Source organism: Perca flavescens, chromosome 4 (assembly GCF_004354835.1).
Source record: "Perca flavescens isolate YP-PL-M2 chromosome 4, PFLA_1.0, whole genome shotgun sequence".
Taxonomy (NCBI): domain Eukaryota; kingdom Metazoa; phylum Chordata; class Actinopteri; order Perciformes; family Percidae; genus Perca; species Perca flavescens.
In genome coordinates this window covers 11,937,311-12,004,318 of record NC_041334.1, presented here as the reverse complement: position 1 = coordinate 12,004,318, position 67,008 = coordinate 11,937,311, and the positions used below count along the sequence as shown (strand labels likewise).

The window sequence follows — 67,008 nt, the reverse complement described above, 5'->3', positions numbered from 1 at the left end:
TAATATTTTCAGAACAACAGCAACAATTTGGCTGAGTCCTGCTGAAGGCTGCTGGAAATCGCTAGAAACTGTCTGACTTGAGCAGACTTTTGTCCACCGTCCCCGGCTGCTGTCGCCTGCTCGCAAATCTACTTTACAGGCGAGGCGCGGTTCATCTCCAACGAGCCGAGTTCAGTCGTGACAGGGCAGTCGACTCACCGGAAATGGCCCGGCGAATGGAAGGGTGACCAGTCTCTCAAAATCTGACGAAATCTTTAAACTGACCTTTGTTGAGCTGAAAATGAAGACGGATTCAGCAACTGCACGGCCCTATTTCTCGCTAAATGTTTTCAGAAACATGTTTCAGTGAACTATCTTAGTACAATATGAGATCGTGTATTCTGAGCGGCCGCCATGACAGTCTGGCTCTCAATATCCAGAGAAAAAAACCCATGTGACGCCAGCTCGTCCAATCAGCTGCCGGTTTTCATTACTTGGGCAACAATACAGAGTAGCGCCGCCTGCTGTTATGTAGACGTATTACGTTTCTCAGCCGCCACATGAAGTAAACAAACACAGCTGCGTTAATTTCGTTAATTTTTTTTTAACGAGTTAAATATTAAAAAATTAACGCGTTAATTTTGACAGCCCTACTTTAAAGACATTCTGTTCCGTTAGAGTATGGGCAGATAGTCCCATGGTCAAAGTAGGAGACACCTCCAAAGTTATATATATATATTTATATATATGTACAAAATTTACTAAAAACAAAGGTTTTGAACAACTCACTTTAGCAGTTGTTGTTTACGCTCTCCGCCATCTTGCCTGTCAAAAAAAGTTGATCTCCGAATGCGAATGAACGGACTTCATAGGAGGAAATGTCAAACTTATATGAGGCTCCTTTTTCAACTACAAGGTGTTGGGTTTTAAAAAGTTAAAACAATGCTTATGTCATGAAAACAATGTACTTTTGGATTAAATGTACTGTATGTACTCTGCAGCTAAATCTTATCAATTAACTAGCCTTAATCATCATTTGTCTGCCTCAAAGCTTCCCAACTTTCTAAAGAATTAATTAGGTCATGTCAGTCAATTAACATATAGACAGAAAACTTTTTTCCCACAGCAGGAAGCAAACTTTTGGCTCCGGCTTGAAACCATCCCCTGCTGTGTTCAGACTTGATTAGGAATGCATATCTCTGTAAACTTATCTGTGTCCTTATCCTGGGAGGGTTTTCATTCAAGGAAACACCCACAATTCCCAAGAAATATAATTCTAAAACTTACAATGATTCAGGGCTGCAAACTGTGACCCAACAGGAAGCATGTTCTGTAGGCGCTGCTTGCAGTGTATTGTCACGGGACTGGTTCTTATGTGACTCCATTAGGGAGAAACATAGATCATTTCATGATTCTGTTTTATTAAATCTTTTGCTTAATCTTCAATTGGACCGAGCCTCTTCTTCTTCCTCAGAAATCAAACGATCACGTCTTTTAGATATTCTTAACAAAGGTCAATATTGTTTTTCAATAACGACAAAACAACAAAATATCCGTGCATTTATATGGAATTAAGCTTTAGGCGCTTTCCATCTTTACTCTCCTCCCTGTTACGTTGCATTTGGAGATCGACACTATTTGACTGACAAGATGGAGGATAGTTTAAACAACAGCTGTTTGAAACCTTTCTTTTTAGTAAACTGTGTACACAAACAATGTTCTCAATGCTCCAGTTCATGTGTAGAGACCCTGGTGATACTTTGAGCAAAGTTTCATGTTGTGTCGAGCCTTCTTAGTGTTTCAAAAATAGCGATTTTGATGCTTTAGGGTTAGGGGTAGGGGTAGTAGTAGGCTAATAGACACGCTGCTGTTGATGCTGACTCACCTTTAGCATACTACATTTATTACAAATTTAACTTTAAATTAAACGTGTGTTTAAACTTCACTTGTGGAAACTGACTTCACCTATAGAGGCTTGGGGGCAGCTCATTATTATTAATTAATATACATTAATTGTTTGTTTTAAGAAGCTTGTGGACATAGTAGCAGTTTGTTTATACAAGCCAATTTGCAATGTCCACATTTTTTAAAGTGACTCTTTCTGTAGGAGGTCAGTCTGTTGCAATATTAAGTGATTGTGCCAGCTTATGAGGAAATAAATTACTCCCAGCCTATTAGTTTCAACGGAAACTTTTGTAAATTATGCAACTTCACTGTAATGGGATAAGCTGGTGAGAAGGCACTGAAAAACATAAGATAGTCTCTTAGGTCAAGTAAGGATTCTTGTATAAAAATATCTTTTAAATGCAGAATCATTGTGAGAATTTTACAATATATAGTAGGGTTGGGAATCACCAGAGGCCTCACGATATCATCACGATACTTATGTCACGATACAATATTTCTGCGATTTCAAACCTTTTTTCCAACTTACCAATTTCAAATGATGTTCCCAAAAGGAAACTTTGTCAACATCTGTATCCTTTTATCTAAAAGGATACATTTCTCTGTTTGTTCATCTCACTTCCACATCACAGAAATATGACCCCAAATTAATTATAATGTTGCTCCGTAACTGCTTGATGTGTAGGCATCTGTTCAAAATGTCAACTTAAAAGTTGATATATGATGTTTTATGTTGTGTTCACAACTTGTTTCAAAGTGCAAACAAAATCTGTTATTGCAGGTTTAAAGTTACCTGGAAATGCAAAACAAATCGGTACAATAAGCTTCCGCGTTAAAATAGTTTAGACTGAAGCAATGATAAATACATATGTATATGAATATGCAACCCTCAGTCTGATCACAGATACAGCGTTTAAACCTACTAGACGTAATGTATGTAAATTTGAGATTGGGTTGGGCTTCCCAGGTATTTTGAAGTCAAGAAGCCAGTGTGCTTTACTGTCATTCCATCGTCATCTCCTGTTCTAAGAGGCAAACCATGTCTGGAACAATGAAAGAATCTGGTAAGTACATCATAGTTTTTAACATAGCTATCTGGTATAAGTATAGTTTGTTTGCATGCATTGTATAAATAAAGTCCTTAAAGTTGCAGGGTTATGCATACAACTCAATATGGACTTCACATTTTATTAAAATGATACGTCTCTTTAGCTGCTAGATTCTTCATCAGCTTTTAACTGTGTCTGTTGTTTAGTGCTGAGCAGGAAAATGTACAGCAGGTTAAATAAATTCTATTCGCTAAAAAAAGCTGTAAGTCTGATGGCTGTGAGACTAAAAGCCCCAAAAAAGACCAATTAGCTGAGGTTAAAATGCTCTATGGAGCTGAGGATAACTGAAAAGTTCAGGTGATAATTCCCTGTGGGTTCATCTCAACAAGAAACATCATGTTATTATCCGGTTAATATAAAAATATTGATGTGAAAGTGCAACTTTAAGGTTTAAAACAAGTTGGTTAAAAGGAACAATGGAAAACTACACCATGTCAGGAATTGTCTCATCATTTTGGGTGCAGGTGATCTTCCCAATGCTATTTCAGACTTCCTGTGTCATGTTTATGTTGTCGTCTCCAACTTGTCTCCTATCGAGCACACAGCTTTGAATACATTTGCCTCTTACAGCTTAAACTGCTTTTATTATTATCAGGAGATCAGAGGCACACATCAGTTAGTGTGTGAATGTGACATTACCGCGTGCTGTCAAAGGTTGACACTTACCCAGGCTGTCATTCAGAGGGCTTAAGGTGGAGGCAGGTTTTTTTCTTCTCTCTTCCCGTCCTATTGCGTCCCATCTTCACACATTTTTCACCACATTTATTCCACATCAGTGACATTTTACACTCTGCCAAACATATTGTTTCCTAACCACCCGTCCCCTTCCCTAATTTGTGTCGCTACTCATCACAGTCACCTGTTGACCTGGACTCACTGAACCAGCTCAGAAAATCTTTTGTAGCTGCCAGCGTCTGTTTTATATTATAATCCTATCAAGTAATCCGTGTTTTCTGGGACTCTGTATCGGCAGATATTCAATATTTTAAAAATCGGATCCAGGGGGTCAAAAATGTTGATCGGGACATCCCTAATAATTATTATATAAAAAAATAAATTAAAAACACAGTTTAATGATTATTATCTCTCTCTCTCTCTCTCTCTCTCTCTCTCTCTCAAATACTTGCCCTTGTGGGAGATTTTGGGTCTCCGTATATTAGTGTGTATTTTGGCTCCCAACGATCACAGAAACAGAGAAATCGAGACAAATTGGAAAAGTTTTAAGGGAAATTTCGCAGTTCAAGGTGTTTTCACTGTTGATGTGTTTAACTGTTTCGCTGTTTCTTAAATTCAAAAATTGCAACATCTTTCCAAAACTCGAGTAATCCTGTTAAATAATCTCGATTTCAATATTGACTAAAATAATCGTTAACATGAGTTTTTTTTTTTGATTCACATATGAATGAGATCTTTGCCTTCTTTATAAAAAGTGAATAATACAGTTAAATATTACCATGGTCAAATACATGAAAGTTGCTGTTATCTTTTATGGTAGCCTGATGTAGAGAGATTCTATGAACTTTCTCATGTTTGTATGTTGTTCATTTTTTTCAGTTTTCAAGGGAGTGGATCTCCACCCACAGACCAACAACGTTAACCACCGCACCAGAGAAATCTCCCTGACTCAGCTGATAGTGAGGCGGGGCCAGGCCTTCAAACTGACCCTTAATCTGAGGCAACCTTTCAACCCTTCTGTTCAGCCGCTCTGCATCTCTGCAGCGACAGGTCGGTCCTTCATTAAATAATTAGTTTTGAGTAGTTGTTAAAGGTCTATGCTTCCCTACATAGCCAAAACGCAATAACTAAATATTTAGTCACAATTGAGTTATGACAGAACTCTGACCTTATAGCATCTCAAACAGCATGTACAATTGTCACAGGTAGATTTCCATTTTGATGAACTGGCAATTCAGTTTGTTGTTCCACATAACTAAATGAGACATCAAGCCCTGCTAAACCCCTGTAAAGGCAACTTAACTTAGTTTAGCTTAATCTAGTTTAGCAGATTTGCAAAAACTGCCATCTCAGCTCCAATGGAATTCATGTGATATAGGGGTTAAGTACAATGAAATCTCATTTAAATGTATAACATTTTTAATTTCAGTATACTGTGGGCTGAATATCCACCTAACAAATCAAAGATTTATTTAATCTACTGTATATGATTGAATGGTTGCAAATGTACAGAACTGCATTCACAAAAAATAACACTGTCTCATAATTACAAGAACCTGATCTTGTAATTTTGAGATCTTTTCTCATAATTATGGGATAACGTGGCCAATTCTTTTTTTTTCTTTTGTGAATGCAATGCGCTTCCCTATAAAATGTCCCAAAATAAAACCGTTCAAATGGAAGTACAGTGAAACGACACATATTGTTAGTTTTCTTTTTTTACATTTACAAAAATCACTTCATCAATTTATACACACAGATTATAACCCACGGCTGCAGCTAGTTAAGGGAAGCTGGCAATAAGGTGTCAATTTAAAGATCTGAATCAACACATATTTTAAAACTTCTATAAAACAAGCTTTTTTTTCTTGTCTGGTTCTATCTCAATTATGTTTTTTTCTTGAATTTTCTTTTTTATATATCTCACAATTATTCTGCTTCCTGTTAACATATAACACATTTTGTACAGTTTCCCCTGAAGCTTGTCCAAAGGCAGACTCTACATTTCTAGGTTTTCTTTATGCTAGCCTGAAAACTTTGCTTCTCAATTTGTTTCTCAATTTGACTTCAAGTACTCTTGGTTTTTGGTCTATTCAAGGGGTTTTATTGACAATACATGATCTATCACATCACTTCTTTAGATGGTTTATCAGTAAAACCAATTGATAATGGATGGATGGATTGGATGGATGGATGGATGGATGGAAATGGATTGATGGATGGATGATGGATGGATGGATGGATGGATGGATGGATGGATGGATGGATGGATGGATGGATGGATGGATGGATGGATGGACGGTTGGTTGGGTGGATGGATGGATGGATGGATGGATGGAGAGTATTGGTACAACAATAAATGAAGGTCTGACTCCCTCAGTGGCTCCTCTCTACAGGCAAACTTCCAACTGAGAAACAGGGGACGTTATCATTCTTCGGTGTCCCAGATGTTGTCAAACATTCACCGTCAGCAAAGGCGGTGTGGAAGGTAGAGCTTGACAAGGGTTCCTCCACAACAACAGGCAACCTGATCCTCACCGTCACCCCCCCGGCTGACACCCCCATAGGGGAGTACACCATGACTGTGAAGCACAGAGATCAGGAAATGGTTCTGGCAAAGCCTGTGGTGCTCTTCAACCCCTGGTGTCCCGGTAGGTTGTCTGTCTCTCTCTCTGTCTGTCTAGTATGACTACCACACTGTAAAAATACTACTACTAGTTACAAGTGAAAGTCCTGCATTCAAAATGTTACTTACCGTAAGTAAAAGTATATACTGTAAGTATAATCAGGAAATTCTTAAATTATAAAAGTAAAAGTAATCAATGCAGAAAAATGTTCCCTGTGACTGTTATATTATTATGTATTATATCATAAGATCATTAATACTCATACATTAATGTAAAAGCAGGATTTTACTGTTGTAGTTGGTTGAGGTAGAGCTAAATTTGAACTATTAACTGATGATTATTTTAATTATGGATTGATCTGCTGATTATTTACCCCATTAATCGATTGATTGTTTGTAAGAATCTTCACAATGCTTTTGTTTAAAACTATTTAAATAGTTACCAATTTATTTTCTGTCAATCAAATAACTGATTATTTAACTCGACTAATCATTTCAGCTGTACTTGTGTAAACTGTTGGGTAGTTTAATGTAGACTTTGTTTGTAATGTAACTGAAGCTGTAGTGAAGTAAAGTACTATTACTATTTCCTTCTTAATTGTTAAAGTAGCAAAGTGGCATGAAAGGAAACACTCAGGTAAAGTATACGAGTAGTGAGCATTTGTACTTAATTACAGTACTTATTTTTTTTTTTTTATTCCATCGTTTGTCTGTCTGTCTGCATGAATTCTGTCTCTGTAGATGACTGGGTGTATCTGAAGGATGAAAATGAGATAAACGAGTATGTGATGAATGAACAAGGAATTATCTACAGAGGTAGTAGCAACTACATCGGCTACTGTAACTGGGACTTTGGACAGGTACACACACACACACACACACACACACACACACACACACACACACACACACACACACACACACACACACACACAAGGCTTATATGGGTTCTCGAGGTTGTGACAGTGGCAGCCAATCACTTTGCTACATTCCCCCAAAACACTATACAAACACTATACACTACTGAATACTTAATGTTTACATTTGAATAACACTGATTTAATAGCACTGAGTCATTTTATTTTTTAAAACCAGTCCTACTGAATTTGGCCGGTCTGAATTCCCTTTACTACTTTAATACTTTCAGTACATTTATGATATCCAATATTCAACATCCAGGCTTATCCCTGGTATCTCGAATATTCCATATCTGGAATTTTAGTGTCTGAATTTTGCCAGGAGTAAGGAGTAGGGGCAATTTGAATATATTCTACTCTGCTGCTTAGAGCATAAGATGTCTCTTCAATTATATTCCCATCCTCAGTTAAATACCACTGTATTGGCATGAATGAAATACAATCTTCCTGTCTCCTTCTGTCCAGTTTGAAGACGACATGGTGGACATTTGTTTGAGGATGTTGGACCTCAACCCCAAGTACATGAAAGATCCCGGTGACGATGTCTCTGCTCGCTGTAACCCCATCTATGTCAGCCGCGTGGTCAGCGCCATGGTAGGACATGCTCTCTGTGTTTTTATCCATGCTGGCGGCAGCCGTAGCCGGAGGGACTATGTTTTCATCCCTTGTCCATCAGCACTTACGTTGTCTGTCTGTCCCATTCTTGTGAACGCGATATCTCAGAAACCCCTGGAGGGAATAACAAATTCAAGTACAAAACAACTCTCAACTACTGCCAGAAAATGCTTACTTACATTGTAACCTTGGTTCTCTGAGTGAAGAGACTATATTTCCACCATACTCCACCAATCTTGTGTCTCGTCTCGTGAGCTGGGTGTCTCGTCACACCCCTAACAACCTATTTCCATTTTAGAATAATACATTTTATTGGATTACGATTATTAACGCTTTATTGTGTAGGCATCTCTAATGTTGCAGCAGGTAAAAGTGGAGCTAATTGTAACTACTTTATGTACTGCTAGCTGGTTTCACCTGTTAAAACACATTATTAGTTAATTTATATTTTGTATTAATAACCTGACTCTGCAACGTGACTAAAGTTATCAAAATAAATGTAGAGGAGTAAAAAATATAATGTTTCCCTCTGAAATGTAGTGGAGTAGAAGCATAAAGTAACATAAAATGGAAAGTTTCAAGTAAAGTAAAGGGTACCTCAACACTGTATTTAAGTACAGTACATGAATAAATGTACTTAAATGTACCATCATTAGATGGTGAACATGGAAAAGATCATACCTTTTTTGTTTGCTTTTGAAAAAATCTTTTTTGGCTTATTATGAAGTTTGAAACTAATAACACTTTATGACCTACTAACATTCACAACTTCACACAGACTCAATGGGATTTAATAAAGGGTTTCTCACTTTATAATTAACCATCAGACCTACACTTATACGTGTTTGTAAATAATTCATACTTTTTTTCAATAAGCTTGAAGTTTAACTTTGAAATCAAATAGTCGGTCAGTCAAAAGTTTTCTGTTTGCAGTAGAGAAACTCTATGTCATCTTTCAATTTCATGCAGTTCCACGTATTGGCAGTTGGGTTATCTCACTGTAATAGTTCTGTAAATGTTAGTTCCAATAAAGAGCTAAAGAAGAAGATGTAGATGCTATAGTTTTCAAGATATAGAAAGACTTGGCAATGGCGTCTTTAAGAAAAAAAAAAAGTTACATTATAAGAATGCAAATTTACTTGTTTTCTTCCAGGTCAACACTAATGATGATCGTGGTGTCCTGGAGGGAAACTGGTCAGATTCATATGCGAATGGGGTCTCACCCACTCACTGGACCGGCAGTTACGCCATCCTTAAGCGCTGGTTTGTCTCCGGCTCCCGGCCGGTCAAGTACGGGCAGTGCTGGGTGTACGCCGGTGTGATGTGTTCAGGTAACGTCAGAGGCTACGTTTACAGTACTGTTGTATGTAATGTTTTGGTTTAAAAACGAATATCTTTTGCCATGTTTGTGCCTCACATTGGCACTACTCTGGCATTTCCAAGCCCCTAAAACGGGGACATTTTAAAACACTGCTGTCCCTGTTTTGGTTTACAAACTTCAGGGTGGCGTTGTAGTCTGGACGGGCACAAACCTGATTTTCAACCGCAGAAAAAAGATTTTGTTTTGGGTAACCTTAAGTAGTACTCCCGGCACACAAACACATGTTTCCTGGGTGGAAGTCTTGTGTTTTCCCTGGGACACAAACTCCGCGCCTCGCTTCAAAGCCCTGTGTTTTTGGACACACCCATCCACCCCGACCTCCTCCCAACACTGATCTTCGCACTCTTATAAAATGGCAGTTATTGTGGTGCATACAGTAATACATTCGTGGAATACATACAATTTACAAATTACAGTGCAATCCTTTTCGTAGCTAATATGTACGACTGGTTCATGAGAACAGCATGAATGCAAACAACCCAACAGTCCACCTATGACTACAAAGTCAGATCCAAAGGTGTGCAAACCTGCATGGGACACTTTATTGAAGTCTGACTTTGTCTGTCTTGCTGTGACAGTAAATAAAACACCTTTTCACTTGGGATGACATTCATGATTTTGGCACCATGGCAGCTTAGCAAAGAGGATAACAACATGCAAAAACAACAAGCTACAAATTCTGACTCAGATCTTTGTGTTTGGTTCCAGTGATGCGCCTGCTGGGCTTCCCCTGCCGCGTGGTCACCAACCGAGTCAGCCCACGACAACGATAGGAATCTGACCATCGGCGTGTACCACGCCCGACTACGGAGTCAGAGAGACACCATCCCCAGACAGCATTTGGTGAGAGACAGAGGCTATTATTTTACTAAAATATTGCTTTCTACCATGGCAGTCCTACAGTCCTCGTTCTGAAGCTGATACAAGGCTTCTCAGTCAGTATGGAGAAGAAAAACGATTACAGCCACAAATTACTCTTTCATCGTACATATGACGTGTGTATTGTATTAAAAAATCAGAACTTATCATTTTAACATTGTGACTTGTTAGTGTGTGGTGTTTTTTGGTGTTTGGTGAAATGCTCATTCTTGACATAGAGATAGAAGTAGCTGTCTAAAGGGCCAAATAAAACGTATTCCCACTCAAAACCTTAACCTGAATATCGCAGTTCATATGTAATAATCTTTGACTTAAAACTTGACTTGGACTTGAGTCAGACTTGAGTCGCTCTTCTCTGTAATCGTGACTTGACTTGAACTCACACACTGATGACTTGGACTGGAGTTTTCATGAAGTCAGATTTGTTAGTCTGTAACTGTTTCCTACACGAGTCCTGGACTCATGTCGCTATTCTCTGGACTCTTGACTCGACTCGGACTTTAACTCAGGTACTGGTGACTCGACTAGGACTCGCACTTAGACTCGGACTTTACAGTTAGTGACTCGACTACCAACACTGGTCTCCACAAACTAAACTTAAATACGTAAATATTTTCATCCCCAGCTAATCTCTAACTTTGTCTGTCTGCTGTTTGGTGCGGTTAGGGACAGTGCTTTTTTTTTCTGAAAATGGAAACAAAGCTATGGAAGCGGTGAGAGTAAACCAAAAGAATAAACTAGGCACTAATGCCGCGTTCTATTTACCTCGGAATTCGGGATCCGGAACTAGGAATGATGTCATACCTGAGTTGAATGCGTTCTATTTAAAACTTTCATTGGTCTCATTAGCTCTAGCCCGGTTAGCTATTGTTAGCAACCAGTTCATAACAACGCATTACGCCGTTTTTTGTGCATGCAAAGAGAGTAACAACATGTCCACAGATAGAAGTTGGACATGCCTGTGTGAACGACTGATTTACTGTCACAAATAAGACAGAAGTGCTTATAACTTTATGTTTCTGCAGCTTTCACAACTGTTGATACAGGGGGCAGCCATGTTGGATTTTGAACTTGGGCTACTGCGAGGTTGTATAAGTTAAAAGTAAATTCGAGGTCAGTGGGGCGTGTTTCCGACTTTGACCTCGTAAAAGCGAGTTCCGAGGTTAATAGAACGCGGCATAAGTATGCCATTAAATTGTCAGGTTAAAAAGGTTTAAGGCATGAATCATTTTTCTGGAGAAGTGTTGGCAGTTTTTATAGGCCACATCAAAGTAAAGAGGTGTGACACATTCTCAGGGCTATTATCATGTCAACGTGACACACACTACTGACATCTCTGTGGTGACTTAAACTTTTAATTAGCTGATTGAGGCTATGTTCACACTTGGCATCTTTTTTGTCAAGAAAAAGTTGACTAGAGCGCTTTTATAGTAAAAAATTTGAAGCTGGCAGCGTTTTGGTTCCAAAAAGCAGCCAAAAGGGTCTTCTGTTGCTTTAAAGTGTTCATATTATGCTTTTTGGCTTTTTCCCCTTTCCTTTATTGTGTTATATATCTTTTTGTACATGTTATAGGTTTACAAAGTGAAAAAGCCCAAAGTCCATCCCAAAGGCACTTACTGTCTTCCAGAGAAAACACAGTTCACAAACTGCTCCAAACAGCTCTATTGTAGTCCAGCCTTTACTTCCGTAACGAAAGTTATAATGCTCGCCTAGCTGCTAGCATGGCATGACCTCATGCTCTGCAACTGACAAGCCAGCAGTGCTTACCTAGCTACTGCGCATGTGCAACTCCCAACAAAGATAGGAACAGAAGTGAGATGTGTCACTCTGTAGCTGAAACAGAGCGCTCAACACACAATGTGTAGTCCAACAAAAATATGGTGTTTTTTGAAAATTAAACCATGTAAACCTATTCTGGTACAACCTCTAAATACAATTATGAACCTGAAAATGAGCATAATATGAACACTTTAACATCAACTACTGCCACAGTATCCTAGTGCGCTATGTGGAGCGGTGCTACTAAGATTAGATAAAACAAAGCGGTGGAGTGAGTTGGAGAAAGAACAGAGAGAGGTAGCAGTGCTGCTAACGTTACATAAAACAAAGCAAGTTAACTGTACAGGGCGCACCCAGTCATACCGTATAACTCGCTGTGCTCCGAACTTTTTTCAACTTTAAAAACTGCAGGAAAAAAAGTTGGTGGTGGTGTTTAAAAAGCCCTCAGGACTTTTTTGAAAACACGGTTTACTCCATATGAAGCTCAGCGCAAATTCTTTCAGGAAGACGTCATTACCCCAATCACTACTCATTCTTAAATCAAATCAGCTGTTCAAGAAGTGACGTGTCAGTTAAACCAATCAGACTCGGCCACGAGATTCAAGGGCCAATCACAGCCTTACAACTCTGCTTTAAATCTGTTCTCTCCTTGTGCTGTCAGCTGTCGGTTCAGGCAAAGCGCTGGACCCTCCTCCTCCCCTGCCTCCTCCGGTAGTTGTGTTTCTCCGGCTGAACGCTCCGTTACCTCTTCGGTCCGGTCTCTGGTCTCTTTGCCGCCGCCACCGGTGTCTGGGCTCCATCGGGGGGTTATGTTCCTATTCCCTACCCCTTTAAGATGATTATTAATTTGATGGAGTCCAATCTCCAAAAGACTTTGTACATTCAATATCATACAGTTGTACAATAAATATCTTTGCATATCTGCAAACGAAGTCTCTCCTGATTAAAATAGGATTATAATGTAAAACATACACTGGCAGCAGACGGCAAGTGTTAAAATAGCCTAAGAATGTCATCTTTGTGTTGGAAACTTTAACTGTCCCATGATGCTTTAAAATACTATATTTGAGCCTTCACGTCAAATGCGCAGCACAAAATAACATAATACTACGACACCAGAAAACAATATTAGTAATACTTTGTGTGCTGGACCTTTACGGACCTTTTTGGAATATGTTCTTCTAAACAAGAATAACACACTGTTGTCCATTGAGACTAAAAATATGAGCATTGAGAACTTCATCTTTTGACAAAGAACAAAACAAAAAGTCCAGTGCTGAAGAATTCCCCTGTTCTAGTTTGGATGGTTTATGTTGTGCTTTGTTACAGGAAGAACTTGATTTTTTTGTTTTGTTTGCCTTCCGCATTTTAGAATCAATCTGTTAAACTTAAAGCCTACAGGTCACAGACACTGTGCATGGACTTTTCAGTGAAGTAGGACAAATCTTGTGTCCAGCAGTTTAACTTTTGAACTGAAAAATATTTGCATATTTATATGCTCTAGGTTTTTTCAGTGAGGAAGGAATATAAATCTTTTTGAAGACATTTTAAACCATGTAATATAACTTTTTTTGTGGAAGAAAAAGACATTAGAAGCAAATGATTTCATATGTCTCAAGACATGTAAAAAGGGCGTCTTAATATTCTAAAATATTATTGTTAAATATAATTTTCCAGTGTTTTATTTCACATCTACTGCACTGTTGCAGAATCTTAAAGTTGTTTTGTATTTTAGGAACTTTCACGTGTGGGTGGAGGCATGGATGAGGCGGCCAGACCTGGCAAAAGACGGCAAATATGACGGCTGGCAAGTTCTGGATCCAACACCACAGGAGAAGAGCCAAGGTACAGACTCTCTTGTTTATCTCCATAACTTTAAAGAGTCTCTATTATACTCATTTCAGTGTCACATTTGTACTCTTGAGGTCGACTAGCATAGGTTTACCTGCTTTGATGTTCAAAAAACATTTTATGTTTCTCTGTTTCTATTCTTAAACAGGTCAGCTGACCTGAATAGAAGTGGGCATTTTGACCTGAAAGTTCTTGAATTTATTTGCCGTAGTGCTTTTGTTTTGAAAGTCCCTTTAAAGTTACAATGTGTATACTTTGTATGTTATTGCAGGAAATTATGATGGCACATGTAAGTTAAAACACCCCCAGTTGCTTTTATCACAGTGTCATTCTTTGCACCACCAGATGGCACCAAAGGGAGGAATTTTAAAATCCTTCAGACACAAAAATAAGACAAAACTATTCTGTCAGTTGCAAAGGTTGTTACTTTATTTCCTGATTTGTCCTGTCTCTCCTCCTGTAGGTGTTTACTGCTGCGGTCCAGCCCCCGTCGTAGCCATCCTGAACGGAGAAACAGACCTCAAATATGACACCCCATTTGTCTTCGCTGAGGTCAATGCCGACTGCATCGACTGGCTGGTCAGTGAGCAGAGCTTGATCTCATCAATGCCACATTTAGTGAATTTAGTGTAAAAAAATAAAAATAAAAAAGACAGAAAAAGTAAAACAACCAAATGCAACTTTGGTCTTTTTGTTGTTTCTATAGTTTGTGTTTGTGTGTCCTGTCAGGTCAAAGCTGACGGTTCAAAAGTGAATATCTTCTCTGACACGGCGAGAGTCGGTCAGAATATCTCTACCAAGTCTGTCGGCTCCAATAAGAGGATGGACATCACCGACAGCTACAAATACAGAGAGGGTGGGTTCACCTGACAAACAGGTCACACAAGCAGCTGTACATTATTACAATAGTGGCTCTGAATATTGACTGAATCACTACATTTACAGGAACAGAGAAGGAGAGGTCTGTCTTTCACTACGCCACCACCAGAGACCTCTCCAAGGCTGATGCGATTGAAGAGGAGGGGAGAGGAAGTACGGATGTAGTAACCCCAGGCATCCCCCCTCAACCTCCGTCACAGCCAATGTCCATGTATTTTGAAGAGGTGCGTCACAGAAACTCCCTGAATTTTCTCTTTAGAGCTATTGAACAGGATGTTTTTTTATGTTATATTCAGAATTTTTCTGTTTTTGTGGCTATAATATATCATTTTAAACCAGCACTTATGGGGCATCTTGGTGGGGTTTAGGATCAAGCTCAAATCGCAACAACTACGGTTTGAATACCATTGGGGACCTTTGTTGCTTTGTTGTTTCCAATCCCTCTCCCCTCCAGCCACATATATTGTCTCTTTTCTAATGAAAGCAAAAATATCCATAAAAAAACTAACCTTTGAAATATCAACTTGTTTCTTTTTTCTGCTTTGTTGTGAATAAGTTACACCTCATCTTTCAAGATCACTGCATCTACACACAAATCAAAACTTGCATTGACTTACGTACAATGACATTTCAAAAATCAAAACCAAGGCAGCTCCATTCTTCAAGTTTGACAAACTACATACATTAGTTCCTAAATAGTCTAGGAACTAAATAGTCTATCAGATTTTTACTTATGCATCCTCACTTGAGTAAAATAAAATTAATAATTAAGATATTTATCCAGGGGGAAGTTGTTGTGCAGTAGTTGCAATACAAAGTGGGAAGAGTGAAAATATAAAGGTCTAAGATAAGATGCAAATGAGTTGCAAATCCATATTTAAAACAATATATAGGCTAAAAATGCCAAAAACAGGTTAACGGTGTGGGTCAAAAAACTATAAACTTTACCTCTGATTTGTTACTCCTAAATGCAAAATGCATCCTGTTGCTTATACACGACCATTTGTCTTTATCTAAAGCCATGACAAGGTCATTGCCCCAGATTTGTAAGAGAAGAAGAGAAGAGAAGAAGTGCAACAATTAGATAGAATACCATAACGTTCTTTGCTTTTACTTTTGATTAGTGGCAGTCTTTATCATCTAATTCTGGTGCTCAAACCATAATTTATTTTCTTTTATTAGAGAATGCCCAAAACTCAACATAACCACATTTCAAAATCATCAGTAATGACCAGGGTATCCTATCTCCATCAAGTCAGTTTTATTAATATAGCCCATCCATCCAGCCTGAAAAACCTCCCTAGGGAGGAGCTCGGGGGCATCCTCACCAGATGCCCAAACCACCTCAACTGTCTCCTTTCGACGCAAAGGAGCAGCGGCTCTACTCAGTGTTCCTCACGGATGACTGAGCTTCTCACCCTATCTCTAAAGGAGAGGCCAGCCACCCTCCTGAGGAAACCCATTTCGGCCGTTTGTACCCTGGATCTTTCGGTCATGACCCAGCCTTCATGACCATAAGTGAGGGTAGGAACGAAAATTGACCGCCAGATCGAAAGCTTTGCCTTCTGGCTCAGCTCTCCTTTTGTCACAACGGTACGATAAAGTGAATGCAATACCGGCCCGCTGCGCTGATTCTCTTGAATCTCCCGCTCCATTGTCCATTCACTCGGGAACAAGACCCCAAGGTACTTGAACTCCTTCACTTGGGGTAAGGACTCTTTCCCCACCCGAAGTAGGCACTCCATCGGTTTCCTGCTGAGAACCATGGCCTCAGATTTAGAGGTGCTGATCCTCATCCCAACCGCTTCACACTCGGCTGTGAACCGATCCAGTGAGTGCTGAAGGTCACAGACCGATGATGTCATCAGGACCACATCCTCTGCAAAAAGCAGCAATATGATCCCCAGTCCACCGAACTGCAACCCCTCCCCACCACGACTACGCCTCGATATCCTGTCCATGAATATCACAACCCACAGGATTGGTGACAAAGCGCAGCCCTGGCGGAGGCCAACCCTCACCTGGTCTAACGTCCAATGTACTGCCGAGAACCTGGACACAGCTCTCGCTTCGGGCGCACAGGAATTGGACGTCCACAAATCTGCCTCAGGGGACATTCGCTAGCTTCCCAGATAATTTCAACCAAAACAAACAAGCGTTTTGTAATAGTTGTTACCTGTAATTATGGATAGGGTGGTGGTGCTTGTTAAGTATGAAGCACACCCAAATAAGAAATGCTTTTGTGGCAATGTGGTGTAGCCTCCCCAGGCATAAACACTTTCACTATCTCATGGTACATCACAAGCTTGAGCATGTAATGGCCTTTACGTAACATTTAAAACATCAACCGCATCAAAGACAAAAAAATTGATTTGTTTTAATTAGTGTAATCTTCATCAATAGGTGCGTTTGTTACGATCGCCTATAGTTCCCTGCGAAGTGGACTGCACAGGGTATTCAGACATGTTAAATAAGATTCCAAACCATAGGGAGCAAACATGCTCAGTTAAAAGGGAACTATGAAATGTGTAGGGAAGTACTGATCACTTCACAGGAAGTTGCACCTCGCTGAAATGACACCGAACATCTTAAATGTACATTAATCACTTTATTCACAAGTTACAGACTTTTCAATAGAATAAGTTTTGTAATGGTATCAGTTTTCGTTTGAATATTTCAGTGCAGTAGTGTAAAATGTCCACAGTAGCAGCAACATATCCAAGATGTTTACGTTACCAGGGTGACGCATTACCAGTAAGTGATATCTGCGTTGGTGACGTTGCACATTGTTCCGAATGAAGGAATCGTGTCGAGGAAAGTTCCCTTAACCGACATTTCCTGAACAGGGAGCAGGAAGTAAACTGTGGAACAGAACACAGCTAATGTCTCAGTCCTCTCATTGTGTGTGCTGTTGCAGGTGACCCCACCAAAGAACTGTGAGGATGTGAGATTGATGCTGGTGCTGCAGAGTAAGAGCAGTGCTGCCATGCGACTGTTCATCAGCATCAGGGTCCAAGCCATGAGGTACAACGGCTCACCAGCTGGGACCATCCAGACCGAGGTCAAGGAGGAGACACTGCTGCCTGGGAAAGGTGAATCTTCTTCTGTGGGTGCTTTTCTGGACAAAGATGTTGCTGTTGAATTTTGGGGGCAGATAAGACAGAAAAACAGACAGATATCTCAAAGGGTGGGCAAATAAAACCAACTCTATCTGTGTGTCTAGAGAACACAAGGGTTAGGTGAGAAAACACTGTATGCTTCTTGGAATTTGTTGTAAATCGACTTTAAATCTCTCTTCTCTTTCTTTGTCTCTTGAAGAGCTCTCTGTCCCTATCCAGGTCCCGTTCTCGGCCTACTATAAACCCATGATGGAGTGTGACATCATGAAGGTTTCAGCCTTGGTCACGGGCAAAGAGAAGCCAGATAACACATACCTGGCTGTGCATGACGTCGTGCTGCTTGATCCTCCTATTACCATCACGGTCAGTAAAAAACATCTGCCTTTAAAATCAAGTTATCTAGCTTTGTAACTAAATAATATCAGCTCAGTGTACATAACAATATAGTCCCCAGACCTTCCTCCACAGCGCTTCGGAGGAGGGTCTTGCTAGTCCACACAGCATTCTGGGATGGGAGAAAAACGTGCTCTGGTTTTTTGGCATTTCTTTAAACCAAAAGTTAGCGCCAGAAGGAACTTGTTCTGGTGGAACGTGCTCATTCAAAGGTTGTTTAAGTCGTGCAACAGAAAACTCAGATTGGACAGATAGTCTAGCTAGCTGTCTGGATTTACCCTGCAGAGATCTGAGGAGTTAACCATAGTCCTCAGAAATCCTCCAGAGTTTAGAATGCCAACTCAAAGAAAGAGGAAGGTGACGGACATCCGGCAGAATTTCAGGCGACAACTGAACAATCCGGGAAATAAAACGTCGTTGATATAGACTAATAACAAGACTACGTCTACAGCCACGCTTTCGGCTCTGTGACGTCATACTAAATGAGTTAAATGCTAACCTCAGTATGCTAACATGCTCATAAGTAATGTCTAGTGTCTTAGCATGCTAACATTTCCTAATTAGCACTAAACTACAAATGATGCTGATGGGATTGTCATTTGTTTTGCAGGTATTTGGTAATAATATGAAGTATTGGACTAATTGAAATTCAATCATTTGTCATGAGGGGGGCATTAATGTGTGCACAAATTTAATGGCAATCTTTCCAAAAGTTGTTCAGACATTTCACTCAAAACCACAAATGTGAAATTTGGGAAATCATTCAAATGATTATGTTGAATCCTCTGGAAACCATGAATGTCTGTGTTAAATTGAGTTATTTCACATGATGAGATAAACCTTTTACCAACCAGTGGCACTAAAGGTCAGGGGTCACCTATTTTATGTTATATTCTTCCCTCTTTCATGTTACAAGATATGACAATGATAACCCGGACAACGATGGAATATTAACCGTTTATTAATACAACAGCATGGCTAACACCAACAACCGAGGCCAAAGTTACCCACAATCCATCAGGTGTATCCCAACTATGGATCTAATAATAGACCAAAATACACAACAACCTAGTCTCACATTGCTAGACCTATCTCTACAGCGCTGTGTCAGCACTGCAGTATGGTCTGGCTGCAGCACCTATCTATTCTGGGGTAGGGGACAAAACCGTTCTGGCTTGTTTTTATTTCTTTAAACCAATCATAGCCATCCTGGGTGGCACTAAGACCCAGATGCAGCAACGGTGCCCTTGCAAAAGAAATAGCAGAGATATCAGAAGGGGAGGGACATCATGTCAGGCTTTTTCCATTATTTATCCATTGAGCCAGACTAGGGATCACCAGTCTCGGATTGTGTTAAGTTTCATGGCAATCCATCCAAAAGTTGTTTAGATATTTCAGTCTGGACCATAGACAATAGAAAGATAGAAACAATAAGTACATTTGTTCCTTTTTTTTTTTTTAAAGACTTCTCTGACAGCTTTAGTTACTTTTCAGATGACCGTTTTTCATCCCCTTCCTGTCCAGTGAAACCCATGTATCTCCAGATGTGTTGATGTTGAATGTTTGTGATGAAGTGAAGGATGGAGGGTTCCTTTATGTGTTGAGAACATTCTCCTCTTTCTTAAGCTAAATAAAGTCTTTAAAAAGCCTCTTGATTCAGCTGGTAAATGCATTGTCACAAAGCTGAAAACAGGGCTGTTTTCCTAACACCATATAATCTGATAAAATGTGTGTGTTCCAGGTTTCTGGTATAACCAGACTGAACAGAGAGGCAGAAGGGGAAGTGGTTTTCATGAACCCGGTCACCGAGACGCTGAAGGAGTGTACTCTGACTATCTCTAGAAGTGGCCTGTTGAAAGAGGACATTGAAGTCAAGTGAGTGTTTGTGTGTGTGTAGTTTTTTTTTTCTTTCTTTACAATGTATTAGTCTGTGGGTTAACTCTAGTTGGTAATCCGTTAATGTTGCAATATACACAAGATACAAAAGCACAAAGTTAATGACTTATACTTTTTTATTAGGACTGGGCAATTGAGTAAACACTTTCTTGGCTCAAAATGACTCACCGTTAGTCGGCTACGGCCGCTGAACAGGCTTCACGTTGTAAACAGCCGTGGCCCTGCTGGCCTGGTCCTCCGGTAACGTTAGCAGTTATCGCATGTTAGCATGGCGGCGTTAGCCGCCAGTCGGGATCACTTTACTGGCTGTGTCTCAATTGTTTTTGTGAGTAACCAACTTGAATACTCTATATAATTCAATGTGAGTACACAAATGTTGAAATGACTGAAAATACCCGTCCCTTGTAGCTGTGATAAATTAGGCTGAAGATTGTTGGTTTGCATATTTACAGGTATATCTGGCAACCCAGCCTGGATGTCAAAATGAGCAGTTGATACCAACACACAGGCCAAAACACAAACAGATATTCCGTCACGGAACACAAATTTCAAAGGAGAAAATACTGGCTTTAGCATTGTTGTCAGAAAAGATGACATATTGTGGTAATTTTTGGATTTAATACAGTAAATACATTTCAGTCAGTCGGTCCACAACAATTTCCCCACCATTTCGCAGTTTTCATACCTGGAGGCTGATATTTACCTAGGAGGGCAAGTATTTGTGCACTTAGATTGATTAGGGCTGGTTTGAAATGTTTTAAAAACTTTTGCCAATCTTATATGCCGACACCAAAACTTTTTTTGTTTTTCTACAAAATCATTTTTTTTATTTAACAAAAGAATTCAAACATTCAAAGATTATGAATCTGATCTGGGTTTTTTTGCGTTACTTGCAGGATTCCAGATTTGAAGAAAAACAACCGAATATGTGTCAAGTTCCCCTTTGTTCCCTACAAGCCCGGTAGGAAGACTCTCGTGGCCAACTTTGACTGTTCCACCCTCAGAGACATCAAGGGCAGCGGCACTGTCGATGTAAAGCTGTAACTTCTCTGTATCACTGAGTAAGAGTCACACACGTTGTAGGTTCAAGTTTGTATCTTGCTATCCATATATATATATATACACATATATATATGGAAGAGCAAGTGGTAAAGGACCTATTTTGCCACTTGCTCTTAAAAGACATCAAATGCTACATTCTACAATGTTACATCCAATTTAAGACCTACACACAAGGCATTGAATACCAGCTTTTGAAAGCCGCAAACATTTTAGCCGCATTTTATAGTGATGTGATATTCCTGAAATGTCAGAAAGTCAAAACATTTCCTGGAAATGCTAATTCATCAAGTTAATTCAATTATATTTGATCAGACATGCATGTCTTGTTTGAGATAATAAAATCACAGTCATGCTCTAAGTAGTTCAACTATTGTCAATTCATGTCATTGTCAAGATCCCTGTTTGAACTTGTGTACTTACTAAAAAAAGAAAAAAAATGTATTACATTGCTGACTAATAAGAAAACACTGCTCCCACCAGGCACAAAGCCAGCAATGGGTGGCAGTGGCACTGGCCCCACCCAGTCAAGTTTGATCAAAATAATTTTGTTATCAATAAATATTAAAAACAATATGAACACAAGGAAATAAAGAAATATAAACTTGTTGAGTTGTGTGTATTGAATTTCTGATTAAAAAGGAACTGTTGAAAAGAGTCCTGGGAGTCCCTGGAATGTAGTTGGTAACAGGGTAACACTTTATTTGAAGGGGTGTGTATTAGACTGACATGACACCATCATTATGACATCTGTCATGAACATGGAGTCATTTTGAGTATTCATGACTGTCATTAAGTGTCATTCGGCAAATTATGACACTTTTAATGCAAAGTTAGTATTGTCCGAGATGTCTTTGTCATGACATCTTGACATTAAGGAAGACAACAATCTCTGTGTTATGACAACTTGACATTAAACTACACAATACAACCTGTCGATGTCTTTGTAATGACAACTTTACATTAACCTAGACAACATAACCTGTCATATATATGTTATGACAGTCCCAATGATCAAACTTTAATAAACTATTTAGCTTTATGTGTTAATGTTACATTAAACTGTCATTAAGAGGTTGTTTTTTACATTGGCTGTCAATAATTGCGTCATGAATATTTTCCCTTGACCTCAAGTAAAGGAAAACTATTTGGACCTGTCACGGAGTTTGATTTCATCATCAAATGCTTACATGACGGGTAAAAAAACAAACAACGTAGAACTATCATGTACATACAAAAATTAAATTCCCCACTTGCTCCATACTGGGGGGTCTTTTTCTTCCTCCAAGCTCTGATCCTCTACTAGTGGCCTGGTAGCCTGAGGGCTCTGTGCAGTATCAGCTGTTCCTAGGACTGCACTCTTCTGGACAGAGATCTCAGATGTTGTTCCTGGAATTTGCTGGAGCCACTGTCCCAGTTTGGGAGTTACAGCCCCGAGTGCTCCGATTACCACTGGGACAACTGTTGTTGCCTTCACTTTCCACATATTTTCTAGCTGCTCTCTAAGCCCTTGATATTTTCCAAGCTTCTCGTATTCATTCTTCTTGGTCTTGCTGTCTACCACAACTGCCTTCTTCTGCTGTTTGTCGACCACCACGATGTCCGATTGGTTAGCAATCAGCCTTTGTATCAGTCTGGATCTGGAAGTCCCACAGGATCTTAGCTCTGTCATTCTCAGCCAACTTTGGAGACGCCTCCCACTTTGACCATGGGACTTTCTGCCCATACTCTGTATACAGATGTTCCTGTGCAGGCTACACTATGCCTGCCACTTATAGGCTCTATATATAGGCTATATGGAAGAGAAAGTTTACTGTTTGCTCTTCAAAGCCACCAATTGCTACATCCTACAATGCTACATCCAACTTGGCCACCAGAGGGCGCACAACGCTCTTCCAAAGTCCTACAATTTCCAAAGGGCTTGAACGCAGCGTGAACAAGGAAACGAAACGTTACTGCGGCCCCCGACAAGCATCAAACTGAAGAAGTTAGCATTACTACAGTCAGCACCCCTCCGCACAAACCCCCGCAAAGGCAGAGGAAAGCCGCGTGGCTCCGAACGACCAGGAGAAAATAAGTATTATTAACTTCCACAGAGTAATGTCAGTATTAACAACGTTACAGATAGTTTCAAGTAGTCGCTAGTCGTTTCGACCAAGTCATCTGTGTCGTGACGACGAGGGCTTCCTCGCTGTGTTGATTTCTTTCAGAACCGGCAGCCGGTAAGAAGTGTGCGAGCTTCCTTATATTAGTATAGCTAACTGTGGGAGTGTGGTTAGCCTGCTAAGTTAGCTATGCTATGTTAAAACCATAGATATTAAAACGCCACTCGAATTAGCATAAGTTGGCTAGCGAGCTAGCTAACTTAGCAGTTAAGCAACAACAGAGTGGAATTAATGCTAACTAGTTAAAACAAAGGATAACTCTAGAACATAACCAGGTGTGTCTACTTTTGAAGTAAACTTTAAGTGCTAGTTTCGACACCGTATCGTTCTGCTTGAGCAGCTATTAGCAGCTAACGTTAGGTACCAGGCTACAACACAACCAGTTAGTTAACCTGGCACGTCGGTAACGTTGCAGTGTGTACGTAAACTGGGCTCAATTGATTTAAGACAAATGTTAAATTACTGTTTGGACGTCATTGTCTAACATTAAGTAGGTCACTATTTTATACTGAGGGTTTCTAGTTTAACGTTATTTGTCCACCGAGCTACAACTACGCAGTTTAGTAACACAACAGCCCTGCAATACATTCTTAGGTTACCTTCAGGAATGCAGTTTTGTTTCATATGTAAACGTATGACGTTAAGTGAATGTAAAATATATGCTATTACCAACTTTATTGTTTATGTAAGCTTTTTTAATGAAGGTTAACAAAAATGTAGTATAACAAAATGTGATGGGTATAAAAACTATGACAATATGTTTTAAATACAAACTAGGCTAACAATACGGTATGTATTGACCAAAGTATACAAAATAGGTGTTTATTCATTTATATCAAGGGGGATATTCTTAATATTAGAAACACCTCTCACCCAATGCAATTGAATGGTATAGCTACACCCTTCAAAATGACCAAAAGGTGAAATTAATTGCTCAATAAAACAGGAACTGAACCGTGTGCCTAATAACCTAAGCACTAAGTGGATCAAAAGTGTGCAATGTTATTTGCATATTTTTATCAGGTTTTTCTCAACCACCTAATGCCTAGTGCCACCTCATAAAGCAAGTAAAGGGTTTTAAGGTCTGACACATGAATATGGTTTTAGATTTTTTTTTTTTACTTTAGAGTACTTATATGTTTTTATGCACCCATAGACTTTGGATGTTTAGGATTTGTCTGACGTTTATTAGGGATGCACAGATCGAATACAGTAAGTTTGCGTTAGCTCTAAAATAATGTATGACCATCTAATATAACCTCTTAAAATGTCTGGAGCGAAAAAGTCGAATTGATTCATAACCTAGTAGAAATTATTTCAGCACAGTTTGGTTCTGTGTATGGAAGCGAATGGAGGATATCAAATTCCTCAGTGAGACTGAATCTTTAACCAATGCATTTAGAGAATACCCAAGATCCTACTTGCTGGGAGCCATAACAAATCTGTTCACCTCTGTCATTGTATAATTGTTGTAGAGACACTGAGTACTTAAACAATACCACAGTAAACATAGATACATATTCTACATTGCAATAACACTTTACATACAGTGAAAAGATGCGTGTGAGCCGTGAAGGACATACTGTTTTTTCTTTTTTAAAGAAGTATATGCACAGTAAAGTAGTATGGGAGATTGCATTTGTAAGCTGTTGTTCAGTCACTTCATATGGAGGTGTTGTGGCATACATTACTTCTTTAGTTTAGAGGAGGTGTATGAGGTTTCCCCTGTTCAATGTCTGGATCCATTTGCCACTGTGATCAGTTGACTGAGATTGTTTTCATGAACAGATGGTAACCAGTGCTTCATCTTTTCAGATAACGGTTAAACAAGTGGAGATGCCTCAAAAACAGAGGTCCAAGACCTGGACGGAGCTGAAACAAGCTGGAAATGAATGTTTCAAGACGGGCCAGTATGGAGAGGCCACCAATATTTACAGCCAGGCGATCAAAGAGCTGGAGAAGTCCAGTAAGTGCTGCTTAGATATTACCTGTGTGGATACAAACAGTGCGCTGAGTATTTTAGATATGCAATATATGCAAGGCTTTTGAACAACGTCATCAATGATAAAGCCATATCTGCAGCCAAAATTCAATTGAACATCTAATTGTAAATTGAGGAATCTTTGTGCGTGTCTCCCTCATGCGCAGTACAGCAGCGCGGGCGCGGAGTTTCTACATTCCTAGAAGGCTCATTTATTACGGTTCACAGGCTGTCGTGCCAAAAAGTGGCCGTCCGCCAAAAACTGATTGCTGTCTATCCTACATGCAAATTATGAAATTAATCGTACACAAACGCATGGAAGATGAATGCCCAGGCTCTTGGTCTGTCCAGCATGCTGTTTTAAGAGCGGCTTCCCCAGCAGGCTGAGCCCAGCTCCCTCCTTCCCTTGCCCGGGGCACAACGCTACGCGCTGTATCGGCTTCTCCAGCAGGCTGAACGAGGCTCCCTCCTTCCCCCACATCGCTACCTGGATGGGTGACGGCTAGACAGAAAAAGGGGACATGCCAAAGTTGTAAAAAAAAAAAAATCTGGGAACCAAGCAATGCAGCCGGTTATGAACAGGCATACGCTCCAAACGGGCACTGCACTAGTTTCTTTTTTAAATAGACAATGTTTCGATCCTAGTCTGATTTTTGTCCGGTCAAAATATTTTTTTTTTAAATGGTTTCCACGTCAATCTGTATGCTGATACGTTTTAGGTTGCTTTCACACCTGAGCTGTTCGGTCCGTTTAAGCCGAACCCTGGAGCGTTTTATGGGATAGTCTGGTCTGTTTGGGGTGGTGTGAAAGTTCATACGAACGCTTGTACGGACCAAAAAACCAAACTCTGGTACGCTTGAAAACCAGGGGCCTCGGTTCGCTTCCAAGTCCACTAGAGTTCGGTTTACTTCAGGTGAGAACGCGATCTGACCCAAATAAGAAAAGTGAACCAAAAAAACATTTTACTAACCTGCAATTTCAACCTTCTTTACTTCTAAGATTTCAGGGAAGGTAACTTTCAAATCCATAACCTACTATGTTATGTACACACATGGCTTGTCATCTGTGTGACAACACATCATCATCTCTCTCTCTTGTCAGGGCGCCCACCTTTTACACGATGTCTGTCGGCTGCTCAGATTGTTTGCCTTCTTTTAAAATCTTAGAAACACTAAAGCAAAACCAGAAACCCAAAGACGTTATGAATGTGTTGCTTCATTATTTCTGAGACCAGGAAGTGTCGGTGAGTTTCACTCGGATATTTTGTGCGATTAACAGAAATGCAGTCTTAACAAAATGCGACAATGTTGCAAGTTCATCCCCGAATCGCACAGAGTCTACGGAACTATAGGTGTGAACGTGCCCTTAGGCTCTGTGGATACCCACTCGAGCATATAATAACACAAGCGGTGTACAATGAAAACTCAAATCAGTAGTAGATGCTACATGTACCTAAATAAATATTAGAACAAATCAAATAGTACATGAAAAATAACAGAGAGGCCTACGTTAAAGGAAACATTCGAAACGCGATTCAAGCTCTATCGTGACATTTTCTGAATCTTGTACCCCTAAGGCCACACAACCTAGGCATTACAAAGTCAAACGCATCCATTTTTGTGTTAAAACATTTGTTTACCGGGGCGGCCTCTAGCTCACCCAGTAAGCGCGTGTGCTCACCATGTTGGCTGAGTCCTGCAGCAGCCCGGGTTCGAGTCCAACCTGCGGCCCTTTGCTGCGTCATCCCCCATCTAAGGAGCTTAAAAAAAATCTGAAGGTGTTATCAAAAGGTGAACTTATTTCAGGGGTTAATTCACAGACCTCACTGTCAACCGTTTTAAGCCTTTATTTCCCGATAAATAAATATTTCATAATGAAAAATGATGTGCATGGCGACATGGTTACCACAGTGCTTTGGTCCTGACACTTTCATCAATGTTTAGTCCACTTCAGTAGCTCTTTCTTTTTATTATCGCTGTCCATCTTGTCAGTTGGCCTTCACTCTTCTTTCTTATGTGAATTCTAAATAAACAGCTACATCATGTTTGACTACATGACCAGTTTGGTGCTCATCTTAAACAATCTAATTTTTCTCTTAAGATAAAAAGGAACCGGAGGATTTGGGCATTTTGTACTCAAACCGTGCAGCCAGCTACCTGAAAGATGGCAATTGTGCGGAGTGTGTTAAAGACTGCAATATGTAAGTGTTTTTATTTCTGATTTAGTATTTTCTTTACATTTTACATGTTGTGTAGTCTGTGATTCTGTTTTTTTTTTTTTTTTACAATTTTGTAACGTTTTGTTTTAGTTATGCCACATTAATGTAAATTCTCATCGTCCAGGGTTTTTGATTGTGACGCTCGTCTCTTTATGTTCTAACGTAGCTCAGATTTCGAAATAAGCTAAACTCATAAAATAGCTAGACTTATCTAAAAGATAGCCCAGATTGACAAACATACACACACTTGAGCTCTTTTTTTTTTTTTTTTTTTTTTTTTTTTTTTTTTTTAAGGTCCCATGGCATGAAAATTTCACTTTGAGGTTTTTTAACATTAATGAGTTCTCCCAGCCTGCCTATGGTCACCCAGTAGCTAGAAATGGCGATAGGTGTAAACCAAGCCCTGGGTATCCTGCTCTGCCTTTGAGAAAATGAAAGCGCAGATGGGCCGATCTGGAATCTTGCTCCTTATGATGTCATAAGTGGCTGTAATTCTGCACCAAGGCTGAATTTCGGGAAAGAGACTTCAGATACAGTATTAGGGGACCACTAAGGTCTATATAAAAGCATCCAAAGAGCACCATGTCATGGGACCTTTTTTAATTAAAAAAAGTGATAATCAATGATGAACATGTTTACCTTCATGCCACCAACATTGTGTTGTAGTAAGGATGTTTTTAGTTTTTTTGTTTTAAACGTCCATGGTCTCTTGCAGCTTTGACTTTTGACCTTTTACTTGTTTCAATTAGATTAAGCCTATTCGGTCTTTTCTTGTAAGTCACCTGGATGAGAGTGTCTAACTTGTAAACTGCACATATTTCCTCTCAGGTCTCTGGAGTTGTTCCCATTCAATGTGAAGTCTCTGCTCCGTCGTGCCTCTGCCTACGAAGCTCTGGAGCGCTACAGGCAGGCTTACGTAGACTACAAGACTGCTCTGCAGATCGACTGCAACATAGCAGCTGCTCATGACGGCACCAACAGGTACCTGGGCTGTAGACTAGCCGAGTGGTGATGGATCTGTTGTTTGTCATATTTATAGTACTTTCTTCTTCATAGTGTCAAAACAAGCTTGAATCCACATCTATAACTTTGACATTATTGAGCTTCATGTTTACACAGAGCACTGTTGAAGGGGTCAGTTTTTCATCTACCTTGTGAGAATGTGTGCGTTGTGTTCACACCAAGATGTGTATTTCTAGTTGTTTCTTTCAACCTGTTGTTGGAGTTAACATTAGCTGACTAGAACTAGAAAATGAAGCAAATGCTTGTGAATGCTGAAACGTTAAATTGCTAAAGCTAAACTGGATTACTTCCATAATTGCATAAGAAGATGAAGTAGTGAGAATAGCTGGAAAAGTGGGAATGGTTTTAATAAGTATGTATTGCATTGAAATGTTGAATAATACCAAAAATGTATTAATCAAAATATGGAATTTTTTTTTTAAAGAAAAGTCCTAGTATAGGTCAAAAACGTGAGTCATATTATAGCATGTCGAAAAAAGTGATGAAAAAGTCATAGTATGTAGTCAGAAGTATGTCGATAAGTCATAGTATATCGAAAAATGATAGTCATAGTATAGTTTGTCGGAAAAAGATAAAAGATCATAGTATAGTATATCCAAAAAAGTTATAAGAAAGTCATAGTATAGTATGTCAAAAAGTCAGTATAGTATGTCCAAAATTGTCGTAGTATAGTATGTTGAAAAAACGTCATAGTATAGAATAAAAAAAAAAGTGGTATGGTACATTGAAAAAACTCATAGTATAGTTTGTCAAACAAAGTCATATGTTGAAAAAGTTATAAAATAGTCATAGTATAGCATGATGAAAAAAAGTGTATAGAAAGTCAGTGTGTGTATATGTATGTGTGTGTGTATATGTATATATATATATATAGTCAGTATAGTATGTTAAAAAGTAATAAAGTAAAGTAGCTCACCTGGTAGAGCGTGCACCCCATATACAGAGGCTCAGTCCTTGCTGCAGCATCCACCGGTTCAATACCAACCCTTTGCTGCATGTAATTCTTCCTCTCTCTCCCCTTTCATGTCTAGGCTGTCCTATCAAATAAAGGCCTAAAATGCCAAAAAAAGTTTTAAAAGGAAAAATGTCATAGTATATCAAAAAGTCTGAATTCATGTTGAAAACACTAATAGTATAGTATGTTGGAAAAAGTCATAGTATAGAATGTAGAAAAAAAGAAAACTTTTATAGTATATAAAAAGTCAGTTTGTATGTATGTCGGAAAAAGTGATTTAAAAAGTCATAATATTGCATTTCGAAAAAGTCAGTGTAATATGTCAAAAAAAAAAAAGTCATAGCATTGTATGTCTCAAAAAAAGGATTTGTATAGCATGCTGTGCTATCAACTGAGCCAGTGTGCCAGCAAAATAAATGTTAAATTAATGTTAAAAACAGTAATAGCATTATATGTCGAAAAAGTCATAGTGTGGTATGTCGAATAAAGTCAAAGTATAGTATGTTGAAAGAAGTGATGAAAATGTCATAGTATATCGGAAATTAGTCATAGTATGTCGAAAAATGTGATAGTCATGTATGAAGGTATAGAAAAAAAGTCATAGTATAGCATGTCGAAAAAAGCCATTTTAAAAAGTAAAAGTTTAGAGTATCTCGAAAAGAGTCATAGCATTGTATGTTGAAAAAAATGCCCAGCCTCGACCTGGGTATCGAACCTGGGTCAGAGTCTGCAGGGATTACTTGCTGATTGTCTGTTGGCAGCAGTGATGACCACTGAGCCAGTGTGCCACTAAAGAATTTACGTTGAAAACGGTCATAGTATGTCGAAAAAGTCATAGTATAGCATGTCAAAAAAGTGATTTAAAAGAAAAAAGGTATAGCATGCAGAAAAAGCCATTACAGTTTTTTATATTCTGCTCTGTGTTTTTTAATTGTTTCCCAGGATGACGAAGGCTCTCACAGAGGCCGACGGTCTGTCATGGAGAGAAAAGCTTCCTCCCATCCCCACCGTTCCTATGTCTGTTAGAGAGAAACTAGCCCAGAAAGCTACAACCAACGGTGCACAACCAAACCCTACACCGAAACAGAACGTCAACAGACAAATGAACAAACCTAGTAAGACCATTTATGTTTTCTGTTGTGTTTTCTGCTCATGTAATTTTAAGTTATTACAACCCTGATTTGCCATTGTTAATTAGCTAAAAAGACCTTTTGTTTCAGCAAATGTATTTTGATAATAACCAGTTTGAAAGTGACCTTTCCATTATTTTAAAGCATTAAGTCTTTAGCCCCTATTTATGTGGAACTGGCATCAGAAATACATGATTCACAAGCATTTATCATCACCTTCTACTCCTCTGGATAGTTCCCAGTGATAAAGACAAAAAGAAAGCCCAAGCCCTGAAAGAAGAAGGAAACGCCCTGGTGAAGAAAGGAGAGTACAAGAAGGCCATAGAGAAGTACAGCCAGAGCCTCAAACACAACCCCACTGAGATCACAACCTACACCAACCGGTGGGTTGCATCTTCATTCATACATCCATTTTTTTTTTAAAATCTCTTAATGGCTGATGAAACGGTGGTTAAGGGCGTCTTCACGCCGGAAACTTTTGGTCCGTTTAAACCAAACCCCCAGAGCGTTTTGTTGGATAGTGGAGGTGGTGGCAAAGCTCATTAAAAAAAATTATACCGATAAGAAATGCAAAAACTGTATGTAACACGTTAATCATTCAATGACGATACCAATTTTTGGAATTTTTTAAATACGGATTAAGTCAAGAAAATAATAATAAATATACAGTACTTGTTTTCAGGATAGAAATTCTGTAAAATAGTTTAAACCATTTGTGGCATTGCAAAATTCTCCACTGTAACCCAGTGTAATAATTATAATGAACTAAAAAATGTATTTATTGTATATGTAATGAATCAGTACCGATTAAAAGCCTCCCATAGACAACCAGGGCAATATTTATACAGGATCATAGCTATCATATCTTGGTCACACTATTGACAGCCAATGAGGAATTCAATAAAAATATATATACGATCATTTTGTGTATTAAGTGAAAACCGTTCAAACAGACCAGTAGGTTTTTGGCTAGAAATTTCTTTATATAAATTTTCAGAATTTTGATTGAATTTGATTCTGTGTGTGATCAGGGCGCTGTGTTACCTGTCAGTGAAGCAGTACAGAGACGCTGTCAGAGACTGCGACGAGGCTCTGATGATTGACAGCAGCAACATCAAGGCTCTCTACAGGAGGGCTCAGGCTCACCTGGAGCTCAAGGTGAGAGGGTGATCTCTATCACTGCACGTCTGTTCCCGATTCCCACGCAAGAGTAACCAGGCACGCGTATCACGTGTCCATCTGGAGGGTTTTAGGGCGGGCAATAAAATAAAAGCACTTCCTGCTGATGTATCCCTCCTGGCAACCTCTCCTCATCAGTATTCAAAACACACACACACACACACACACAGCTCTGTACACTGTCGACTGTCGTGTTTTGGAGATTGGAATTCTGTAGACAATGCCATGATTTCCTGAATAAACCTAACCCAGCACAGATATTACCAAAGTACACCATTCAATAGACACAGATGGTTAAACTCTGCTATTTGTTCAGCCCGTTTAACATACATCCTTATCTGAATTCTGGATCAGGAAAAAGTCACCTTAATGATCTCAAGGCAGGTGTACATTTAAAATGCTGCACAGTTTAGCATGTTTATGTGCAATGCATCTTAAGTTTCATGAAGGTTTGTTTTTTTTCAGCTTTTGCCAGAGATATTTAAAGTGTAGGGTCATGTACGATTGCAGCCAACTGAATACCCCTCCGCTCACCTGTTCCCAAGCGTGTAGTAGAAACTACTAAAAACAGGGACGGCCCTCTCTAGAGCCAGTGCTCGGTTGGTTCTTTGTGGGCTACTGTAGAAAAATGGTGGGCTCTCTTTGCAGACATTGAAGGGCTCATTCTAAGCTAAACCAAACCACAGTTCTTAGTTTCAGGTGATAATACACCAAAGAAAATATATATAACCATTATGTTCCATTTCTGCCGATAAATACCGACCCCCCCCCAACCCTACACACAGAATCTCCGTCTTTCCCAATTCTAATATGGTCACAATAAAAAAAATTTAAGCAAAAAAATGTATTCCAGAATAAAAGTAATCTTCAGGGATGAATACATTTACATTCAAGAAAGCACACACATGTGGGGACACCTGCAATTCCCAAATCAGCCTGCACATTTCCTCCTTTTTTTTTTTTTTTTTTTTTTGTAACCACTCTCCTCCACCTCTTAGTTTCCCACTCTTAATTCTCATTGTTGTTCCTGCAGGACATCAAAGCCTGTGAGGAGAACCTCAACAGCCTGCTCAAAGTGGAACCAAACAACTCTGCTGGCCTGAAGATGCTGCAGGAGGTGCAGAAGAAGAAATGAGCACACACGAGGGACTCTGGAGGCGGCGGTAAGGATCGGTCACCGCACTGCGTACAGAAAGGAGAGGAAGGGGATGTTTTGATGAAGAGTCTGTGCGACAGAAAACAGCCGAACGAACGGTGACACGATTCAGCCGCTTCAGGTCAGAGACTTGACCTGCGTTTCCCAAAAGTTCCCTTTTACGCCGAAACCCGTTTTTGATCCGTCTACTCACTTGGAACAAACGCGAGTTTGGTCTCGAGTCTCTTCTGGAAAACGCAGCTCTGGTTGATGAGAACCGAGGGTGTATGAGGAAGAAGCCTCGGCAATGTTTGTATTCTACCCGTTCTAGTGTCACTGAGTATTTATGGTTAATTTATAAGAGCTGAAATTATTGAGACGCATCATAATTCTAACTGAGAAATAAGCCTTTGCCATCATCGTTCGTAAAAAAAGTTCAGCAGGTAGTCAGGCATCATGTGAAGCTCCTGCTGGATGCCAAAAACATCTCTGCTTTCTCCTTAGCGCTCCCACATCTGGCCTCGTCTCTCTCACGCAACACCAAAGATCATCTACCATAGGATGAGGCATCCAAATGTCCCGATATTGGAAAGCTTCCATTAACACCCCCCCCCCTCTCTAGGGTTAGGGAAATCAATGGCCCAATAAAACAGTGACACTATACACCATAACATGTAGCAACTCTACCTAACTAATATTTGGTTCTATAAAATGCTTTCACTCTCATCCCAATAAGTATCTAAATTGCTAGTTTCGTTTGACAAATAGTCCCCAGAGAATCCTGGAGTCTCGCTTGACAAACGACTTATTGACGGCTAATTCCAAATGACTGCAGCTCCGCCCCTCTTTAGAATTTAAGGAATCCACATTGAAGCCCGCCTCAAAATCTTTTAACCTACCTATCTTAACATTGGTGATTGTGAAGGTTTATTGTTCTGTATTTGAGTTAAAAGTAAACAACCATTTTTCACTTATGTGAATGTCATGTTCTACACTCAGGTAGTTTACTTATTTACCCGATTTGTTTTCTTTTTTCTTTTTCTGAGGCTTTTGAGTTTGTGTGAATGTTTGTTTTTCTCATGATGTTCAGGCCGTGTCCACGTCATTCATTCATATTTATATATAATTTGTTTATTACCTAGGGCTGTAACGATATGCAATATGAAACCGAAATCGCAACACTCAGATCCACAAACCTGGAGTGAGAAGGCAGAATTGCGACACGCCCCCTCCCAGAGTTATCGACCTCGGCCAATAAGGAGTCAGTTTGTTAAATGGGCGTAAAGAGGTCTCCCCGTGGATTTGAAGGGTCCAACTCACGTTTCCGAAGAGGGTAAACGTAGCGGTTGATTTAGTAACCGAGCTAAATGAACTTGAAACTGGCCGCCACTTCATCTTCAAAAATGGTGATACGAACTGAATCGTGGGTTTGGTGCATTGTTAAAGTCCTATTATTACCTTTTTTAAGGATCAGAGCATCCATTTGTTTGCGTTCTGGTTAAAAGACAAACACGTGAACCAAGTAAATCTATCCTCAAACGGGTCATCGTATACAAAGTACTGTCCCATTCTGCGATCGTATTTTGTCCCATCTCATCGTACTATTGTGAAACGCGTATAAATCTCATCGGCGATCCTGCTGTAGTTTGGCAATCTCGGTCTTGCCTGAAGTGCCTGTCGTCATCCTCTGTCTGCTGCTCTGCGTTAGTTTCTGGTTTAAAGAACAAAAATAAATTGCACATCCAGTTACGTGTTCTCAAGCAAGAAAAGTTTGTAACAACACGTGCATGCTTATTCGTGTCTGCACAGGCCGACACTATTGGAAACTGAGCTCCTTTTTGTTTGATCACATTTCTGCTGTTTTTATAATTTGCTATTTTGTTTTTCTGTCAACCGGCTCCTGTTTTAACTGCAAATAAACTTAAGAACTGAACAGACCCAGAATGACCACGTCTTTTCTATGACTTTTAAAGCAAATGTTCTACATTTCGGGAAATACTCTTAACACATGCTTTTTGGCCGCGAGATAGATCAATACCACTCCCGTCTGTCGCTGCTTAACTTAGCAGAAACACTGAAAACAGCCCCAAGGGACCTACACCCAACTACAGGGCTTAAAGTGGGAAAAAATCCGGAGCCTGAAACGTTTTTGGAAGGCGGGGTGTAAAGTCATTACATCACAATCACAACTTTGCATTGTTTAGATTTTCATAAACTCTTGGACAAGGCCGTTATGATTAAATAACTCAGGCATGAACGGGTCAGGGGTGAAAAAGGTGAGAAAGATATTACCCCTCTAGGGGGGTCCGGGGGCATGCTCCCCCAGAAGAAAATTTTAAATATTCCATATTTTAAAGCATCAATCTGATGCATTTTGAGATTAATTTTTTGCCAACCAACAGTGTAATATTTCAATATGCCCTCATTAAAGTTAATTTGACTGGTAAAACAGCTAAACTCCTTCTGACATTACACAATAATGTCATAATTTTTAAAGACTTAAAAAGTTTTGGATCAATTTTTACTTGTTCCAACCAAATGTTAAATGAAGAGTCAATGTGTTTTTACATATTGCAATAATATCATAATCCTACAATGAATCATTGTGAAAACTAAACTTTACTACTTTGGCCAGGTCATAATCAAAAAAGCGAATTAGTACATTTATGATTTTGTCCATGTTGATATTAGCTGCTTTATTTACATTTATTAAAAACGTTGCATTGTTTTATCTTTTCATATAGCTAGACGTCTAAACTCTGGGACAAGGCTGTTATGTTTAAATACCTGCCATGCTGATTGCAAACGGTTTGTCAAAGCAGTTTGGGCTTCACATAGCTACAGTGAACGTGCACACACGTATTGTTTGTATCACGGTCGGTCAGTAAAGTCGCAGTGGATCGATGCCGGTAACGTACTCGCATGACAGAGGCTACGTTCACACCGCAAGTCTTAATGCCTGATTCAGGTTTTTTTTGCTCAGATCCGATTTTTTTCTTTGGCTGTTCACATGACCTTTTCAAATGTGGCCTATATCAGATTCCAGTGTGAACTGTTTGCGGTTTTGAAATGACCCGCGTGCGCAAAAGAACACTAACAATGACATCAGACGCAGCACGCTGTTGCACTAAAGTTAGGGAGGTTATGGAGGAAGTCAGCATTTACGCTTTTATTTTTATCTTTTTTATGTTTGTGTAATGGCAGCCATAACATTAATGCGCAGGTGCTGAGGAGGAGAAGACTGAAGAGAAAGAGACACATTTGCGGGGTTATGGCTGCAAATTCACTAAAGAGTGACGGCCAATTTGCACGTCAGGGCCGCCAACGGGCCTCCACCACTCTGGCTTCGCCCTCGCACACGCTCCACCTCCCCGGCGGTGCGGCGACTCGGGCCGGTGGTGCGCCCGACACCGAGGGACCGGGATCTCACCTCATCCGGCGCACGCCGGATTTCACTTTCATTGCACCACGGGGCGACCCCGACCCGCGAGCGCGTTAAACTCCTTGGTCCGTGTTTACAGGCGGGTAGGGGGCGAGTTGCCGACATCACCTTTTTACGTGAGCCGATCCCCGCCCTGGCGATGCGACGCGCGGCTGGGGAACACTGAGGACAGTCCGCGTTGGAAGCAGGGGGCCCCGCCCCTCCCCGCGGGGAGAGAGGTCGCTGCGAGTTTTTTTTTTTTTTTTTTTTTGGTAAAAGTCACATCAAATCCGCCTTGGCTGTTCAAACTGCGGTCGCATTGAAAAAAATCAGATCTGGGTCGGATTCAGGGCCACATATGGAAGTGGCCTGAATCTGAACTGAAAAAAAAATCTGATCTGGGCTAGATTTGAGTGTTCACACTACTTCTGAAGAAGTCTGACCTGGTCACTTGACCCCAAAAAAAAAAAAATCGGATTTGGGCCACTTTGGCCTGCAGTTTGAACGTAGCCAGAGTGCACGGACCGAAGCTTTGTGACTAGCATCTAGCTAATGACTAGCAAGCTCTGTCTTACCGCTGCCGGCGTCCAGTGTCTTCCTTCAACATGCGCTGCAGAAGCACCCGGCTCCCTCAGTTTGAGACCCAAAGTGCTAAACAGCTTCCCGTCTCCACCCTTTTCCTCTTGTCCTCTATTCATGCCCAGCGCCATTTGTTTTAACTACTTTCTCAACTAAAGCTGTATCTACATGCTCCAAGTTTGACAAACTTTGCATCCATTTTTTTTTTCGCCGCGTTACCACGGAGACCACACCGCACTCTAGCGTTTCGACAAAGACCCGCCCTACTTTGCATCTGATTGGCTAGAACTCGTTTCATTGATAGGTGGAAGTTCGATGATTGATTAAACCCAGCGCATCAAAAACAAATCCCATGTGGACTTTTTAAATTTATTTTTCTAAAATATTCATATGCCAGAAATCCGGCACCAGGCCCGATTACTTTCAACCCTGTGTTGGAGCTGCGTTCCTCTTATATGATTGGTATGTGAAATCAATTGACTCATATTAAACCGCATGCAAGTTTTTTTTTTTTTTTTTTTTTTTTCTCACGCACGCCGGAGATCCGGCACGGTGCCGGAATACTTTAAGCCCTGCGACTACCAATTCACCGGGAAATATTTTTTAATATATTTTCTATATAACCGTGACAAGCAGCACAGTAAGATGCAAGATCTTGTTTAAAGACCTTCGTGAACTCTCGTGCTCTTCCTCGGGATGTTGATTTTGGAAATCTAGCTTTTTTTTTTTTTTTTTTTTAATAAGTTGTCAAGGTTTGTAGCAGAACATCACACTAGAACCATTTTGTTTAACTATCTGAACTTCTCCCTCGTCAGCTGCACGCGCAGACAACCTCAAATCCAAAGCGCAACTCTCACATTAGGTTTGTGTTGGCGGTGAACTTGACTGACATGACTTCCCAGATCCGGGCCAGTTTCAACAAGTCAGAGTCAGAACTAGACTTAGTGGCCATATGCTCATTTTCAGGTTCATAATTGTAATTTGAGATTGTATCAGAATAGGTTTACATGGTTGAATTTTCAAAAAACACCATATTTTTGTTGTACTGCACATTGCTGCAGCTCCTCTTTTCACCCTGGGTCAGGTTTCTGTTTTAGCTACAGAGTGAGACCTCTCAACTTCCGTCGTTGTCAGTCGCACATGGTAAGGATTACACGAGCTAGCTATAGCTGTTTTCTCCAACTTCAGTCAGTACAAGGCAGGATTAGCCAGAAGAGTTTTTGTAGATTAGGGTGAACTTGTGTGTGTTGTAGCATTGAGAACGAGCTAGCATGTTAACGGCGTAGAAAAGCGGTGCAGATTTTGACCAGCTCACCCAGAGACTGAAGGCGGGACACATTCAGAACCCCGTATCTCACTCCAAACAGCATAGATGGGCTTTTTTTTTTTTTTTTCAAAGTATGTGTGTGTGAAAGCACCAGAGACAAAATAACACCGCAGATCCCAGAAAGTGTTTTTTTCATAATATGGGCACTTTAACAGTGGTCTTTGTTGAAGATCTGATTAGTTTAGATCCACACTGTACAGAAGTCTCTTCTGTCCAGCTCAGTTAAAAATCCAACCGTCTGAACGCATACTAAATGACATTGAATCTTTACCAAATAAAAAAAGTTCTTCTATCAACATATATGCTCTCTCCCGCTTTCTACTTTGGGAGTCTGTTATTTGTTCCCATTACTGACCCAAAGACAGCCTGCTGAAGCGTCAGTTAGGCTTCTTCTGCTTGTACGCACAATTGGCACTTTTCATTCTGCCGTTTTGTCTTCTGCGAAAATCCAAATGAGAATAAAAGTTAGCATCTTTCTGCATTTGCATACAACCGTTTAGAAAGCAGACGTGATCCAGGAGAACACCGCAGCCTTCCGTTATCCTGGGGAACATTTGCATTTGAGAAACCCAAACCTTTAGAAAAAGCTCTACACATCCACACTGATGATGTTAAATGCTACTCCAGTGCTTTAAACTTTCTTGCATCGTTTCCTGTTCTTTCCAGACAAACGTCCTGCATGCTTATACATCTTCAGTCAGGAAACCCAGTATGAGAAAGTGAGACCAACATGCGGCATCGACAGACTACTGGTGGTAAGAAACAGAACAGGGCTGATTCGGAACTGATAAAACCTTTATTTCACTTTAAATTGTCTTTTACATTTTTGTCCTGTTTATAACATGTAAGGTGAAACTAGAGTTGGATTTTTTTTTAATTTTTTTTTTTAAAAGACATACACAAATCTAGTATTACTTCAATAACCAGGGTGGGAGAGGGTGGGGGGGGGGGAAGGTGTTGAAGGGTATTTTTTTTCTTCTTTTTCTTAGTTTTATTGGTGTCCTTAAGCTAAGTCTAAATTTTCACAACCACGTGCGCGCTAAGCAATAAAACCGTCACAGAAGCAAACTTTTTTTGTTGGGGGGGTTGGGATGGGGGGGTATTTTTTTTCTTTCCTTTTTATTTTAAGCATAATACTGGTCAGTAAAAACAAAACGATTTGAGATACCAGATATACAGACAGGCTCGGTGCCACATTCACTACAGCATGGGATCTTTTATTTATTTTTTGTCCTTATAAAGCGTAGAATAACTGCCTTTTTGTTCAACTAACGAGAAACAGAGCGGCAGGGAGGAATAGTTTTTTTTTTTTTTTTTTAACCTTTTAGACTTCAGTGCATGAAAACATTTGTCCCCAGCAAAAGAAAAACAAACATTGAGGCATGACTTTTCTACACCTAAAAAGGGTGGAATGTTGAGATGGTGACAAGGTTATTGTGACACTGAGTGGATCGGACTCGCGGGTTTTGGAACCAAAGTTTAGCTCTCAACTGCTTCTGGACACGTACAGTACCTCGCTATCGGCAGGGGGCGCGAGTCGCCTAAACTAGAGAAACCACAAGGAGTCCAAAATGTATACATCGTAACAGATCGGATCTGGAAATGAGCCAGGATGTTGTACCGTCGACTGCTCAGCGAGTGTTCTCTCTCCTACACGCGGTCAAAAAGATAATAAAAAAACAACAAAGGTTGCCATGACATTTATGCATGTTTATGAACTCTAGCTTGAACACATGGTTACACTTTACTACATAAGAGTGACATGACGCGGTCATGAACGGGTCATAAACATTATAAACAAGTCAAACGTTTATGACATAATGCTTCTGTCATTCGGTTTTTGTCATGACAAGTTCAAGTTAGGGTTCATGTGTTCATGACAGTGTCATGTCACTCTTATGTAGATACCTTCAAGTAAAGGGTTACCGAACACATTAACCGTGATCCAAACTACAGGTTCTCACTTCCACAAACCGATGATTGGCTGATTGGCTGCCGGGAATTTGGGGATCCTTCCACTCACGTACCAGTCGTGGACTGAAATTTACACCAAGGTGGGGAGTGGGGGGGCACTTAAAATCACAGCTTCCTTTGTTTTTTTTTTCTGTGATTTGATATGTTACATTTAAACAAGTCAGCTGGGTTAAGCCTAACAGAAAGGCCCCGACTTAACACCAAGTACTGAATAAAAATGTTAGATTTGGTTACACCTTTTTATAGTTATTAATCAGAAAGTAAAAATATATTTTTTGCCTGTTTAAGATCATGAATGAACTCTGAAGCTCAACTCAACTTTGGGTTTTTTAAGGCAGTTAGCTGATACTCCAATCGTGAACATTTTCGAAGGAATAACGGCTGGCCCAACTGCCAGCCCTTCAACAGCATTCACACGCTACTATTGGCCAGGCGTCCATGCTTACGTGAGGTAACGTAGCCCCATTTGTACAGGTCCTGTTCTTCTGGCTATCCTAACCATAACCACTCAAGGTCAATGCCTAACCTCAACCAATTGGGCTGCTATTGAAGCGCGGGTCTTGGCCTGGCCATGGTAGGAAATAAAATATGTCCAACTGCCATTCATATTTTGGAAAACGAGGACGCAGGAACTTTTAAGCGTCGATCCACAGAGGGTACAAGTTCCCCCACTCCAGTCTTGCGGGAGGACTTCCACGGCGATAAAGGATGGCATGCCTTCTTGTTGGCAGATGGACCCATTCAGCAGCGAGTGGAAGCCTAGGACTTTTTGTAGACTTGTCAATCAAGGGGCTATATAAGGCGGGCCAACGAAGAGAAAATAAAGTACCCAAAAAGTTTTTTTTAAAAAGCCCAAGCATTAAACGGCAGCCGAGCATAACGGCTTCAAGGTTTTCATTGCAAGCAGGTGTTAACGAACAACATCGACAAACCGCTTTGTTTTTCCCAAAAAAAAAAAATAAAAAACAGATTTACAGTTAAGCTCTAAAAATGTTTTACAATTTTACAGTTTTCAAAAACTGGAATTAAAGAGGCAAGGGGGAAAATGAAGGGGAAATGAACACATTAAGGAATTAACTTTAGGGACAGCGGCACTGATGTCGGACCGGAGGCCGATCCGAGGGAGCAGGCGCGTCTCGTTGGTTGTGAAAACGTCATGATGGAATGTATGCTTTTTTTTTCCTCTCAATAAGTTCCCAAATTAGTTTTAGCTCTGAACTGTAAAGAACGCCAGTTGAATAAAACTCCAGGTCGGAGTTAGAAAATAAAACAAAAAGAAAAAAGGTGCGTTTGATTACACAGCAGGTAAAAAATAAAATAAAAACGCTCTGGTTTTTAAGATTTGTCAGTGTCACAATACAGCCTTGTAGGAGGACCCTTCTGTATAAACGTCAGCAGAATCGCACTGCTGCCCCTCCCCACCCCCCATCCCCCTCCCAGCTGAATATTGTTCTCGCCACCAAAACGAGGATCTGGCGGGCGAGGTGGAGGAAAAACTAAGCATCACAGTGTTTGTTGAAAATAAACAGACAGTTTAATAACCTTTTGTTGTTGTTGTTTAAAGTGGAATAAAACTGGCCATTTGCCAGTACACTAAGAAAAGCCAAAAGAGAAGGGGTGGACAACTAGAGAAGTGCATTAAACTCAATAGAGCGAGGGAGGGGAAGGGGGGAGAGAATGGACAACTATATATGTGCATTAACTCACTAGAGGGTGGGGGGGTCGGTCAGGAAGGAGGAAAAGGAGTGAGGGAAGATCGGAAGGAATGGACGAGGAAGATTAAAAAAAAAATATATATAAGCGGGTGCCCTAAAAGACGCTTTATTTTGTAGTTTGGGGATAAAAAGCCCTCCCTGCGTGCTAGAACACTACACTGACCAGTGCGTTTAGGCTGCTGGCCTGCCTTGGAGTGCCATGATCAAGGGGAGGGAGGGAGGGAGGGCTGGATGGAGGGATCGCGGGGTGATTGAGTACTTTCTCTCGCCTCCCCCCCTCCTTTTTTTTCTTCCCCTCCCACCCCCCATCTGTCTGTGAAGGTCAGGTACTATTCATGCTGTTGGTTATACAGAAGGGAGGTCGGGAGGCTGGGCTTGAAAAAAAGTGGGACGAGGGGGAATGAACGGGCTGTTTTTTTTATGTGTACGTAGACAGGGAAGAAGAGGAAGAGAGAGGAAGAGAGATCAAAGGAGGAGGAGGAGAAGGAGGAGGAAGAGAGTGGGGATGGGTTAACAGTGAAGTGCGCTCTAGTTCTCCCCATCACCGGCTTCGCCCTCGTCGCCCTGGTTTTCTGATGTCCACAGCTGCAGAAAAAAAACAAACGGAGACAAGACATCTTTGGGTCATCCTATATCGCTGTAAACAAGGCTTTACATTTCCATTAAGGTAGGATTCCATATTAGCCGCATTATTAACAAATCCCACGAAAAGACCAAAACCACGAGGAACTGACGATGACTTGATCCTACTAACGAGCCTTCCTCCACTGCGCTGTGGAGGAGGGTCTGGCTAGTCCACACAGCATTCTGGGATGGGAGAGAAAAGTGCTCTGGTTTATTGGCATTTCTTTAAACCAATAGCAATCGTCTTGGGCGGCGCAGAGCAAAATAGCCTCGGGAAGGAACTTGTTTTGGTGGAACGCGTACGTTCAAAAAGGTGTTTTAGTCGTGCGAGAGAAAACTCTGATTGGACTGATCGTCTAGCTAGCTGTCTGGATTTACCCTGCAGAGATCTGAGGAACAGTTAACCCTGGTCAACACAAAGAAACAACATTTATGTCTTCAGTAGGAACTAGAGCTGTCAGTCTTCCGCATTGTCAATGCCACTATAAGCATGTGGTTGTTGTTACACGTTCTGTCCACTAGAGGGACTTCCAACATCAGCCTGGCCTTGAAGGGGACCTACGTCACGGCACATTGCAGTTCTGGCACGCCGCTCTCCGTTTACATTACATTCTACCACAAGCAGACAGCGCCAAACACAAATCAGCAGAGAACTCTGGAATGATCTGTTGTAAAGGCTAACGGTGCTCGGTTAGCACAATGACATCATGTTAGAAAGCACAGCCGAAACGATTTGTCATAAACTAAGTGACAACAGTGTTAGCCACGATGCTAAGGGCATTGATAACTAAGCCAAAACGGTGCTGTCACTACTATTTTAGTAATTTAAAAGCAACCCGTTTCTTGCAGATTGTCACATTACTGAGAATCCAGCTGTTAGAAGGTAATGTATGAAGTCAAAGCCAATTCTTGACAGCTTTAGGGTAGCCAACGTTAACTTTAGCTGTCTCCATGAAGCTCCCAGCTACGCTAACGTTACTATAACTCACGACGCAGTTAGGAAACCAGAACGAGCCAACTATTGATAACATAAGCACGGTGGAGGACGATTTTAAAGCCATGCTAAAACTATTTCCCATCCTTCTTCCGATTTCCAGCTTAACGTTAGCTCACAATGCCTTGTGTTTCTCACTCCCATAACTTATTGTTCATCAGACATGAGAAGAGGGAGATTAGCCAACATAGTTATTTAAAAAACTAAATAAAATCACATTTGAATAGTATAGATTTTTTTACTATTCAAATTATATTTGACTTTTGGAATTCGTTCCAACAGCCCTAGTAGGAACCATTGGACTTGGGGCTGAGCTCCACAAACCGGGCAGGGGAATTTGGAAGTTTTGAGACTAACTCATTTTAGTTTTGGTCTTTTTATGCAATTTGTTGCAGAGAGAGCGAGAGAGAGAGATAGATCGAGAGATAAATATATCTCGCCATATTGGCCAGCCCTATGTGCTTCTGTCGTGATATGATTTAGTCATCTACACTGTTATTCAGTCTCTGATCTGCACAAAGAAAACTTGGCTTTACAACTACATGGGAACCCTTACTAAACTGATGGCCCGCATTTACACACACACACACACACACTTTAGATTAAGATGGACTCTAGGATACAACACAGCTAATGCGGACTTTCACAGATCCATTCTGGTGTACAACGTTGTGTCAGAGTGTGCACTCACAGTGAGGTTGTCCCTTAGTAGCTGCATGATCAGCGTGCTGTCTTTGTACGAGTCCTCGTTCAAGGTGTCGAGCTCGGCGATCGCCTCGTCGAAAGCCTGCAGGGAGGAACAGAGGGGTTCTTAAAATGTGTACACACCCACCTGACACACAGGGCTGGGCGATATGGAGAAAATCAAATATCACGATATTTTTGACCAAATACCTCGATATCGCAACGATATTGTAGTGTTGACTATTGGCGTTTTCACAAAATATTTACACAATGAGATTTGATAAATAATCATCAGTAATGTTGATATAATGACAGTTACAACAGTCTAGTAAGTTCAGAAAATGACATCACTTTACTGTAATGCAGCCTTTAAAACCTGGAAAAGACAACACTTATGTCATATTACGATATTATTATATCCAAAATCTAAGACAATATCCAGTCTCATATCACGATAGATATAATATCAATCAGCTCCAGCCCCCACACACACACACACACACACACACACACACACACACACCCCATTTAATGAGCTCTACGTTTGCTCTTAACCTTCCTGTTGTACTCGGGTCAAATGTGACCCATTTTCAAAAAGTTTCTATATCAGAAATTTGGGTTTCTTTTTAACCAAATTGTCAAAACCAAAGAAAGTGGACTGTTTCGTACAACGCTCTTCGCAAGTCAAATAAATGATCAGTTCACTACTTTCAATGAATTTGGGTGTTTTGTTCAATTTTAAAGCATTTGATTGAAAAAAAAAAAAAAAAAAAAAAAGGATAAAAGAACGTTGAAAAACGTGGAAAACAGCACAGAAAAATAGACAAAAACATCAGAAAAAGTGACAAAAATGATAACACGTTGGGAAGACCTTAAAAAAATATTTAACAAAAGTGACGAAAACACCGGGGAAACGTGTCCAAAGCTCTTTGACCGAGAAAAACTAAAAGTTGCATGGTTGACGGGAAGACAACACAAGGGGTTAAATAAAAGTCCCTTTGTGTTATCAGTAACATTTAGTCGCCTTTTTAGCGGTTTCAAAATGAATTTGAATTAGTTTGCATATGTTCAAGTTGAATGTACTTTTGACTTTTGTAGTGTACACATGAACTCCGCTTTGACATGAAGGGACATCCTGCACAGCATGCACATTTGAACTACGCCTTGTCCAAACAGGCCTCGAGTCTCGGGGGAACGTCTGCGTCTCAAGCAGGGCTGGGTGTCGGGTCAACAATTTCAGATCTGTTGATACCGGTTCCGCGATGATACTTTGATACAAAGTTTATAAAACTCCATTTTAACAAACAGAAATTACAATATTACACATGGCAGTACAAATGTTTATTAACGGTTTTCTCTGCTCCTTTCCAACTATGTGACACACACTGTTAGTCAAGCCTCTCAAAATACGACACACACGTGAGCCCGTCTCTGTGTGGAACGCAGAGTTGTTCCTGCGTCCCACTACAACGTGTAAGGTTAAGACAACCAATCACAAGCATGATTAGATCTCGGTAGAAGCACGCTGCATGCCTTTTTTTTTTTTTTTTTTTCATCGCAATATTAACTGGCACAATAAACACATCGCAAGAGGCTGCGATATATCGTGAAACAGATTTTTTTTGTGTTAGTTGAAAGGAATTGTCAGTAGAAATCTGCAGTTTTAAATCTAACGCATTCCTGTTTAATTTGTTCACTAAAAATGTTGGAAATCATTTCAAATCATTTGTTTTAAATTCAACAAGCAATTGTTGCATTTTAGCAGAAGACTTAAAGCAGCAGAAATGCAGAACTGAGTACACTTACAATATCTGTTTTATTTAGCGCAAGTAATCTCGTTATTGAGATATTCAACAACGTTATCGCATATTTTCCTCACGCATCAAGCTCTCTTTACATATGGAAATTCGGTATTGAATGGCATTTTTGATACCATGGAGGCAATTCGGTCGGTGCCTAAAAGTACCAAAGTTCGGTACCCAGCCCTAGTCCCGAGGTTTTAATTTCTGACAGGTTGTGTCCAGGAAATGGCTGTCAGACGGTTAACTGGCAAACTGATCCGTGGTCTCTCCACTACCTGTACTACCTGTGTCTGGAATACCAGCAAACACTCAAAATCAGTGCTCTAAAGCACTGGTTCTCAAGCTTTTTTCCATAATGTACCCCTTTGAACATTTTTTTTTAAGCCATGTAACCCCCTTAACCAGTGCAAATAATTTTTGGTAGAAGGAAAAAAAAAAAGTCTACACAAAAAGGAACAATACAGCGATGTCAGCGATAGATTTACTAAACCTCAGCCTTTTACCTGGAAAACATTTAAATGCTGATGAAAAAAGGCGAAAAAACGTGAAAAAAAAAAAAAAAAACGGTAGAAAGAAAGGCAGGTCAAAAATAGAATTTAAAAAAACCTTAAAAAAAGGAGACAAATTTCAGAAAAGCAATAAAAACTTCGGGAAAAAAACAGAAAGAAGGAAGGAGACACTAGAGCGACAAACTTCGAAAAAAGCTGAAAAAAAACTTTGAAGGAAAAAAAGGCTGTAGAGGTAAGACAAAAGGCAAGAATAGGTCAAGACAAATACCTTAAAAAAAATGTTAAAAAAAGGTGACAAACTTCAAGAACTACAGCCTTGTAACTGAAAAAAATCTTACGTACCCACTGCAGTCCTCCAAAAGTACCCCTAAGGATACACATACCCCGATTTGAGAAACCCTGGTCTAAAGGGAGTAACCAAAGTGTAGTGTTACCCACCTGCTTGGCCAGAGTGCAGGCCTGCTCGGGCGAGTTGAGGATTTCGTAGTAGAAGACGGAGAAGTTGAGGGCCAGGCCCAGCCGGATGGGGTGTGTTGGCTGCATGTCCTTCTTGCTGATGTCGAAGGCTTTCTGGTAGGCCTGCTGAGAGCTGTCCACCGTGTCTATACAACACACACACACACACACACACACACACGTCACTTTGATTTGGCCGTGCGTGCTGATCCGGAACTTTATTCATCATCAGTAATCTCAAAGACGCGTCTTACATCCACACACACTCTGCACAAACACCACCGTCGCAAACAGGAGGAGCCCGTTTACTGTGACCTGCGGTCAGTACGGTCCTCTGATAGAACCTTTTTGGTATATGACCACAAACAAAATTAACTACCTGGTTAACATGTTCGCTGTCTTAGTTTTGCGTTAGGACCGAATCACACACAAAAAAATAAATCACTTCCGGGTGGCCGTTGATTTTAGAGATGCACTGATAGAGCGGCCGGTGACCGGAATTGGCCGGTTTCCACGTGCTCAGCCATGACCGGCGGCAGGCAGGTCAGTCTGCCAAATCTAACATTGGGAACAGCGACATCTGTTGGTGGTATGGACAGGGCTCCAGACTAACTTTTTTCACTAGGAGCACAGTGGCCACCAACTGAAAATTTTAGGGGCGCAACTACAAAAGTTAGGGGCACACACACCGTAAAACATGCTAACCAAATATTCACATTTATACTAATTTCCACTGTATTACTAATAAACACTTTGATAATAGATGCAGAAATTACAATGTGATGTTTCAAATTTAGTTTCAATTTTATTTTGCACTTTTGAAGATGCAACATAGAAGGTAAACCGACAGCACCATCGCTGTCATGAAAGTACAAATATTTAAAAAATATACCAGCTCTAGTCTCCAGTCTACAATTAAAATGAATTCAAAATTTGAATTTAAAATTAAACATGCATTGTTTAGGCTACTAAACTAAAATAAAAATAAACCCCTCCCTCTCTCCTCCCAAACCTGCCCTACAACCTTGAATTGAATAATTATTAATTTGTTACTCACTGTAACTTTTATTCTTGTATTTATATTATTCTTTTTTAGCCCGTTTTATTTTCATCAGGACAGTTTTTAATTGCTCTTTAATGTTTCATGTAAAGCACTTTGAATTGCCTTGTTGCTAAAAGGTGCTGTAGAAATTAAGCTTCCTTCAGCCTGTCAGTCAGTCCCCAGGGCAGATAAACCAACATTGTGCCTGCTTGACTCACAGGAAGTGTCAACAGCCCCGCGACCGCTTTCGCCTCGATATTAATATAATATCGCAGCAAACGACGTCTGTGGGAAGTTTTGAAAAAACTAAAAATTGAAGTTGTGTGAAGTTTTGAAAAAACAAAAAATTTAACCACACTTGCAACCACTTTATCGGCATTTCCGTGACTCACTGTGACTTCAACGAAATTGCAGAGCCGACGAGTCTGCTCCGTCCGCACCTCTGCGCGTGTGTGTGCGCGCGCCGGAGCTCCGCTCTGTCTCTATGCTGAGAGGACAGATAAGCTTTGTGCCCACACACTCTCAGGTACCAAAATTTCCACGTTTAAGTGTAAAAAAGGGGGCAAATTTACTGGTCGCACATGTGCGACTGAATGTAAAATTTAGTCGCACACTCAAAAATTTTGGTCGCAAAAAAAACAAACATTTGGTCGCAGTCTGGAGCCCTGATAGAAACTTTACTAACCCTAACCCTTACTTTACAAGCTAATTAGCGGTTTGCGCTAAAACTGGTCACATTCGATTAGCATGAAAACATGTCCCAGAGAACGGTCGACTCGGTACCAACATGTTATTAACCCCTAGGTTCATTTTGCGCCAGATTTCTCCTCTAAACATGCATTTTAGATGAATGAGACTGAGAGATGATGCAGCTGTTCCTCGTCCCCGTTTGCTCAGCGCCGTCAAACTCTACGTAGCGGACGCAGGGGTTTTCCACCCAGAAGTTATTGTAAACCAACACTGTGATTGGGTCCTTTAGCATCGCTAACATTTGCCAATTAGCACTAAACACAAAGTGCAGCTGAGGCCGAGGGGAATGTCAGTTTTGCAAATATTTGGACATAAACTTAAGTACTGGTCTGTGTAATTTGTGCAAAACTTTTAGACCCAAAAAAAGAATCCCGGGACAATTGAGATATTTGATCTGCTGATGGCGACCATGAATGTAGTCCCAAAATGTCACGGCAATCAGTGCAGTCATTATGTTGAGATATTTCAGTCTGGACCAAAAGGGATGAAACCCCGTTCGATAGTGTGAAGAAAAAAAAAAAAATCCAGTCTAATAAAAAAAAAAAAAAACATTTGTTTATTCCATGTGCGACTGTATGGAATCTTTGCTTTAGGAGGATTAGTCCACATGTCATGCTGCCATCAGTTAGCCCAGTAGAGTGGGTCACTATCTAGTCTCAACTTCCTACACAATGGCTGCCAACCTGGCAACAAACCATTCTGGGTTACTGTCTGAATGAGGCTCCATCACCATCACCGACAGGAGCTATGGCAAAAGGATCGAAATAGAGACGGCACAAGAATGGTTTGATGAGACGATTAGGCCATTTCGACGTCATCTTCATCCAATGATTTGTTTGTGACCTTTCGAAGGTGTGACCAGTCTAATTATCAAATATCCGTGTCGCTGTGAAGCCTTGGCATGACTCATGTGAACAAATGACATCATGGCTGAGACCGTTCCCATAAACCCTGACACACACTGTTCCCATAAACCCTGACACACACACTTTTTTTTTTTACGTCTCTCAGTTTGTGCTTTAAAACAATCTGGTAGACTATCCACCAAATCCAACCTGTACCATCATCTCTGTTATTGCCTAATTTGTTTAATGAAGCTTAGCGTTAGTTCATGCAGGGCACGGAAGTCATACGCCTGCTGATTGGATAATCATTCCTCTCAGACACACAAACACCAATCACAGCCATTCTCACATCAAGGCGGTCCTTTTAAATGGGACTCCCTCCTCACTGGTCCCTGCTACACTGACGCGGCTTAACTCACGCTTTGCCCCCCCCCCCCAGCCTCCACCTTCCTAGTTCAGAGTCCTAACATGACTCAGTTTTAAATGGTTTTTAATCTCTTTCTTTTGGCTCACTTTTTTTTTCTTTTTTTTTTACCCGGGGAGAATGGTTCTGCATGGTGCTCCCTGTCTCAGTTTAGCTTGCTGCTTGGCTGGTCCAGGGAGCATTATCAAGGCGGAGCCATCAGCGCCAAGCATAACTGTATTTCCATTTTTTTGCAATTAGGGGTGTAACGATACATCGATCTGGATCCATGTAAGGATTCAATCTTTGGTTTTTTTTTTTTTATATATAACTGGTTTTAAAGGGCTTATGCATTGTCTCGTATCAGTCACAGGACCTTGAATTGAATCGAAATCGTATCGTGGCATAGTTTGTTAAATCAGTAAATGTTCTATCGTTGTCCAAAGAATCAATATAATAATCATATTGTGATAAAACGTAATTTACAGGCCGATCTAGCATGTGGTTTAAGAAACACCTGATTTCTATGGTATCTTTAGAGAATGTTTAGGGTCTACGACTGATGACGGTTGGTGCGGCAGCGGATTACCAATTGCAAACAAAAGCAAACAGAAACAGACTTTTGTGTGAGCAATAAAAAGGGTTAGCCTTTGACTAGCCAGGTGCCACGCCGAGTAAGGACTCCTCCCTTTAACAGGGTTCAAACTCCCTGAGTCAACAAACGCCACTCTGCACAACTGTCTTAACTTGTACACAGTTTCCCAAATGAAGAAACGTGCTGGAACTAGATCTAGTTGCTCCTCCTGTAAAAAAAAGGGGATTTAACGCATTGCTCATTTCCTTGACAAAATCAGAGCGAAAGAACAATGAGAACATGTTTCTTCAATGTGTCAAACCCACACACACACACACACTCACCCTTCTTTGAGTCCCCAGAGGCCACCTCTGACAGGTATCTGAAGTAGTCTCCTTTCATTTTGAGGTAGAACACCTTGCTCTCCGCCTGAGATGCGTTGGGAATGAGGAATTTGTCGAGCAGATTCTGAAACAGATGAGATGACCAGAAGGGTTCAGAAAAACAGGCCAGCAGAGTCTGTGTTTACACAGAACAACAGCAGGGTAACACACACAGCAACCTGCCAGTGTAAAAGGAAGTTGACAGCTTGATTATAGATGGTTTTACTAGTACATTACTTTGCACTGTAGCCTTTGCTAAAACCCAGACGGGGTGTGTGTGTGTGTGTGTGTGTGTGTGTGTCTGTCTGAGGCGTGGCACTGAGTCTGAAGCCAAGTGTGCGATGACGTGATGGGTGTGGTCGCTTATTTGATAGCTCCTTCGGTGAGAACAGACAATGAAGTTTTATCTTAAACACACATTTCTGTAACTCACTGATCAACGTAATGCTGAAAATCAGGTCAGATGTTTTGTGTACATGCTAACATCTCAAAAAGAACTCCTTTGAACGGATAATTTACTCTGGAGGATTGAGCGAGATTGAGGTGAAAACTTCCAGCTTTGTTTCAGTGATTACGTTTAGATCTTTCAACCACGGAGGGGACCGCTTTAAATCGGCTTAATCCGTGGCCGGTTAGCTCAGTTGGTACAGCGGGCGCACATATGTAGAGGTTTATTCCTCGACGCAGAAGGTCCAGGGTTCGAGTCCGACCTGTGATGGTTTTCCTGCATGTCTCCCCCCTCTCCCCTTACAGATCTCAGCTTTCCTATCGAATAAAAGGTAGAAATGCCCCCCCAAAAAAAAAAAAAAAGTTTAATCCAATAACCTGGCCTGGGAATGTCATGTAGACACTAAACCAGACTAAAATCACCAGATTAAGATCAACTACCAAATAATCACTTGTAAATCAACTCTTACACTATGACTGACAAACAGAGCGGTGGATAATTAGCAAAGAAGAATAAATAAAACAGAGCTGTGGAGATCATTATTTCAGACATTGCTGTAAAAAGAGAGGAAAGCCTTCATTTCAAAAAAAGGTAACAAGAAACTAAATGAATGAATGAATTACAGGCAACTGGCCTTTGAAGTTCATGGCTAGGGCTGCAGCTATCGATTCTTTTTGTAATTGATTAATCTAGCACTTTATCGATCGATTAATCGGATAATTTTTGTTTTTGCATTTTTAAAAACAACCAAGACAAATAATGTAGGGCTGCAGCTATCGATTATTTTAGTAATAGAGTATTCTACCGATTATTCCATCAATTAATCGGATAAGAAATACTTTTGTTTTATTGAAGAGCAATAATTAACAATAGTTGGGTTAAATTTTCGGAAAAAGCTACATTTGTATTGCCTACATTGCTTAAAATATCACATCTACAAAAACTAAACATTAAGTGCATTCAAGTGCTATATTACATTGTTGTTTTTTTTTAAAGAAATTTTTTTCAAATGATATCAACCTCAAACTAAGGCATACAATAAACATACATAAACATTACATTAAGTTGTGCAACATAGCTTTCAATTTCAACCGGAGTCTGATCTGTATATAGGCCTATATGTAAACATTAGTTATACTAAACCTATTTTCATTTATATATTTGATTACAAGGCTAAACAGCTCCGTTACACTTATGCTACTAGATCGTTGATCAGCTGTTTTTCCAAAGAGATAGTCAACGCGTCAGCTCTTTATATCAAATTGTGGTCACCACTACTTATTTTCTTGTCTTTGTTTTTGGTGTAGTTTCATCGTCCATACGACTCTGACTTAGTCGGGTCCGCTTCATGGAATGGATGATTAAGTTAAACTTTTCTGTTGAGACGCTGAAGCACTGACGTCGAGCTATTATCATGGTAAGCTAGTTTGATTTTGCAGTAGACACACGGTACAGAGTTTGTTTTATTTACGTTTGAACTGATTCCAAACTTTGGACACTTCGTGGAGGAATCGTTTCAGCCCTATTCATGGCTTCAAAGAACTTCTATAGTTTTATTCTAAAATACTAATATAATATACTTGATGTTACATTATTTTTGACTTCTGAGTGATTACACCAAAGCAATGCCTCCGTGCGATTTTGCCATGTCTACTGTGGTGGCTACACCTTTAATGTCTCTGGTTGCATCAGCCCAGCGGTTCCCAACCGTTTGGCTTGTGACCCAAAATGCTTCAGTTTTAGTGGAAACAGGACTTGTGAGCAGCTCTTCGATTGATTTTAAAAGGCTTTTTATAGGAGTTAAAAGTATTCAATATTTTCCTAGAAAAAAGGCAAATATAATCATTTTGTTTTTCTTCCTTTCCTTACATCATGGTGTGGCACCTCCAGATTTATTTTGGCATTCCTATGAGAGATAAAGCTGCAAAGATGAATCCATTAGCTGTCACCTATTAAATTAAATCACTGACTATTTTTTACAATCAATCGGTTTAAGTAATTAAAGAAAAAAAAGAAGTAAAAATTCTCTGATCCCAGCTTCATAAATGTGAATATTTTCTAGTTACTTCTCTCCTCTGTGACAGTAAAGTGAATATCTGGGAGTTGTGGACAACACAAGAGATTTGATGACGTCATCCTGGGCGTTTGGGAAACACTGATCCACATTTTTTCACCATTTTCTGACATTTTAGAGACCAAACAACTTAATCGAATAATCAGCAGAGTAATCGACAATGAAAACCAATGTTTGTTGCAGCTCTAGTTTATACTCCATTTCAAAACAGAACCTACATAATATATATTTGTTGCTTTTAGTCTAATCAATTTGCAATATCTTCCAGATCAAGGTCCCCGACATATTTTTTTTTTGTCCCGCCGATGCACGGCAGATTTCCCTCCCAAGCTCGGCGCAGCTTTAAGGACAGCATGTCTCCAGCCGTGCCTCCCTCCCATCATTCCTACAGCACCACATCACTGCACAGGCTTCCAGCTTGACCTTCAAGATATTATTAGAAGTCTTCTCAGGCGCTAAAATCTGCGTCTGGTTAGACCTTGAGCCATTTCGGTTTCCTACTCGGGCCTGGCAGTGTGAGGGTTGTTCATGAGGCCTCAATCTGCTCAAAGAGCTACACTGATGCTGAAAAGGAGTGTAATAATAGGGGCTCTTTAAGGCAAGACTGACCATAAACTAACAGTTTTTTGGGTTACAGAATACTCTTTTTTTTTGGTTACAGTGATCTTCAAATAAGGGGGGTCTGCGACCCCTGGGGGTGAGGTCCTCAGAGTCACCACCAAATTGTTTAATACTTTTTTTCCCCTAAAATTAACATGTCTAAAAATATTTTTTTACATAAACATGATTCCATCCTAACAATCTCAACATTGATGATAGGCTTACTGGCCTATAGGCAAGGTAACCAGCCACTATGGTAGCCATCCACAGATACAGTTAAGCTAATGGATTCACTGTGCCTTCCACATGTATGTTTGACATTCAAACATGATGGTATATGAATATGGTAATAGTAGCTTAGTATTGTAGGGCACCATTAAAAGCTATGTGTAAAGGCTTTAGGCCACCCAACACATTACTGCAGGTTTATGATGCAACTCAATTTTATACAATCTATGTAGTAGTGGGTCCCAGCTCGTCTCTCTTATAGGTTAGGGGTCCTTGGCCTAAAAGAACATCAAACCCCTGCTCTAAACTATCTGTTTTCTGCATCTCTACTGCAAGTCACCGGGCACCCTGGTGGCCTGGGATGTCTGCTGAATAAAATCTAATCCTTTAGTCAAAAGGGGGCCGTGAGCCTTAAAGCCGAGGTATGAGCAAACAGAATTAGTTTATGGTACGACTAGTTCGTACGACGCTGTCAGACCACGTCGGAAGGTAAATCTATTTATAGCTTCCAAATGGCCTTACTTGAATCCATCATAGAAAGGGGTGAGATGCAATGGTTGCTTAAATTTCTCCACACTTTTGGACAATCTGTCATGGAAGGCATTCAACTGACACAAAGTGACCGTCTGACAAGCCCTTCAGTCGAAGCGTACCGAAGCCTTGAGGGCGTTCAGACCGACAGCAACGCCCTGTCAAAAATCACGGCTTTCTCATTCATTTCAATCCGACCCACGGTGCGTCACCATGCAACATAACATCACCTGGCAATGCATTGTGTTGACCGATCAAATGCACACACACAAACAGAGGTATGAATTAGCACAACCTTTAAGCATTTCTTTCACATCTACTGCAGCCATATTCACTGTGTTCACACAGATAGAATCACTTCACATGGGTAGACACTTGTGATGAGATCTCAAACATGTTAAGAGGCTAAAAGCACATTTATAACCTGCCCTGTGGGGCGGCCTCTAGCTCACCCAGTAAGAGCGTTTGCCCCATGTTGGCCGAGTCCTGCAGCGGCACTGGTTCGAATCCGACCTGCTGCCCTTTGCTGCGTGTCAACACCCATCTCTCTCTCCCCCTTTCATGTCTATCCACTGTCTCTACACAATAAAAATGGAAAAGCCCCAAAAAATTCTTATATAAATAAATAAAATAAAATAAATAAACTTGCCCCGTTTCAGCCTCCTGGGTGCTAATGCTAGCAGGAGGATAACAGTGTAGGCCACAGCAATTGTTTGTTTCTCTCGCTACAGACAGCACTCCAAATGTACAAACAAAGATACTGGTTGAAATTGACCGGAATTCTCCTTTAACTTTCTCCCCTGACAGAGGTCAGTTAAAAAATTAAGACTTAGTATTAACAGGTTCATAAACTATATTAATTTAAATAAAACACCACATTGTCTTTTGGAATCTACATGCAGGCAGCCCACCTCTCCCCTGTGCCCAAACAAACTATATGCCTCTTTACACGGCTTGTGCCGCAGTGTTGCCTTTCCAAGCAAGCACTCGTTTGCCTCTGCACCAAGTGAAGGCATAAGAATAAGGCAAATATACCCACGTGGTGTAGCAACTTGCTAGCAAGACCAAAAGCTGAGAAGAAAATTAAAGCTTTGTTTGACAACTCTAACCAGTTGCCAGCGCTGCTGCTAGCAACATTACACGAGGAACTCCATGTGACCGGTATACTTCCACAGCCAGGAGGGATCAGCTCCAGTGTGCTTTCTTCCACCGTCTTTCCCTCTTCCTCCACTGCTCCGTCTTTATACCTTCTGTACCACTCCTCCCAAGCCATCATCTCCACCCAGCTTGTTGGCTCTATCCCTCCCTCCCTCCCTTTCCCCATCCCTCTCCGTACCAGCACGTCGTGGCAGATTTCTTGGAGTTCAGCCTCGATCTTCATACGGTATTCGCGGGCCATCTGCTGTTTCTTCTCGTTCCCCTCCGTCTTCTGCTCGATGCTGGAGATGACGCGCCAGGATGAGCGGCGGGCCCCCACCTGACAGAAAGAAAAAAAATGTCAACGAAAGAACCGACGTTAACAGACACCTTGTACACAGGACTGGATAAATACTGCTGAAATACATATTTAGTAGGATAGATTGATTGGGGTTTTAATAGAGGATTACAGCCACAATTTGTTGTAATACTCTATTACTAAACTTGGTGTCAATTCTGAAATTATTTTACTGCACACTTTGAAGATCAACAACATACAAGGACAATATTGCAATGTGGTCGTTTCTTTGTCATAAAACCTGATAATCAGGGTCACACGGAATCTGCGCACGCAGAATTCCGCATAATTTTTCACAGATTAAATTTTTCTTTTATTAAACTCACGTCAACACAACTCCACCTCAAGCAGACAAAAAGTCTGCTAAATTCCCCATATTTATTATTCTGGATCAAGAAGAAAAATTAGCAGGATCCATTTGGGCCTGCGGATAACGCTGAAATAATGTTGGGCAAAGAAATAATGAGAGACTAACATTTAATTTAACCACCAAGTATGAATGAAGACTTTAATAGTTCGTTTTTTTTCGGATCTGTCGGCCTTCATTTTGGCTGACCTGACTTGCTGGGTCGGAGGGCGGGCAGTCGGACTCAATGACCAATCTGATTGGTGGAGTGCTAACCGGGAAATGGTGAGCAGAATGAGCGTGACTCTCAAAATCTGACGAAAATCTTTCAAACTGACCTTTGTCGATCTGAAATGAAGACAGATTCAGCAACGGCATGGCCTATTTCTCACTTAAAATGTTTTCAGAAACACGTTTCGGTGAACTATCTTTGTAAAATACAAGATCGTATTCCGAACAAAGCCACCATTATGCCCGGTTGTAAAATCCGGGAACAGCCAGACCCACATGACGTGTTTGTCCAATCAGCTGCCGGTTTTCATTTTTTGGGCGACAATACAGATTAGCGCCACCTGCTGTTATGGGGACGTATTACGTCTCGCGCACGCGCAGAACATACTCTCGTGTCAGCATCGATTCGGTGTGTTCAGAGGCATTTTTGGACCTCGGGGAGCCGGCTGATTAGTCCGACCGCCTTTTCTGCCGAAGGTCGGCCGTCGGGTTGGTGTGTCAGGGGCTTTATACTATCCTCTTGGTTGGGTTACAGCGAGTTTTGAAACATGCAAAAAAAAGAAAATCCATAATATAAGTAAAACATTAGGGCTGAAACAACGAATCGATAAAATTTGATTACTAAAAAAGTTGGCAACGAATTTCATTATCGATTCGTTGTGTCGCGCAACTATTACACCACTCAGTCGCGGAGATAAAAAAAAAATTTAGTTGAGCGGAGCAGTGCGGAGCGGAGCGAAAGAAAAGAAAAAAAGAGCAGAGTGGGGGTAGAGGAAATACGGAGAGAGACCGGAGAGACCCGTAACGTTGTTCTGAAACATTCGGCGGAGGCAGAGAAATCAGTACGACCTAAGTCATCCAAGGTGTGGGAGCATTTCACGCTAAATAAATCAAAAACATGTCAATTGCAAGATAAGCAAAAGCGACACGGCATGGCACGGGCGCACCACGGTGATGATTCAGCACCTAAAATGTAAACATGTTGGAGTCCTTGATGAGGAGGAAGGGAGTTCAACAACAGGGTAAAGTCACCTACACTATCCTACTTCTGTTCCGTTCTGAAGTGAGGAACGTACCGTCCCTCCAGTAGCTCTTCTGGTGCTGCCGTTTACTCGTTATCCAGCTGACTAGCATGACAAGCTAGCGTTAGCTCGTTAATAACAGTAATAAAGCAGGGGTGGTATAGTTTGCAAGACTAAAGACACGGTTTTATTCACTCACCTTTTTTGGCCCATTCATTTTTCAATCTGTTGTCATGTATATATTATGTGCTTGTCCCATATCAGTTATTGTTGACTAATATATTAGTGTGTGGCGTATAAATGAACTTAACTTGCACTTACTACAATGATGGTAATAATTTAATGAATAAGTGTGTGTGTGTGTGTGTGTGTGTGTGTGTGTGTGTGTGTGTGTGTGTGTGTGTCTCTTGTCTGTATCTGCTATTTGGGTTACTTACCTTTACACAACTATTAACTAAAACAACAAGTATGTATGTATTGAGTTGATGTAAATTAAGTAAGATGTAAAGTTTTTTTTTTATCCGATTCATCGATTAATCGAAAAAATAATCAACAGATTAAATCGATTATTAAACTAACCGTTAGTTGCAGCCCTAGAAAACATGCTGGAAAACATGAGGCTGCTCTTGCATAATTTGTGATTTTATATTCAAGACTTTAAAATCTTCATGAAAAACAAAAACATAGAGCAGCGAGACTACATAGTATATAAAAAGAAGCCAAATGCGAAGATTTTAACGGTCACTTTAGAAGGTTTAAATAAACATCAGGGGAAAGCAAAGAGTCTTTTGTACCCGGCTTTCAAAAATGGCATTTTAGCAAGTGATAAGCCAAGACAGGATAAGCTATAATGGTAGGTAAACGTTGCAGCCTGCACATTACGTCCTGTTGCCCTAAACCACCACAGAAATGTTTCCCCAGAGAAATGTCGTTTGAGAAAGAACACAGGCCATAACTTCAGAGGGAGATGTTCCCAGCTGCCATAGGTGTTTAATCATTATCCTGTTCATTAACGGGTGTAAATATATATCGTGACGCAATGTGTCCAAAACGGTGATAATACGTGCGGTGGAGCTGAAAAATAGATCACAACAATCAATTTAATTCTATCAACAGGATAGGTGCTAAGGCTGCACGATATGAGGAAAATATCCAAGTGCGGTTATTTTGACCGATATTGCGATATGATTCACAATATTGGAAGGAATGATCATTTTGGTATCATTGTTATCATTTTCATTCATTTGCCTTTTACAAATATTGCTCCCCCCCTGCGATTTGGATATTGCACTAGTCCATATTGTGATTTTGACAAAATTGCGGTTAATTGTGCAGCCCCAGTAGGTGCGGTGCAAAGTGGGACTTTCACATCACATTAATGGTCAATCTCCGCTAGGCCATGTTCATATTCAAACCACTCAGATACCGACATTTCTTTACTCAAGTTGAAACATTCAAGTGGATACGTATGGATGCAGTTGTCCTTGCCTCAGCCAATCTGCTTCCGTTTGTCACGGTTTCCATTCCCATTGACGTAGTTTGCGTTCATGCTGCCTCTTAATATTGTTTCACGTTGTAAAATCCAACTGAACAACAGCATTAACCGCAGCTAGTTCAATGTTAACTCATTTAAGCCTGTACATTTATTCTTTGTCTTCACGAGGACATTTCTAGTTAGGCATTTTTATTCTTCAGCTTAGTTTTATGGAGAAAATGTACCTGTAAAACAAGTTGATTTATTCATTAATTTGAGAAAATCCATTACTTGTTGTTTAGGGCTGCACAATGTATAATTGCTTTTATCATCTTCGCGATATCAACTGACTCAATAATCACAACGAGAAAGAGAGACTGCACTTTAAAATGTAACCATCATTCTTTACTTAGTGCTGCCTTTTATATTAAATTCCATGTTTAATGTGTTCAATAAGAGACTGTTGGAAAGGATTTCCTTTCATTTGTTTTTAATTCAATTTCAAAATTATTTATCGCAAGTAATATAGTTATTTCGTTATTCCAACACCGTATTGCAGATTACATATTCACCTCATATCGTGGAGCCCTAAATCAGTTTATTTTCAAACTAAAAAGTAACATGCGCACATTGAACCATGAGCTCTGTATTGTGTGCGTGTGTGTGTGTGTGTGTGTGTGTGTGAAATAGCGTTAAAAAAATAACGAAACAATGTGCTGCAGCAGGCGTCTATTGTGCAGCGCACCGCCACAAATTAGTCTGTGTGGGAAACACTGCAAAATAATCGCAATAGATATTTTTCTTATATTGTGCAGCCCTAATTCGAAACATCTACAGATTTTGGAGGGAAACAAAAAAAAGAGCCATCGGATGGATGCCATACCACGTTCTTGTAGGCGACAGAGAGCAGGTTGCGCTCCTCGTTGCTGAGCTCCAGGCCCTGCTCCGTCACGGCCTTCATGGCAGCCGCCATGTCGTCGTAGCGCTCGGCCTGCTCGGCCAGCTTGGCTTTCTGCACCAGGTCGTTCTTATCCATTTTGAGGCTACAGGGAGAAGAACAGGAGTCAGAAAGACACTTAAGAGTTTTGGACTTGCGCATCGAGGCTCTCCATTTACCAGCTGGAACATGCAACAACAAAAAAGGAAGACAGAAATACGGGTGTGCGAGATCTGATGGACCAGGATATCAAGTCAAATGGCGAAGAAGGGGAACGAAGAGAAAACAAAAACCACTAGCGTGGAATAGCCAGAGTATTGGGCTAGAAGCTGAAATGTATAAAAGCTGCTTAATCATTTTCACAAACCCATCCCCATCACTTGTTAGGTAAAGGCTAATTACTCAACTGTCACTGATTGGATTCTAATATCTATGTTAGGTAGGTATTCGATTTTCAACACCAGGATTCAAATATTAAGTTTATTTTCTCTTCAATACTGTAATCTCCAAATACTTGACAAAAAAAAATAAAAAATGCAGCTCATTGCGTCCATGTCAGCTGAGAACGGAGAAATGTCGAGTTATAACCGAGCAGTCTGACGTGTAGAGCTCTGGGTGGTTATACTGCAGCAGCCTGGTATGGTTCAGGCGATTTAATGACGGTAGAAATAGTGGCCCTGATCAGAAGCCAATCGAATATTCGGTACTAATTACTACCAAAGCTTCAAAGCACAAAAAAAAAGAAAAGGTATTCGGGACAGCCCTACTAATACCACATACAAAAAAGGTAACAAAATACCAGCAAAGCTCTAACAGGACTTTAAAAAATGTCAAGAGGCCTTTTCAATTCCAGCATCCTTTATCCCAGACGGCTTTCTGCTCACCAAATGAATCTGTAGGTCTAAGTAGGCCACAGGCTCGCCTCCATCTCCTTTACATCTACACATCCCACTATAAACTCCACTATGGGCTTTCACCAACCTTAAGCGTCTACATTTGCATGTCTCATGTATTTCATTCACTTATAAACCCCCTTAGTTCTACTGCTAAGGAATGAACAAAGTGGAAGTAAAAGATGTTAATACGCCCATACCAGAATCCAGCTTTACCCTCACATCGGCAGACTAACAAGTTTGATAACCTAGCGATGGGACCACCAGTCCACCAGAGGGAAATTCAAACACCACCCTGCTGTGTGCCGATTCGATTGGCGATCGCAATTTTCATTTATTGCGATTCTAGAAGTATTGCGATTCCACAGTATTGAGTATTGCGATTTTCTTTTCCTTTTAACAAAATACAAAAAGTTGAAAAATACACTTCTAGAGACAAAAAAATAAATAAAAATCACGATACATAAAATTTTTGTTCCAACCCTAGCAGATATGGTATCTGTGGACATCTATACTATACAAATCAGAACACTGCTTCCCCCCCACACCTTATTCTTTGCAAAAGTGCTCCAGCCCTGTCGTGTTTCACAGGGACTGTTGGCTAGGGCTGCTCCCTCTTAGTCGATTAGTCAACTGATCGGTCGTTTTGGTCTTAGTCAACTTAGATTTCTTTAGTCGATTAGTCACGTTTTATGCTTTTTTTCATGCTGAATGACTTATTTCTCTGGTAAACACAAGAATTAAGGGTTGACATTTTACCTAATAGATATCACCGTGAAACCTACTTTGATTACTTTCATTAAGGCAATTATTTGTTGTATTACACGTTTTCTGAAATGTGTTTAAATATGCAAATGAGGCATTATCTTAGTCAATATATGCATCCTTTTGCATGACTCTTTGCGGAGAAACTCAGATTTACAGATCTGTCGATTAAATTAACTAATCGATTAGTCGATACAATTGAATGAGTGTTAGTCAACTAATCGAACACAGCCCTACTGTTGGCTGTTGGTGAACAACAATCTCCAAGTCCCGCCGCAAATTCTTGATTGGACCGAGGTATCGTGTAACAACTCCCAGGACATTATTTGTTTAAAGCCATTCCTTAGTGGATTTGTGCTGGAAAATAAAACTCCGAAGGTCACAGTTCTCGAAAATTACTGCAGCAACCTTTACTCTCTGAAAGGTGTTTTATTGCATTCATGTCATGTCTCACATGCCTTCACAAGCCACACCTCATTGTGAAGATGTTTTGTTAAAGCACCAATTGTAAACCCTAGAATATCGCCACAATATCGACATCGAGGTATTTGGTCAAGAATATTGCGATATCTGATTTTCTCCGTATCGCCCACCCCTACAATGAGCTCTCGGAAAGGAACGGAGCCATAAGATCTGGACCCCTTTAAAGAGATGTACTTCCCATCCCTAATTACACCCCAGCCCATTTCATATTTTTGTACTCCTGACATTTAATAGAGGTGGCTCAATAGTTGCTGTTGCGGTTATCTTCCATTCAATTCATGGTGTCGGATAAGGGTGCATAATTTTTTCACCCCCATGTGTAAAAATATTGACCAGTCAATTTAATTGTTCATGTTTGTGAACTACGGATAATTGCCAATAAATCAATAATTACTTGAAACATTTTGCCACTTTAGGGTAGGGCAATGTAACAATATTTACCATCAGTTTATATAGAAATGGCAACGATTTGGAGGATATCTCAGGATGTTGCAAACCAATAAGGAGGGCCTCTTTACAAGATTATTGTCGGAATTTTTCCTCAATGTTATGAAACTGCCTGATTCATCAGGTACTTCATCAGCTGGATTAGCCAAATATAGACATGTGTGACAGCATGACCGCAGACCTCACATCTGAAAGAAATGGTAGGTCCGAGATCTTCAACAGGGGGTCCGGGACCCCTAGGGGTCCTCAGCGTTGCTGAAGTGGGGGAACTATTATTGTTCAATAGTTTAAAGAAAAAGTAATTAAAAAAAAAGTAATTAAAATGTAATTAAAATAGATCTTAAAAAAAAAATAATTCTAAATTCTATTAGCATGAATCCAACATACACTATGTAAAGATGAATCTTTTTTAATTAACACAACTTGATGATGATGATGATGGGCTTACTGGCACATCAATGGCACAGTTCCAGTGCTGATTCAAGAGCTGAATCGTAAAATCCATCATCTGCCAACATTGCGTGCAGTTCTAGTCGTTCACCGAAAAACAACATGTTGAGACCATAATTTAATGGGATCATTATAAATTCAGATACCCATTTCCTCCATTATCCAGGCACTAGATTGGGAAGAAACCTGAGATTGTTTGCCAACTTTCCATGACCGAAATGAGAGTATACTAAATATCTGGATAATTGGCCTGGACTATATCACTTGGATTCTGGGAAATTGTCGTTGGCATTTATCACCATTTTCTGACATTTTATTGCAGCCCTACCACCTTGACAGTGTTGTCACCTGTCTACATGGGAGAGATGAAGGGTTTTATCTGTCAGCAGCACCTTTCAATTACACATTATTTTAGGAAATGGTAAGGTATTTTATAAACTGTTACTATATGCTACAAACTTGACAGCATAGGCATTTATTTTGTATTCTAACACCATGCTCATCAAAAACCTGTTAAGCCTTTCTGGGCACCACCTAAACAAAATTAATAACTAAATAACTTTTCTCAGATCTAGTGATTGTAGTTAGTCCCCAGTGGACTTCTTTAACAAGTTTTGTCTATAAGCTTTTTGAGTTATTCATTTTATGCTCTAGTTTTTTTGCTAGTAGTTTTGTCTTAAGGGAGGACCCCGAAACCTCCCGCCAAAGTACGTGCACCTAAGTCTTTTACAAACCAAGGGAAAACACGGCTATAATTTAATGTATTTCACTACTGACAAACATTTATAATTAACTGGGCTACACATTTTTTTTGTCAGACCTCCGTTTTCTCTCTTTTATCTGTTGGTTGGTCACAGGTTAAAAGGTTTACGTCACACTTAAATTTAATAAATTCCTATAAAAATCTTATCGCTTTTAATGTAGTCATTGATTTAATCTGTGAATTTGACAGGCCATTAAATAAGCACAGACAGGAAAATATGCTCTGTGTAAATAACAGGGAAATATTGAGGCTTTTTAACCAAGTTGACTAGTAAGTGAATCATCAGACGGCATGTGGCATAGTGCTTTCATTTCGACAGCCGTGCCATGCCTTTGAAGCTCTTTAGTTTCATTTTAGCCTCCTCAAGTTAGCATTTAGCATTGGGTAAAATGCGCTCATTGCAGTTTCAAGTGATTAAGCGCCGCAGCGAGCCGCACATCTGTTAGAATTGATCCTGATTGGCTTATTCGGCCAGCTACAATCGCCTGGCACATCACCAATGTAGTCAACATTAGCAATGCTGTTATCCAACCACCTAGCTAGCACGCATCTCCGTTTCCATGCCCGGGCCCCTTCGCCGTTGTTGAGCATATCCGGTCTGGCGCAGTTTCCGCTCTATTTGCTGTGCTTTTCCTGGGTGATCACAGGTACAAATGGAATTAATTTACACGCATTTCAGAATTTACGTGTACATTTTCATATATGTACATATTACTATACAAAATTGGACTTCTATGAGACAAAACAATAAGAACTTAACTTTCAAAGTGGAAATTAAGGAGCTTTTACTGCATAATTTGGGAGTTGTTGAAGCATGCCATTTTCATTGTTAAGGACGGAAGTACGGTCCCGGATGTGTTGACAGCATTGAGGTTAATTTGGATAGCTTGTTAATACCCCCGAAAACCAGCAGCGCCCGCCGCCCAGTGAGTTTTTACATCGGGGAGATAACATGGGAGATGGAGTGTCTCTTGTAAAGACAAAGCTAAAGTAAATAGTTTAAATGATATTCGGTTAGAAAGGTAAGAAGTTAACCTTTAGTTTAACACCATTAAATGAACTGAAAACATTACACAATAATTTATATTTGTGGTGAAAAGAACATTTTGACACACCGTTGGCCACAAACTGTCCTAATGTGGACACAGTCACTACAGCTAACACTAAGGTTAACAGGCTTATGCGCACCGAGAAATGGAGAAACACCATCTTCAACAGCAGACCGAGATACACTGAACAGCTAAAAAAAAAAAAAAAAATCGCCTCAGGAAACCTTTTTAACAAAACGCTTAAAACACAATTCCCCAGTCCAGTTCCCAGTATCGGGGTTGTAGCGTGTGTTCGGCCTGCTAACAACTACGCCCTCCTTGTCGCATTCCCCTGCGGAATTTTAAGATGGAGAGATAGATTACCGCTACGGCCGTAAGTTAGCTTAGCTAGCTAGCTGTTAACGGGACCTGACCCAGTTCAATATGTTCCTACACCGAGCGATTAGCTGAAATAGTAAGATAATTAAATACGGCTTCTGTTCCGTTTTCACCGTTATCTTATGTCGCTTAAATGATATGTAAAGAAAACGTTATTGAAATTGAAGTAGCATTTAATAGGGAAACTCCCGGGAAATAGGGAGGGTGTGTTAGCTTCTATAGCGTTTCACTACGCCATAACGGAGCGGAGCTAGTCACATCGTCAATTACGCCGTTATGCGAATAATGAGGCCAGATATGTCGGTTGTCCGGGTATAGTTAGCAGCTCAGTACTAGTCGTACGTTATCCCCCATGCCATGTACTGGCTGTACTTTAGCATTAGCTACTAAAATGCTGCTTTCTCGACGGCTGCTAAGCTGTCAAAATGGCCAGACTTGGGTGCTGCTTCTCCCTCCCAACACGGCACCCGCGCACCACGCATGGCATCGACCGGAGTCTGGGCCTTCAAAATCAACGATCTATAGCACACTGCACAGCACAGATAGCAAGGGCAACCTCATGCCAGGTGTTTTTGTGGGCCATTTCTCGCTATTTGGCCACAAGTCTCGGCCTAAATCCTCGCACCCAGCCCCAAACCACAATAGGCACCTTCCGCCGCAGAGGCAAGGAAATGGGCCACCGCTGGGGCTGCTGTTCCCCCCCCGAAAGAGTGTCCTTACCCTGTATACAAGACAATAATCGAGTGATATGCAGATGAACTCACATTTAGAGCGTACTAGAAATCCCGATTTTAGTCTCTGAACGATGGGAGTTAATCAAGCCGTCCTCCGCTCGCTGCTCAGGGTATTCAGGGCAGTACCACTTCCGCCTGCTCTGACACTTCCGCTTCCTCTAAACTCCACCCCTCCCCCCGCCAGTATCCATGGCGACTGCGCCAGGGGGTTTCCTGAGCATCTTGCGAGGGGCTTTGACGTCAGAAAGACCATGGCAACCGCTACAGGATGACGTGCGCCGGTCTCCGTGGCAACTGTCTCCACGTCGTATTCGAGTTCACCATCGTGTTAGCTGACACAGCTTTGTGTGGGTTACACAGATTTATTTAAACAAATAAATAAGTTCTTTTTTTTTTTTTACAAGGGTTTATGTATTATAACAAGCAGGTCTGTTTCTCCCACCACACCACCTACACAACCACTGCAAATCCTGAAACCCACAGTCCATCAGCAATCATTCATTTATCTTTACAATAGCCAACATTAGAAGGCCTTCTTTGCTCTGATTAATATTTGTGAAGGTTCCAAAGTTAATTGATTTGTCTTTTGTTAAGGTTGCACAATTAAATGTAAGTTGTAGCCCGGTCCGTGTAATGCTTATCAGTTCAATTTTCTAAGCACAAACGGACATTTGGAAAAACAGAAAAATGGGTTCAAATTTTTTTTTTCCCACCTTGACAAATAAAAAAA

The 67,008-nt window shown here is 40.4% G+C and overlaps 3 protein-coding genes across 4 annotated transcripts; 2 read left to right on the top strand and 1 right to left on the bottom strand.

Moving 5' to 3' along the window:
* Nucleotides 1-2,899: 2,899 nt before the first annotated feature.
* On the top strand, nt 2,900-21,065 carry LOC114553675 (protein-glutamine gamma-glutamyltransferase 5-like). The gene is made up of 15 exons (XM_028575013.1): nt 2,900-2,948; nt 4,548-4,718; nt 6,065-6,319; nt 7,036-7,154; nt 7,677-7,805; nt 8,980-9,157; nt 9,990-10,050; nt 13,601-13,710; nt 14,180-14,295; nt 14,446-14,572; nt 14,662-14,819; nt 17,513-17,687; nt 17,914-18,077; nt 19,849-19,982; nt 20,900-21,065. Exons 1-15 carry the CDS (start codon nt 2,924-2,926, stop codon nt 21,045-21,047), a joined length of 2,070 nt encoding a protein of 689 aa, XP_028430814.1. The 5' UTR covers nt 2,900-2,923; the 3' UTR covers nt 21,048-21,065.
* A 1,882-nt stretch (nt 21,066-22,947) lies between these two features.
* On the top strand, nt 22,948-34,792 carry tomm34 (translocase of outer mitochondrial membrane 34). Of its 2 annotated transcripts, none has more exons than XM_028576075.1 (8): nt 22,948-23,284; nt 25,043-25,193; nt 27,309-27,408; nt 28,255-28,407; nt 30,347-30,519; nt 30,770-30,917; nt 31,566-31,692; nt 32,747-34,792. In XM_028576075.1, exons 2-8 carry the CDS (start codon nt 25,064-25,066, stop codon nt 32,846-32,848), a joined length of 933 nt encoding a protein of 310 aa, XP_028431876.1. In that variant the 5' UTR covers nt 22,948-23,284; nt 25,043-25,063; the 3' UTR covers nt 32,849-34,792. The 2 variants fall into 2 exon arrangements, with proteins under 2 accessions (XP_028431876.1, XP_028431877.1); XM_028576076.1 differs by lacking the exon at nt 22,948-23,284 and adding an exon at nt 23,357-23,502.
* Nucleotides 34,793-42,059: 7,267 nt separating this feature from the next.
* On the bottom strand, nt 42,060-66,451 carry ywhaba (tyrosine 3-monooxygenase/tryptophan 5-monooxygenase activation protein, beta polypeptide a). Its single transcript, XM_028575223.1, has 7 exons — nt 66,309-66,451; nt 60,263-60,422; nt 56,148-56,288; nt 50,892-51,015; nt 46,916-47,079; nt 44,174-44,269; nt 42,060-42,449 (listed from the first exon to the last, which is right to left on the bottom strand). The coding sequence occupies exons 2-7, from the start codon at nt 60,413-60,415 to the stop codon at nt 42,393-42,395; spliced, it is 735 nt and encodes a 244-aa protein (XP_028431024.1). The 5' UTR covers nt 60,416-60,422; nt 66,309-66,451; the 3' UTR covers nt 42,060-42,392.
* Nucleotides 66,452-67,008: the final 557 nt, after the last annotated feature.

Coding starts and splice junctions, on each gene's coding strand:
- LOC114553675 (XM_028575013.1), top strand. CDS start 2,924: ATGTCTGGAACAATGAAAGAATCTG. Junction 4,719..6,064: donor CTGCATCTCTGCAGCGACAG/GTCGGTCCTTCA, acceptor TCCTCTCTACAG/GCAAACTTCCAACTGAGAAA. Junction 18,078..19,848: donor ATCCTCCTATTACCATCACG/GTCAGTAAAAAA, acceptor TGTGTGTTCCAG/GTTTCTGGTATAACCAGACT.
- tomm34 (XM_028576075.1), top strand. CDS start 25,064: ATGCCTCAAAAACAGAGGTCCAAGACCTGGACGGAGCTGAAACAAGCT. Junction 27,409..28,254: donor TGTGTTAAAGACTGCAATAT/GTAAGTGTTTTT, acceptor ATTTCCTCTCAG/GTCTCTGGAGTTGTTCCCAT. Junction 30,520..30,769: donor CAGACAAATGAACAAACCTA/GTAAGACCATTT, acceptor TCCTCTGGATAG/TTCCCAGTGATAAAGACAAA.
- ywhaba (XM_028575223.1), bottom strand. CDS start 60,415: ATGGATAAGAACGACCTGGTGCAGAAAGCCAAGCTGGCCGAGCAGGCC. Junction 56,289..60,262: donor CTGTCGCCTACAAGAACGTG/GTATGGCATCCA, acceptor TCTTTCTGTCAG/GTGGGGGCCCGCCGCTCATC. Junction 42,450..44,173: donor TACTAAGGGACAACCTCACT/GTGAGTGCACAC, acceptor TTTTTTCTGCAG/CTGTGGACATCAGAAAACCA.